The following is a 72,089-nucleotide window of genomic DNA, read 5'->3' on the forward strand; positions in this document are numbered from 1 at the left end:
AAGCTATTTGGCACTAAAGTTTTAATAAAAGACAAAACAAGTTTTTCGAATATCTTCATAGGCACCGGTGTCAAAGCAACAGGACGGAGATCATTTAAATTCTCTACAGTTTTACTTTTTGGCACAGGTATGATGGTTGCTGTCTTCCATATTTCAGGCACTCTGCACATTTCAATTGACCAGTTGAATATTTCCGCGAACACATCTGAAAGCTGGGCTGCGCATTCCTTTAAAAGTCGTGATGTTATACCGTCAGGGCCTGGAGCTTTCCTGGTGTTTAAAGCCGAGAAATAACACTTGACTTGCCATGATTGAATAGTAAATGGCGGCACGCACTCCCCTTGGGTTGGTGTGTGGACCTGAGTGTGGTTGGTCCTATCAAAACGAGAATAAAACTCATTCAACTTGTTAGGGAGTGTGGAGTCCTCTGTATCAACGGCACGTCTGGACCCTTTATACTGTGTGACAAGAGCGATATTGTCCCAGAGATCCTTTGCACTATTGGACTGGAATTTCTGTTCGATTTTTGTATTCATCTTTTTCTTTGCTTTTTTGATGGCAGTTTTTAGGTCCAATTTTGTTTTACGATATGCTGCAACATCTGTTTCTTTCTCACGGTACGCTTGGTCTTTAGCTTTTATAAGATTCTTTATGTTCTTGTCAACCCACAGTTTAGTGTTCGGGTATTGCTTAATAGTCCTAGAAGGAATGCAGATCTCTTCACAAAACTTGATATATTCGGTTACCACTAGAGTGAAGTCATGGATGCTGTTGTCCGATTTAAGGGCTGCCCAATCAGTGGATTCGAAGCAATCATGCAAGCTGTCTATCGCAGACTTTGAGAAGGATTTCACGTTTCGGGATAATGGTTTCGCACTTTTCAACGCAGTTCTGTAGACAGGTATCAGTAATACAGTGCAGTGGTCCGAATTTCCAAGGCTCGATCGCTTAATTGCTTTGTAGGCATTCTTCGTCGCACAATAACAATGGTCCAGTACGTTATTGCCCCTTGTGGGGAATGTAATGTATTGGCGGTAGTTTGGTAGAGCTGATTTCAGGTTAGCCTTATTAAAATCACCTAGGATAATGGAAACTGAGTCTGGATGGGAGTTTTCCTTTGACGAAATGACTGATGACAAAGTCCTAATAGCATGTTTATTATCCGCCTTGGGGTGAATATAAACGCCCGTGATGAAAATGCATGGAAACTCCCGAGGCAAGTAGAATGGTCTGCATTTGATGGTAATATACTCAAGGTCCGGCGAGCATAAATGGGTCTCAATTTTAACATCCATGCACCATCTGTCATTCACAAGAAAACAAACTCCGCCGCCTTGTTTTTTACCGGTAGACTCTTTATTTCGATCGAGTCTGAATATTGAGAAACCCGGTGGTTGTAAGCAGTCGCTGGGATGATCTTCCGTTAGCCATGTCTCGGTAAAACAATAGACATTGCAGTCTGCATAGTCCCGATAGTTAAATATCCTATAGTTTATTTCCTCTATTTTATTGTAAAGGCTCTGAACATTTGACAGAATAATGCTTGGCAACGGAGTTCTTTGCTTTCTATGCCTTAATTTCACTAGATGCCCTCCTCGCTTACCGCGCTTCCGCCCGTTCTTTGTTTCTCGCTGTGAGGAGGCCCTTGATATTCCGATGTCACGACAGATGTAATCCAAAGTTCCCGCTTGTAATGTCGATAGAGAGGCCGATGACGCTTGTCGTATTTGGAGCAGATCTTCTCTGGTATAAATGAGGATGGCTACCGACGTACTCAACATAAAAGCTAGATAAAAGAGTAAGAATGTGGACGCTCTACAAAGCCTGTCGCCATTGGTCGGCGCCATCTTATATGTAGTCTTCAACAAAAGGAGGTTAGCATTGTAGAATGAAAGACTACACTGCATTGAGAGTATAGTCGGAGGCCTTCGGTCCATTCTTGGTACCTAATAACCTCCGCCAATGAGGTTATGTTTCCACCCCTGTTTGTTTGTTTGTTTGTCTGTCTGTCTGTCATCAACATAACTCAAAAAAGTATGGACCGATTTTGATAATTTTATCTGTGAACTGCCAGATGTGGGTCAAGGAACAGATGGTTAGTTTTTGGGTGGTGATCCGGATCAATAATCAATCCATAATCAATAATAATCAAATATTGCCGCCTTGGCGAAGGTCTGCGCTCTCGGAGTGCTTTTCTAGTTTACCTCTTTATTTTATTCATGTGTGTGTGCATGTATCCACTACTATTTATATCATCATATTAACTTAAAAGGGTGTTTCCATCTCTTGGTTGGGTTTTATTTTTATCAAAACACTGGGAGTTTATTTGTATTGCACAGTATAAAAGGCAGCAAAGTTCAGTTTTACAACATGACAAGGAGCGACCTTTCCATTTTGAGAGAAATGGTACTTGTCGCAAGCATCAAAACCACAAATTCCTTCTCGGGGAGATTGAAAACAAAACCCTAGAGCAGAACCTTGAGAACCAGCACGGTTTCCCCAGGGCTGGCTTGAAATGGTTGTAGGAAAGCCAGGTGGCGGCTATCTTCCCATATCCCCCTGTGACGTACTAAACCTGAGAAAACGTCCCGTAAAAGGTTTGGAAATCTACTGATATTTGTTTTTAAAAATATTAAATGAAATATGACATTTTGTCTAAAAGAAAAACTGAAATCACTTTAATAGAAAAACTTGAATATGGCAAAATGAATATGGAATGCTTGTAAATACTAGCACGCAGTACAGGGTATCATTACATTGTAACTGTCAAGCTCATACCGCTGTATAATCTAATTTATACAGTATACTTATTCGTTTCACTTAATCGCATATAAATAATTTATTGTCTAATAACTTGTAACGAAAAAAAAAAAACAACCATCGCATCAAATTCAAATCATTTTATTTCGTTAACCCTAGCTATCAGCTGTTGCATGCCTGTCAGAGTCGCAGAATGCGTACGTCCCATGCATTAACTATTCTTCACAAACTCTCAAACTATAACCATCTACCAACTTCTCATAACCGATAAATCTGCTATTTTTATTGTTGTACACATTAAATATATACTCATTTCACACCTGGCGTCATCGGGGGGATTGCGGTGATTATTTTTAGTTTTTTTAAAATGTATTTTACTTTGTCTTTTTATGCCTTCATAGCTAAAAGATTTAGATGGTTAGATGTCAATATGAGCCAAACACCCGTTCGTGATATACATGTATGGGTATGGGGCATCTCAGATAATATAATTTTTACAAAAATGCATTTTAACATGCTGTTGGACCATTGACTTATAACGCAAATGGTGCCATCGGCGTCAATTCGGCGATAATTATCAGTCTCAATGTATTCACAACTGGCGTGTGAATACATTTAATGTTTTGAACTCATTAATCTGCTTCTCTGTATGTGCCACAATTTCTGTTCAGACCACTGATGTGACTTAAGTTTGAAATTTAAATAGTTAGATCTGAATCACAGCAGTTGCTACAAGAACACAGATAAGATGCAGACGTCAACCTTATGGTAACAGTAATAAATGTCACTTGGCGTATTGTGTGAACTAAACAACTGCATAGGCTTCAACTGCACAGGCTTTAAACATACAAAATTATTAGCGCTTGAGTATCAGCAGCGTCTCTATTATTGCTTGAAAGAGTCAAACAATTCAACCATTTGAGGCCACAAAGCATCCTACATAATTTTTTGCCAATTTTTCCTATGAGGTCCTATAGGGTCATCAATATATGAATATTGTGTATATACAATAGTTACTGACACAAAATTGGGAATATTATGCAAATTGCTAAAAAATCAGTGCAAACATACAATGAACACCTTAACTTCTCAAGCCTCGCATGTTTCAGGGCTAAAATGAAAAAATAAATCCACCATTACCAACAACGTGCCGCCTACCAATATATCTCTCTGGGACATTAAGAAAAAAATGCTTAAATAACTTTTAATAATCTATACAGTGTTATAATGACATTGTGGCAAATAAAAAACTCTAATAATGTGTTTTTTCCTCTTATTGTCTTTCACTCGCAACACAACTCTGTAATATTGTCGTATATATGTGCCAAAAGTCGCTTTAATCACAAAATATTTTCGTTGGATTTTTTTTCGGAATTTTGGCACTTCAATTTTTAAACTAAAATACTGGTCACGTTTCCCTCAATTACCTTCATACAAAATCCCATCATTTTGAGAAAAAAATGCGTTCTTCGAGATATTCTATCCTAACAAGGGTCTGTTTGGTCAAACCAGATATTTGGATTAAAAAAAGATATCTTCCTGTCCTCTTCCATGAATTAAGTCAGTGAAAAGTTTGCTTAAAAACAGTAATGGTAGAGCCACTAGGAATTGCTAAGGGAGGAAAGGGAGGAGGAGATTGTACGACAACAGACGGGGACAATTGCACTATAACATGAAGGTGCAAGGATGAAGAAATTGCTTGGTCTTATCATTATACACTTGGGGTTAGAGAAAAAGTCCAGGCGGGGGGGGGGGGGGGGGGGGGGGGGGGGGGGGGGGGGGGGGGGAGGGGTTAGGGGGTGTCCGAGTAACTCTCTCTCTGGGTCAGTCGATGTGTTAGAACATCAATGCCCTGCAGAAATCAAGTGGTTGATGGGACATGCTCTTTATCAGAGGTCATGCAGCTTAGTGGTGTCGTCAGTTCTGCGCACAATTTCTCACACACAATAACCAATATTGTGAATAGCAATTTTAATTGATTAATAAAAATTAATTTAAAAAATACAATCTGTGGCCCTGGCAGAGTGTGGCCCTGGCGGAAGTAACTTGAGTGTACACTTGTCACATCTATCGCAATCTAGGCCACAGCCACTCCATATTCGGGAATATTCGATCAACTTCGTAATCTAATCTACATACGCTGAGACAAGAAATCACCCATGGTTGACCAAGTTATAGACTAACATTTTTCCACATGAAACGCCAGTCCTTTTAAGAGTGGTGTGCCTTGTACTCCAGATACGTGGTGGAGAGGTCGGCTGGCTTCAAATTCCACATCTGATACATTTAGCTGCTCATTGGGCCTGTCCACGCCATACGGTCCGTAACTCTGTCGATTGGTGAAGAATTGCAGAATATTAAATACCACCCGACCACGGATAGCACTGTAAGAAGTCTTGAGGTAAATCCTAAAAGTGGTATTTTACAAATAAATAATATTAAATCAATGAATGAAAAAATAATTATAAAATTATATATGTATGAGTAAAATATCGCAGGGGCAGTGTAGTGCCTGCAGCTCGACAATACACTCGTAATATATTTCACGTACAGCTCTGCGACTCGTATTGTATCTATCACATACTAACCTACTATAGTAAAACATCTGTCAATCACAAAGTAAGCACTTGTCAGATTTTCGCGGTATTAACTGTGAAGTCGGCACAAGGGTGGCCAAGACCATTGACATGAGCGCCATCTAGCGAACAAATCGAGTTTTGGTTTCTACTAGTTGCGTTTTGACGACTACTCGTCGTATTTTGCCGTATTTAATCGTGTTTTCAATTCGACGAATCTGATAACGACGACGACTAATCGTGTTTTCAATTCGACGAATCTGATAACGACGACGACTAATCGTGTTTTGAATTCGACGAATCTGATAACGACGACGACTAATCGTGTTTTGAATTCGACGAATCTGATAACGACGACGACTAATCGTGTTTTGAATTTTTGTATAAACCGCCGCCCATGGTCCTAAGCTATTTCACACACATATACACAGACCTGATGATGTTCTCATTCTCGGCGAAGTGTTCTATTGTTTCTTCGCCGCCGAGACCCCCTACAAAGTGACCTTCTCTACCTTGGTAAAAAAACTGAAGTCTGAAATAAAACGAAACAAAAAGAGATTATATATATATATATATATATATATATATATATATATATATATATATATATATATATATATATATATATATATATATATTGGTTTGACATAACATTCCTTGTGAATATACCAAACTTTTGAACCCTAATTGGTGTGAATGAACTCCTTTATAAACTTTGTAAACTTGTACCAGTCTGCATGATCCGAATTCGATTTCGCGCCATAATTGGCCTCCACGCCATTCAAATCGTAAACCTTTTTAACTCAGAGTAGTTTAAGTTTAATTAAGTATTCAACATGGCAAATTGAAGTCAGTAAATGTGAAGCAGGTACAAACTAAGATTTCGATCCGCTAATTTAAAATAAATAAATAAATAAATAAATAAATAAATAAATAAATAAATACTAGCCCATTTAACCTTAAAAAGGTACCCCCTTACCCATCTATGAGTGATCCATGTCGAACTTTGAACCCTGATATCTTCCCGGCCCCAGCGATAGCAGCGTCATTGAATTGGGAGTCTTCCTCTGTCACTTCACCATAAGGACCGAATATAACGTCACATGGCACTGGCACTTGTAATATAATATAATATAATATAATATAATATAATATAATATAATATAATATATATAATATAATATAATATAATATAATATAATATAATATAATATAATATAGCATACCATAAAGTAACGTAACGCAACGCCATCAATACAATGCACTACAATACAATGCAATGCAATGCAATGCAATACAATGCAATTCAATACAATCGATACAAAACAATACAGTAACTTAACATGAGTATTGTTTTGTAACATTGTATAGGCTCCTCTTTTCATACATGTGCGAGGCAGATTGAAAAAAAAAATACCTAAATTCACCCAATCCTTTTCAACAGCATCACGGTCATCCGCGGTGGTATTCCCAGCACTGTTATTAACATAGATCTCACAGGTTTTACTGACACCGTGGTAGTTAGCTCCAGAACATATATCCTTCCCTCTGCAGAGATCGGCACACTCGACAACACTGGACTCATGCTGAGTGTCAACCACGGTCCCTGCTTCCCGCAGTCCGCTTGTCACATTGAACCGACCTTCCCTGACAGTGACACTAACTGATGACAAAAAGAAAAGAAAGGTCGCGCCTAGTGCTTTTAGTGCCGAACAACAAGCCATACTGTCAAGGAGTTTCTGTGTTCTTTAAATGTGGCATTCACCGCCTAGCTCGCGTTCTCTTCAGAGGCGTGGTCAATCGAAAACGTATTTACCGTGTGGCTATGGAAAATTTTCTGAATTGAGGCTCAGATCAAGGCGAGACAAATATGTAACAGGATACAAATCAAAGACGCCTGTAATTAACTTTTATTATTGTTGGAATATAGAATAAAATTAAAGCGTTTCCATTGTATGGGTTCTATAGGAACAGGCAAATTGATAGACTAAATTCACGTCATATCCGGACCAAAGCTTCGATACACTTCCGCACACTAACACTGCCAGCCGGTTACGGATATCGGATACGGATACCGGATACGGCCAAAAATGCAGACTCAAAGAAATGATTGAATAGATGTTTTTGACAATGTCAACATATATGCGCGTGAAAAACCAAAGTAATTGTCAGGTACCTTGCAAGTCTATACCTGTACATCCGTGACATTATAACGATTTCACATAATTTGACCACCACACAGTCACCAGACGCAGGTGCACGCGTACGAGATTTTCAGGCAGAGAAAGTTTGGGTAAAATTTTTACCTAGGTGCACGAAGGTTTCATTGTAAAAGGTCTATATTTAAAAAATTTGATGTGGGCCGGTTTCGTTATAATTTTGACTTACAAAGTCGTCTTCATGGCTAAAGGATGAGTGCTGGTAACCACTGGCAAAGTGCCCATAGTCAATTTTTTAAAAATAATTCGCTATTAAAAAGCTTTTTGCATATATATATGTTGCGTAAAGAAATATTTTTTGGTTTGAGGCATCGTTACCTAGTATTTTGAATGCGTTATATGTGGGGGATGTAACCATATATATATATATATATATATAATGCACTTTAATAAATCAGAACCACTTGTTTCAGCATATATAGTACATCAATGATTTTCTATGATGTGAAATACTTGTGGTGTATCACAAGTAAATGGGAAAAATTGTATTTTTTTAATCCTAGAAAAGAGAGGGAGGGGTGGTGTATTACAGTATTTTTTCACAGAAGTCTCCCCTGATTTCACTCCTCTATTTATGAGTCTTGTAACTAGGGCAACTTGTTTCAGGATATTTATTCATTTTATGTAACTTTTTCCTGGACCAGCATTTGTTGGTCTAAACTAAGATCTAATAAACAGAAAGATTGGACACTCGGCGATTCTTCAAAGGGTAATCCGATTAACTGTGGAAAGACGTTCGTACGGCGGAAGTAGTCAGTCGCGTTGTGATCTTGCGCAGGTAGAGCTCTGTTGCATGTGGGCGATTTCAAGGTAGGTAAATTACCTCTTTTAGTCTTGTAGTTTCTCTGAGAATGTATGTGCAGAAGGGAAAACTAACAGGGTTCACTAGTGTGTAAAATATGCAATATTTTGGAGCAGATATTATCGTGAAAATTTGCCTTCAATCCGTTGTTGCATTCAAATTAGCAATATGGCGACAAACAAGCGAGTTTGAATGCTTTGTTACCTAAGGTCTAACACGGGGAGTTAAACTTTATGTACGTTGGTTTTTATATTACTGATGACTGAATAACACTGTCGTTTTATTGGTTGATAATTTAATTTATAGTAGCTTCGTTTTCTATGAAAATTTAAACAATACTTCGGGCAATAAAGCAAAATGGCGGTGCTGATCATAATCGCCGGGGTTAAAATGCACAGCCGAACACGAAAGTGGATCTATACAATGCGTTGGCAGTTCAATTTTGTCCATCTAAAAAAGTAGTGGAAGGTCGTAGGGTCAAACTTAGCTAAAATTTAGCTTTTTTTCTTAGGAATATTTAACGGTAAAAATGACAATAACACAAGATGGCGGCGACTTTTGTTATCGATGGGCTTCAAATGCACAGCCGAACACGAAATTAGATCTGTACTATGCATTGGCAGTTAAACTGTGTTCATCTAAAAAAGTAGTAGAAGGTCGTAGGGTCAAACTTAGCTAAACTTAAGCTTTTTTTCTTAGGAATATTTAACGGTAAAGATGACAATAAAACAAGATGGCGGCGACTTTTGTTATCGATGGGCTTCAAATGCACAGCCGAACACGAAATTAGATCTGTACTATGCATTGGCAGTTAAACTGTGTTCATCTAAAAAAGTAGTAGAAGGTCGTAGGGTCAAACTTAGCTAAACTTAAGCTTTTTTTCTTAGGAATATTTAACGGTAAAGATGACAATAAAACAAGATGGCGGGGACTACAACTGGTGATGTTTTTATCCAGGATTTATAAGTAATGAGAAGATTGCGTGAAAATGTGCCTCACATCCTTATTATTATTATTTTTTTGTTTTGTTTTCAGATGCCATTAAAATGGGTCAAGGCCCGCAGGAGAAAAAATAAAGAGCAAAATCTGGCAGCAAAATCAAAAGGTAAGCTTTCTGGTCTATAACTAGAACTTTTTAGTTTATGGAGTTGAAAGTAAAATGTCTTACATACATGGGCACTATCAATCTGTCCCTTGTGTTTCATGCTCAGTAAGATATTTCCACTGTACCGACAACATTATTACCAGTATCGGATTTCCACTGTACCAACAACATTATTACCAGTATCGGATACAAAAAGGCAGGTGCAATCACCACAGTGGATTGAGTGGAATTATACAAATGACAAATAATAAGAGACTAGCACATGTCAGAACCTTTTTAACAGTAAAATATTATTTTATTATTTCGGGTGAATGTCATAATGCAAGTGTTGCAGATGATTTAGATGCACCACTGTCAAGTTTGCAAAGTGATTGTAAACAATCAAAAAGACACACAGATGTATTAAATAAGCAAAATGGTAAGCTGCCCGAAATTAAATATTTAATTTTTGCTCGATAGTTTTACAAGTGCACGAAAAGCTAGGTCAGTGTTGTCCGTACAGTGAACTTTAACATAACATGAGCAATTAACACGTCAGCATCTTTTTAACTGTGTGATAATATTTTTTTTCAGATATATGTTGCAATGGAAGTGATTCTGATGACGACGTACCTCTGTCAAGTTAACTCGGTGCTACTCAAGAACCTGACAGGCACATTGATATTTCAGCAAATGGACCACCTTGAAACTAGCCATATGTTGTTCTTCATGAAAAACAAATATATCACTATAAATTGTCTCCCTTCTGTAAACTCTGAAGTTTAGTTTACTGTCAAGTCTAGGTTGGAATTAGTCAGTAGTGCTCTTAACAATAGATAAATATTATCATCACGTGCATAATTTTTATTGAATGAGATATTAATGTTGAAACAAGTCAAAATAGGGGGAAAATGCTATAATTCTTTGTCATGTGAAACTAGTACTCCTAAATAAATTACCTATCTGTTGTGATTGTGTAACAGTCAGTGGTATCTAAAGGTGTTAACATTTTTATTTGCATTTCAATATCTGTGCCTTATTAAATCTATAATAAAATGCTTATGAACAGAATATGACTTGTAGGCTATTATGTTACTATATCAGCCAGAAATGAATAATCAGTTTTAAATGCTAAATCTGATGAAATATTGATCATTTTTAGCAATCATCTTTTATTTAGTCATTTTTAGTGAGATGGCAAACAAAATTGTTACACATATTGTTCTTCCAATACATTCTGTGGAAGATGTTTCAAAACAGATTTTGCAGAGTTTAAAAATATGTGCATGATTATGAAGTCGCACGCAAGGAAACTATATTGCATGTGTTCTTTATAAATATGAAAAACGAGTTTACTTTGTTTTGATTGTCAGTATAAAGATATGTCTTACCTTTCACTATCATTATGAAGTAGGTACCCAGATTAGTGTTTGTGAAAGTGAAATTAAAAACTACTTTTTCTTAAAGGATTTTTTTTCAGTCCTTTTTGTTTCACTGATTTGCTACGAATATTCTGGTGAATTTAAATTGATTGTGCTCTAAAAGAATGACCGCTAATAGTGACAAAGTTTTACAAACATGCATAATAGATCAAGTTTCTGTTTTGGTGTAGCTTCACCATTCAGTTTCTCCCAGTGATTAGCATGACCTTATTGTCCAAAACAGCGGCATCGAATATCACTATCTGTTACGTTGATGATCTCGTCACGTTTCCGGCTATATCTCCACGTTGAGTCAATTTCTATAAAATGGCAGCTGTTGTTACAGGTAGTGCGCTATTGGGTATTGCCTCCTCTGAATATAAAGTATTAAGACAACTACGAAATGTAAACAAACTGTACATCTTTAGAACTTTTTAATAAAAAAACTCCACGTGTGCCATTGCTTATCCAATATGGCGGATCTACTTGACGACGATGTGGCGTCCGCGAGAATGCACGAGAAATCGCGCTATTCGCTAAACACGGGTTAGGTACAATGGGGATTAAAATTAAGCCCGGCTATCAAAACAACTTAAGGGGAACAATAGAGCAATGTTTACCCGTACGAACGTCTGGTCAAAGGGAAAATGCCGCTGTCCAATCTTTCTGTTTATTAGATCTTAGGTCTAAATAACTGTATTGAGAACCAATTAATATACATTGTGTAAAATGCTCTGTAAAGAATAGTAAAAAAAAAAAAACGCTGAAAGCCGTTACAGTACGAAAAATATCATTTATAAAGGCACTCTTAATAGCTTTTTGGAATATTTTCAATGACCATAAAATATACAAGGTATAAATTCTCCCAAAATAATGATAAGGTAAAGATAAAAACTGAATGAAAATGAAATATACACCATAACAGTTATTGCTAATGATCTGTATGACAGTGAAATTAATTCATCAAAAAAAGTACTTCATGTTATTATATGAGTGTTATGGACCTTGTATAGAACGCACTGCAATAGTTACATTATATAAAATATAAAAATATGAGAATAAAGAAATGTATAAGAAACAATGGATAATCAATCCGGTTTGCTGTCCAAAACAATTCTGATCTCGTTTATACTATCATCACTTTATGTTGGTAAATATGAGGCATATAAACAGCCTTCTCCACAACATAATTTTCGATTGTATCCCAGCCTTTTGGCAAACCCTAAATACCACAGATCTGAAGGGATATGTGCACCCCCAGCAGGCATTGTTGCGTTGGATTAACGTTGAAAACAGGTTGATACGTTGAATTGCCGTTCATCTACCTAAATTCAACGTCAAATCAACGTTGATCCAGCCACGTCGAAACACCGTCATAATGTGACGTTGACACAACGTTGTGTTTTGGTCAATGACACAACCTTGCAGTTATGGATTGTAATTTAAAATATTAATTATTGAAAACGTGATACTTTGTTTATCAATACTGTAACTAAATTTATCAAAATAATAACAAAATGGTTTTAAAGTAAAAGTAATAGTTGTTTTGTGTCTTTAGTTAAGTAGTGAATTTTCTTAACTTGTTATTCAGAAATACATTCCAATAAACTGAATTCCTTGCAAGGTCAGCTAACATTAGGACGAATAAGTTGCTGTAAATGTGATGGAGTTAACAGTTCTTGGTAACCTGTTATAGATAGATAGGTTGAGGTAACAGTGACTTTGTTATATATATATATATATATATATATATATGATAACTACGACGTATAATCGTGTTTTTAATTCGTCTGAACTGATAACTACGACGTCACTTCAACATAAGGACCGAATCATGGCGCTGGCACTTATAATATGTAATGTAATGCAATGCAATGTAATGTAACGTAACGTAATGTAATATACCATAACGAAACGTAACGCAACGCCAAGCTGTACAATACAATACAATAACGGAACGTAATGTAAGTATTGTTTTGTAACATTGTATGCTCTTTCAAAAATGATAAAATAATAACACAAGAAAGTGATAAATCACTCAATTATAAGGCTAAATCTACAGTCTAAAAATACATGTGGATCAGTGTACAACATTGGTCAAAAAGGTTGTCCCACCTTCAGTGTCATGTGCTTTTATTTATAAATGATCACATCACAGGAGAAGATTGCTATAAATAGTGATTTTCATTCCAAATACCATAACTAACATTATTAGTCATACAAAAAAAAAATACAAACTAGCGGTGAAGATATCAATATTTAATACCATTTATTCACATTTATTACATGTGCCCCCTCAAATCCGACGTTTCACTGTGATTTTAACAGAGGTAAAATGTCCATTTAATTGAAATAACACCACCAAATGTGACCAAATGTTCACACATTTAGCATTAGGGCGTGCTAGTTAAAGGCTCCTTCTCTAATAGCGTTTGTGTTTACCGCGTACTGTAATTACCTCCTGTAGGTGGCGCGGCCTGCCTTCAACAAGGATAACAATTCTGTTTTCTTGGATATTGTCCCATTCTTTCGAAAGAGCTTGGGGGAGGTTGTCCTGATTATTAGGAGTTACGTTTTCCTTTGCATTGCAAACTTCAATTCATGCCACGGATGTTTAGTAAGATAAATAACAGGGCTCAAAGAGGGTTGCTCCATCCTCTGAACATTGGGTTTCTGCAACAAATCACTCAGCAGACGGGAGTTGTGAGCATTTCCATGATGACGCCTGCATTATTCCTGAAGTCACCTCTTGCAAATGGAGTGAGGTATTTGTTGAGAATGTTTCAGTGAATTGCCCAAGTATCGTTCTTTTCCGGAAAGAACAATGCACTGAAACCATGGGCTTGAGATTCTCTCCAAACGTGGAATGACCTGACACCTCAGGCGATATTATCCGCTAGTTAACCGCTAGTTTGTACTTTCTGTACCACTAATCATGTTAGTTATTGTATCTGAAATGAAAAAATCACCATTCATAGCAATTAACTCCGGTGATGTGATCATTAATAAATAAAAGCACATGAAACTGGGGGTGGGACAACCTATTTGACCAATGTTGTATAAATTTAGAGCGAGGGTCCGAATGTGCGTGATATATATACACGGTATACCAACTGCGACACCAAGATAAATAGATATATATGCATGTGTCACAAGCCAGATCCAATCTAGTCCACCTCACAATAGGGATGTGGTCTGGGCTACTTAGGAAGTGAGCTAGATTGGGATCTGGCCTGTGACATGTGTCAAACAGTTGAAATAGCACATATGGAACACTAGCTGGCTGGCAGGCAGGTGGCAAGCATCGGAGAGGACAAGACAAACGTAAGGTTTGTATGAAATTACTGGAGGTTTGAAAAATTCAGTTCAAGTTGATATCAGTGTGACCATAGACAGCTTTCAGTCACCCCCCCCCCCCCCCCCCCAGGTCGATTCAAAAGATAGACACTCCCTTTCTGGTCTATATACAAAATGAAAACGTGTAGGGCAGGAATATCTGGCATATGAATGGGGATTCATAAAACTGTCATTATGAATGTGAATGGGCCCTCGAGAAACAGAAGGGCACTACACACAACACTATACAGATAGAGACGTGTTTGAATGTAGGTCAAGGAATCCAATTAAAACTGATTCTTGTGTTCCAGGGGAGATGACAGGAATTGCGACATGTATAAAATATAAATCATCCACCCTGGGCCAAACACTAGATACCACCCACGGTGTCGAGGCAATCCGCGATTCCCATCCCAATTCTATCTATATTATATTTCAGATCGTTTTAAAGCAATAATAACTCTTCCTTTGATATTCAAATTGCATTCTAAACAACACATAGACATATATTATATTGCATTTCACCACTAAAACGGATGTTATTGTAGTAAAACAAAAAAAATGTGCTTGTCAATAGGGCTTTCGGTGCCTTTCTTCCCGGTCGTCAAGGCATCCGTTGCCAAGGATGTTGGCGCATCACGCGGATTCTCGCGTGCATTCGAGACCAAAATAGCATGTGGCGGGATAAGATATAGCAGGCGCATGACACAATCCTCAGACGTAAGTTGCGAGTTTTTGTACAGTGTGTCGGATAATGAAAAGCCCGGAACTTCACACTTTGTAGAAATAAATGCATTCTGAGCAATAAGACGATAATATCGTATGGATCTTATTTTATTGTAATAAAGTGTTGTTGTTGTCTGCTTTCCCGCGGTTTTAAGTAGGTCATCAGAAAACCCCGCTCGTCAGAGAGGGCTCCGTCAGTTAAAATCTCTTAAGAGATTTTGACAAAAAACCAAGCGTTTAGGCAAAAAACCCTGGACTAACTTTGAATACAGAAATGGGGTCGCTGACCATTGGTAAGTACGGGAAAATTGCCAAAACGAAGAGTTATTATGACTTTAACTACCTAAAAGAAACTGCATTACAGTTGCAAATTGCGTTTACATATTTCTTTGGCTGTAAACTGCGGCTTAACAACTTTCGTGTGGAATGACTTTCCAGGCTGTGGCTGGGATTAGCTAATTTACGCTCTCATCTTTGCATTAAAACCAAGTAACAGGATATCAATTAAGTGCTCGGGTGAGGCGGAAGCATTATAAGCAATATACTTGAGGGACAAGCCACTTTGGAACTTAACTTTTTCAATTAATCAATTTTTTTCTATATAAATACCATATCATAGACGAACACCAGTGAAGACAATATATTCATACGGCTACAATATCCTGCAAGCCCGTTGACATCACAAATCAACCAAGTTAATTAACAAGTAATCCCCCCCCCCCTGCACGCCATATTAGCAGGTTTCCAAAATAAAGACCGCAGATAATACAGAATTCCAATAAATTCATTCATACAAGTTTGTTAATATAATTAAAACGTACAGTTTATTTTGCTGGATAATACTTACAGTACAAAAAACATAATATTTGAAAAAAAAAAAAAAAAAAAAAAAAAAAAAAAAAAAACGCTTTCTTTCAAAATGTAGGGCCAACAATACAGGTACGTTTTACCATCATCCCATGAAGTCGCAAACAATATCTTATTTGGAGATGAAGTCGCATTTTATCCTATGAAGTCGATTTGTCAGTAAAATCAAGGCAGTTACCCCATGGAGTGGTGATATACTGGGAGATAATACACTGTCACCCGAGCGATATATGCCATAACACCTCGAGCGTCAGCGAGAGGTGTTCATGGCATATATCGCGAGAGGGTGACAGAGTATTAGTGATAGATACAATACGAGTCGCCGAGCTGTACGTGAAATATTACGAGTGTATTGGCGAGCCGCAGGCTTCAACCACGGCCTCTGATTGGCTACTACACTAGTAGTGCAACAGACCGTGGAACGCACTCGTACATGACGTGCTTGTATGTCGCATACAGCACGGCCGAGTCTTTTGTTCTACGCGCTTAAATTAAACCACGGCTAGCGCGTAGAACAATTGCAGGGACCGAAACAATAAATGAGACGGAGTGACTGCCACCTGCGGAAGATGGGCAGGAAATCAGCCAACTACTCACAGAAACCCTCTGACCCATGTCTCTGTCAATACACACGCAACCAAAAACCATTCACGCAAATGAAAATGATTGGACGGTGACCGCAATTAGGCAGTAAACGCGGGGAAAGTCCATTCTTTGATATCGCCCCATGCGCGGTGATATCAGCGTGTTCTATTCAAAGTTAGGGGTTTTGGGTGGGGAACACGCACGATTTCCCTTTGTATGTATGACAGGTAATGCACTGTTACCCCCTCGCCCGATATCCACGATAGCATGCCTCGCTGGCGCTCGGCATGCTATCGTGATATCGGACTCGTGGACAGTGCATTATATTTACTACCTAAAACACCCCTAAAACCGAATAAAGTGACCCTATATCACGCTCTAGGGATGTTATATGAAATAAACTCGTCCACGTGCGCTGGTCACCTCCCGCCAAATTCTAACGTAATGTCTGACCAATTTGGTCAATTTTTGCTAAATACTTGTCATGGACGTTCAACTGGCGTGAAAAGTATTTAATCAATCGTTGACACTGACCATGCGCGTCTCAGCTGAGCCACACCCAGCTGGACCTGCTGCAGAAAAAAGATCCCAAGGCAAAATCTCTACTTTTAAGTGACATTTCAGATAAACAAGGAGCGTCGGACCGGGATATAGTCAAACTAATTTTTCACAAGTGCAAAGGAGAAAGAAATTTACTTTTTGGTGATATTTCTGACAACGACACAGTTTAGGAATATAGTCAAAAGCAAACGGATGTTTATTACAAGTTCACGGGAGTAATAATTCTAGTTTTCATTGTTATTCCTGACGACGAGGCGGTTACGGAATATAGTCAAAATCAAACGGATAAATAACACAACCCTCGTTTAAAAAGTTATAGATTTACAAATAATTTGTACGCACGTGTGGCTTAAATGTAAACTAATTCCCGTTTTCAAACCATAACCATATGATATGACTTAGTGTAATAAAATTATAAATAATTGTTAAACGTGAAGTGTTTATTCTAATTTTTTAAGAGTGTGAGAGATTAAAAATGTGTCTACTGGTCGGTATATAACGCAAGCAACGTCTCTATTCTCTTGATGCCAAGAAGGTCTCATGATCAATCTGTCTTTGACTTCCAGCATTTAAGAGACCTCGACTGATTTAACCAATATGTAGTTGTGAAATTCTAGACTACATCGAGGTTAAATCCGAGTTTTCCGAGAGACGCTACGCAGAAATGTCGAGTAAAGCGAGATATTTTTGGGTAGCGGCTCGAGGTTGCCCTCGATCTTCACTGAAGCTTGTCTAAATGGAAAGGCTTCAGTGATCATCATATCGCCACGGTCACATAACATCCCTAGGTATGTATCATGAAGTATCTTAGCATGTGTCTTTTGTGACCACATTCAGGACAAGCTTACAAAAAATTAAAATAAATAAAAAAACTACATCATTTCCTGGTTTGAAAATCGGAGATGAATAATGTAATGACTCTAATAATCAGCTGCAGTACTGTTTGAACACCCACTGGGCAACTTTATCTCTCTCTAACCTTCTCTTTCTTATTCACTCTTTCTCTTTCTCTCTCTCTCTCACACACACACTTACTCTCTCTCTCTCCTTCACTCACTCACTCACTCACTCTCTCTCTCTCTCTCTCTCTCTCTCTCCATGTGTCAACTTTTTCGCTGTTCACTTTATATGCAACGCATCCCGTACTAAAGATAATTTGGAACTGTTGACCTTAACATTATATATTCGCTATTACAGTACTATTCTATACAGAAAAGCATGGCACGTGTGGAAGAGACGCCGTCGCATTCGTATTTCAACGCAGAAGTCTTAACAAAAAGAGAAAATCCAGGTAAACATTTGACCTTATATATACCAGTCGAGTTATCTGTAAATAATGATTAATGTCAGCAATATCAGGAACAATATACAGGCGATGTTTAAGTCAGTTAAAACAGCAGTGACCCATGAATAAAATATGTTGCTTCAGTGTACTTGACCGACTAATATTAAAGCTGAGAAATTAGAGCAAAGGTGCTTAAGGTGACTTGTATAATACATTTGAAACGTTCCATGGCTAGAGAGGATATGTATAATTAAAGATAAAGACATTTCACCCCATTTTCCATGTTATGTCAGTAATCACATACGGTCAAAGCGGCAGCCTCCCCCTATCTCTCTCTCGCTCTCTCGTCAAAGTTTTTGTGTATAAATTTCATGGTAATGCCTCTAGTCGCAGCGGATATCTTAGTCTAAAGTAATTCTTATGTAGATTAGTTAATTTTACAGGCAATCACGGTTGTTTTTCCAGAAGAGCCACCCCTAACAGGGTTAAACGGTTCAGATTCGAGTAGAGAAACAGTCGAAAACTACACAAATACGGCCCATTATTTAGATACAGAGCCTTCCTACACGCCATTGGATCTCGAAACAATTCCGAATCATCCTACGTACGACTATGTGTACCCAAGTGGATCAAACCATATTCCAACAGAGAACGAGCGGTTTCCGTCCACAAAACACAAACCGGATACTGTAGTGCGGTCGTTGATACGGGAGAGATGTCTTCTGCGGGCTGTGGTTGTCGTCTGCTGCCTAATGATAGTAACTCTCGCTGTCGGATTCATACCTGCATCAAGTAAAACATGCACATATACAACTCCAAATACCGAGTCTTTCTCTGTTCAAGGGAATCGATCGCATCCTAAACTTTTACCAGGTAATGTGGTTCTTGCTCCTGCCAAACATATATGCTTATATTGCCAGTAGGCCTACATATAAGTTTCTTTTTTTTTCATAAGCAGCTGTAAACTCACTATAGAAATAGAAAAAAAATATATATATATTTGGCATCTTAATCATGACTTACTAATTTTGAAGCAAGCACAGTTCTTTCATTTTGTATCAACCACAAGTTTTACGGAATCATTAAAAGTCATTGAACTTGGGGCTGTCACAAGGGAATTTACATTGGCGACAGTAATAGGTAACAGGGCACAGGTTATATGAGTTATGAATTAAGGACATACGGGTGTGGAATCTGATATGGATATATGTTACACTTTGAGAGCATGATACAAAATTGTCTATTCAGGTATTTCTTACCCATTCATTCAAAGCAAATACACGAAGCGCCCCCCCCCCCCCGAATTTATTCTTTGAGTAAATGTGTGGTTCGTCTCTTGGGATCAACGAGGACCATTTAGTCATTCTGCGAGCTAGTTCTTTGAGTGGCTGGAAAGGCCAATTTGTGCTTGAAAGAATTACCTGCAGTATGGGCAATGAATTGTGGCTGCTGTTAAAGGCTTGCTGGAACTGGTTTTTCTTTTTTGGGCTGTCTTTATTTTTTGCCTTGATAATTCGGTTGGTTTCAAAGGCTTCGGCGCCATAGTGAACATCTGAAAGCCCCTGCAGTCTGTTCATTGCATACATCTCCCAGATGTCATTGCATACATCTCCCAGATGTCATCACTTCTCAGTCAGCATTATGCCACCATCTTTGTAGACACCAGCTGTGATGGAGTCCGAGCCGGGTGGTTTGACACTGGATAGCTGGGGAATAGCTTTATGGATCTCCTACAAAGTTGGAATATCATCCAATGTCTCATTATTTGCACCTGGGGGAGTTGGTCGATGGCACCATCGTTGATGGTGGAGGGGCGGTTCAGTGCACTGTCAAATTGTACCTCCCACTTTTCAAGGATCTTGTCATAGAATACAGAACCATCAGCACTGGGGAGAGGGGCAAAACCAGAGGTAGTGGGATCATAGACTTCTCTCAAGACATTGTAGAAGTCCTTCATGTCCTTGTGGTCTGCGAAGCTCTCTATGTCATCAGCTTTGGAACACAACCAGAAGTCTTGCACCTGACGTAACTTAACCTGTACTTAGTTGGGTTCTCTCTTAAATATATATATATATATATATATATATATATATATATATATATATCTTTGACTGAGACTTGGGATCCTTAACGTATGCTCTGTAGGCTTGGTGTTTGATATCTAACAGCTCCTTGATCACAGTACAGTTGTCATCAAACCAGTCTTTGTGCTTCCTAGTAGAAGGGCATAGGCATTCCATAACAGTGTTATAAAATGTCTCATGATGCACCCCATGCTGCTTTCTCTCTCTGGTTGTCTTTTACAGTGGACTCAATGTTTTTTTCCAATGTGTCAACAAAGTTTAGCTTGATGTTGTTTAGTTTCAGCTTGTTGACATCCAGGCGTTCGGGCGTTTTCATACCTTGTGGACAAGAGAGTGAGTTCAACGGTGTGCAATTCTTCTTCACTTTATTTTGATTATTATGATATATCTGGTCCGTATAGTCAATGGGGTTCGGGGGGGGGGGGGTCGAAAGAACACTTTTTTGCCGGAAATGGTTCACTTTGGGTAGAATTTTATCTAGGTTCTTGAAGGTTTCATGGTAAACCGGCGTGAAAAAGTATCGAAGTAGCAAAAAAGCATTAACGCAGTAGTGGTTTGGAGCAGAGTTTGTACAGAGAGGAGCATTAATGCAGTAGATTAGCAGCATGATAGAAGCATGTTTCAAATATGCAAATTAGCTCCCAAATCGAAGCAGATTTGAAGCATGTTTACAGTATGATTGCAGTAGTCTACTGCGCTGGAGTATCTACTGCGTTTTCAGGCCTACCCAACTACCAGACTCGGCACCTACGGATCCAGAATAAACCGGTATATCAGACCACACTACCGGTTTTCAAGGTGTGTGTAAGATCGCATTACAGAGTATCATACCCCATCACAAATTTTGTAAGCCTACCTGTCATCCGGGTATCGCGCCTCGTTTTCGTCAAGTAGGAGTCGTATGAATACAACAACATGGAAATCGGCAATCCTCGGCTCATTCCGCAAGCTCCATACTATTGTCGAGTGCGGAGACATCGGAGTAGTTCCGAGTGACAGCATGGCGACAGACGACTCACTGAATCTCGTCCAGAAAATATTTAACCACCGACAGAATATGCTTCCGCTATCAAAATTAGGTCTACTTTTCTAAATGAATATATAAGTTTGCAAGTTCTTATTTACAAAACATCATTGGCTATGTTCGAACCTAAATTTTATGTTAAAAATTGCGGTATTGTCAGATTTTTAGCATAAACAGGGAAAATTGCAGCAGCGCATGAATCTAGATGAGATGCACTACTTTCCAACCCCGCTTTAGACCACGGTGGAAGTGAAGAACAAAAGATTCAGACGTGGTGTAAGTCGCATAACCGCACGTCTCGCATGAATGCGTTATAACCCGCTAATGGACCCGTGGTCTAAATAAGATAGATCCCTCGTCAGCGAGGGTTATGTGACATCCACTCGTGCTTCGCACTCGTGTATGCCACATAACCCTCGCTGACTCGGGGTCTATCTATTACTACGATCATCGCTATCACACCGCACACCAGGCAAAATCGGTGTGGTGGCTGATACTCTGTAATGCGATCTGACACACACCTTGAAAACGGGTAGTGTGGTCTGATATACCGGTTTATTCTGGATCCGTAGGTGCCGAGTCTGGTAGTTGGTTAGGCCTGGTTTTCTTGCGGGAAAACGCACAGCTCCCGTTTTCAGAATAAGCTCACCCTTTTGAAATTGCTGGCTATGGGCCTGTTTATGCAATAAATATCTTCTCTCTTTCAGAATGTCCCCCCAACTTTTCCGGTGCCAACAATTCCTGCTACTTTGTCAATTCGAAAACTAGGCAAAATTGGACAGAATCTCAAGCATTTTGCCAGATGTTAGGCGCTAACTTGGTGGCCATAGAGTCCCGTGCGGAGAACGAATTCATCATCAATATTTTGAGACTAAACAACTTCCGTAAGTACCTGCGTAAAACGCCAGGCGTGGTCCAGTGTCACGAAACTGTGGGTCCGCGTGAGAGAAAGTCCGTCCTCCATATAGTTACAATGGTTAGGGTTAGTCTGACCTAAATGGGTCAAAATCTAGGGCGAGGCTCACCTGTACAAAGTAATGGGAAGCGGACTCTCTGTCACGAGGGACTTTCTGGTACATGACACCTGCACACAATAAACACAAAAATGATAAAAATATAAATACAATGCCGTATAACAAAGCAATAATTGAAATAAAGAAAAATTAATAAAATTAAATAGGAATACGTGAAATAATTAGTACCTTCTTACTTAATTAGTTCGTTGGTAAAACAGATTCATTTATGCCTGCGGCTATTATATTATATTATATTATATTATATTATATTATATTATATTATATTACACCTGGTAATAAGCGCATTTAGAGGAGTTTTAACACACACACACACACACACACACACACAAATAATAATAGTGAAATAAAATAAAATGAAATAACAACTTTATTTGCGAACCACCTTATTGTCATTCCATGAAAAGTAGTAAGCTAACTTGTTCCTGTTCGTCAAATTGTCAACGCGCAACATTATGTCTGCTTTCAAAATGCAGATGTCCCTTCTCTTTTATGGGTAGTGCTTTTAACTACCCGTTGGCATATATTCATCCTTTCTTCTTTCTTTCCAGCTGCCAACGCATCTCACCCTGCCTGGTGGATCGGCGCCACTGACACCCAGACAGAAGGACACTTCGTATGGGCTGTGCTGAACACCACAGTGGTCACGTGGTTTGGCCGGAAGCCAGACAACTATGACAAGGGGCAGGACTGTGCTACAATACGAGCCGAATGGAACTATGACTGGGACGACACTGCTTGTTACACCCGACAAGGGTGCATTTGTGAACTGCAAATTAGAGCGGAATCAGAGAGGCGGACTAAGAGATCCGAAGATCAATTATGGTGATAAATTTAAAAAGCTTGCCGCTAAATTCCCGCACAGACACCTATTACGCAACAAGCATTAATTGGGTCAGCCATATTTGATCCGCGGATCTGTTAGTCTGCTGTTAGACTGAGCTCGAGTAACACGCGGTTACGTCACGATATTTTTTTCGTGCTTCTTAGGTCGATATATCTTAGGTCGTTCTTGTTTATCTCATTACTCGCCACAGTACTGCATTAATACTTGTAGGAAAGAGTGTAAAAGGGATGTTGTGATGTACTGTGCTAAGTTCAGATGTAGTTGGGTTACCAAATTTATGGCGCCCCTTATTAGTAGTTTTTTTTTCTGTTTACCATTTTATAAACACTGAATTGATCCCTATGAAATATAGAATTCCTTCGTCTAAACGACCATGCTGTTTGAAGCCCCTGTCACACTTATTATGAATCAGCAGGAATCAAGCAGAACCAGCCGGAATGACTAAATTTAAAATTTCTCAGAATGCGCTTGAATCCGCCTGGAATGATTCGTGCACATTTTGGCTGTATTAGCTCGCAAATGCAGCTCGAATGTAGTTGGAAAATTAGGAATATCAATAATGCTGTCAGAATGCAGTCAGGATATTTAGCATACACTTCGAATGCCGTACGAGTGTAGTTCGATTGCTGGCTGAAATAGGATCTAGATGCATTCAAGGTTGCATTCTGGCTCATTCTAGCAGGATTTGAAGTGTCTTGCCATTTCGGTTCTCCCTCGAATGTGATCAGAATGTTTCGAATGCCGTGAGAATATTTAGAATGCGGTCATAATGCAGTTAGAACACTATTCAAATGCCATTCGATGAATTTTTACTTGAAATGCACTTCGAAAGTTTTTAACTTGAACAATACATTCGGGCCGGCAACAAGAATGGGTAAACATATTTGGAATGCACTCGGAATTTTTAGAATGACCTTCGAATATCCAGGAACGCACAAATAATCGTCTTTCCGATGGCATTCTTGCTCATTCCCCCTCTAGTGTGATGGGGATATTAACGCACAGTTTTTAATTGTACGCACATGACTAAGCAAATACATGTATTAAATCAACTATTTTCTTTTTTCTTTTTGTCTTTTTCGTATTAATTAGCTTTCTTTCCAATTTCACATTGGTGTTATGCAATAACCGATACATTCCTCATATCTCCTACATCCATGTTGTGTCAGAATCAATCATTTAATTAAGGAAACCAAATGAAAAAAAACTAAGTATATAGGTTAATTGACAATTTATCAGTTGAGGCCATTTTTATGAATGTCAAGCTCAGATGAGATAGATGTATTACAGTGTCATTGTAACAAAATTACAGGACAAGGACTGCTGTAGGTAATAAAAATCTAATAATGTATTTTTCCTTTATTGTCCTTCACTTGAAGCATAAATCTATAATTTTTCTGAGCTGAGTGCTAAATGTGGCTTTAATCTTTAATCGCAATTTTTTTCTTTGGGTTTTAATTTTAATTTTTAACCCAAATGGTGGTTACGTTCTTCAATTACTTTCATACGAAATTCACTATTTTGAGAAATACATACTTTCTACAAGATATTTTATCCTAAAACAGCGCAATTTTGGTCAAAACAGACATTGGGAGCAAATAAAAATACTTTTCTATCTACTACCATGAATTAAATTAGTGAAAATTTGGTTTAAAACTGTAATGATAGAGCCAGGAATTGCTTAAGGGAGGAGACTGTAAGACAACAGACGAGGACAATTGCACTATAATATGAAGGGTGCAGGGATGGAGAAATCGCTTGGTCTTGTCTTTATACACATGGGGTTGGGGGAAAAAGGAGAAATGGTTCTTTTTTTTCTTTTTTTTTGGGGGGTGGGGGGGGTGAGGTGGGTGCCGAATAGCTCTCTCCGGATCAACTCAGTATACTAGAACATCAAAGCCATGCAGAAACCAAGTGTTTGATGGAACATGCTCCTTACCAGAGGTCAACTGAGGTCAGCAGAGGTCAACTTCTCGCACACAACAGTGCACACAATAAGCATTATGTGTGAATAGCAACTAAAGAACAATCTGTAGCCCTGGCAGAATGTGGGTGAGACGGAAGAAACTTGAGTGCACACTTGTCACATCTACTGCAATCTAGGCCACATCCACACCATGTTCGGGAATCTTCGATCAACTCCGATCAACTTCGATCTAATCTACATACGCTGAGACACGAAATCACCCGAGGTTGTCTCTCTCTCTCTCTCTCTCTCTCTCTCTCTCTCTCTCTCTCTCTCTATATATATATATATATATATATATATATATATATATATATAGAGAGAGAGAGAGAGAGAGAGAGAGAGAGAGAGAGAGAGAGACTTGACATTTGATGTGGAGTATTTTTTTCCAAATTATTTTGATTTGATTTTTTCCACTTTTCCGACCTATGAATGAAGGCAAGTGTTTGAACACAAGGGTTTGCATTTTGCTTAAATATGATATTTACAGTGTAATTGTGACATCAGCTCTTTAACTGAATTCACCAAATTAAGCAAACAAAAGCACATGCTATTATAATAGCAGATCACCCAAAGTCTCCGTTTCACGTTTTTCTCCCAAACTACAACGATCTGTTGACAACTGACAGGTGTAAGCAATACCTTATGGCAGTGGGAAGATAGTGGTCGTAGTTTGAATTTGATTATAACTGTTCAAAGTATATTTTGAAGGCATGTTTTTAGCGTTTATTTCCCTAAAGCTTTGGCTTGTTTGACGGGTATCATATACTGTCAGTAACACTCTAGTGATAGATAGTAAGAGTAGGTGGCGCATTGGATAACGTCGTAGGTCATAAAGCATTCTCACTTCGATCCTGTTTTCCTTCTGTTTTTTTTCAATTATCATTTCATTTTATATCAATACAAGTGAGGAGAAAATACTTTCACATAGATTATAGTATATCATCAGGTGTTAATACAAGTATGTGAAATAGCTTAGAGAATAAAGATGTATTTTTTATTGGTTTAATATAGCCTTGAAGACGATATTTTAAGTCAACACACTTTATCACGGCACGGGCCCATAGCCAACAGTTTTCAAACGGGGGAAGGGGGGGGTCTTTTTTATGTGGACATTTTACCATGAAACCTTCGTGTACCTAGATAAAATCTCACCCAGATGGAACCTTTTCCCGAATCCCCGAACCCCCCCCCCCCCCCCCCCCCCGGACTACAGACTGCGGGATGTCAGTGTTTTTACATTTATCAAAAGCACCAACAAACTGCAGCTATAGACGCACATGTACTAGTAACACCCAATCATTCCAAAAACGATAAAAAATGGTGTATAAAAAAGAAAATACATGTATTCCTTCAGTGAAGAACTTACTCTGCCTGAAAATCTCGTTTACGGGCGTCTGTTCGCTGCGTGGTGATCTGATTTTTGGAATTCGTTATAATGTCACGGATGTACAGGTATAGACTTGCAAGGTACCTGACAATTACTTTGGTTTGTCAAGTGCATATATGTTGACATAATCAAATACATCTATTCGATAACTTCTTTGAGTCTGCCTTTTGTGCCGTATCCGGTATCCGTATCCGATATCCGTAACCGGCTGAAAGTGTTAGTGTGCGGAATTGTATCGAAGCTATGGTCCGGATATTTCGGTAATTAAGTTGATCAATTCGCCTGTTACTATAGAATCATACAATGGAAACGCTTTAATTTCATTCTATATTCCAACAATAATAGAAGTTTTAACTTAATTAAAATTACAGGCGTCTTTCAAAGGGTCGTCCTCGTGAAGTGTGAAATCAATTAATATAGGTACATTAAAACATTTCGCATTGTGAGACTTAGATTTATATTCTTTGACATATTCGTCTCGCCTTGATCTGAGCCGCAATTCAGCAAATCCTTCATAGCTACACAGTAAATAGGTATTCGATTGACCACGTCTCTCAAGAGAACGCGAGATAGGCGGTCAATGCCACATATAAAGAGCACAGAAACTCCTTGACAGTATGGCTTGTTGTTCGGCACTAATACCACTAGGTGCGACCTTTCTTTTCTTTTTGTCATCAGTTAGTGTCACTGTCAGGGAAGGACGGTTCAATGTGACAAGCGGACTGCGGGAAGCAGGGACAGTGGTTGACACTCAGCATGAGTTCAGTGTTGTCGAGTGTGCCGATCTCTGCAGAGGGAAGGTTATATGTTCTGGAGCTAACTACCACAGCGTCAGTAAAACCTGTGAGATATATGTTAATGCCAGTGCTGGGAATACTACCGTGGATGCTGATGAAAAGGATTGGGTGAATTTAGGTATCTTCTTCAACCTGCCTCGCACAGATAGGAAAAGAGTATATAATGTAACAAAGCAATAGTTACTTAACGTTATTATATTGCATTGTGTTTTATTGCGTTACGATACGTTACGTTACATGGTACGTAACATTATATTATATTATATTATATTATATTATATTATATTATATTATATTATATTATATTATATTACAAGTGCCAGCGCCATGTGACGTTATATTCGGTCCTTATGGTGAAGTGACAGAGGAAGACTCCCAATACAATGACGCTGCTATCGCTAGGGCCGGAAAGATCACAGGATTCAGAGTTCAACATGGAGCACTCATAGACGGGTAAGGGAGCAGGCCCATAAACCCATCGTACTAGCTGGTGCGATCGAGCTCTGGTGGGGGGATTCTCGTCAAATTGCATTCATCATGTGTGGCTTAAATGTCTGACACGCCTACTTAACCTAATAGGGGATAAATAACGACAGTGACTTGTGTGCCAGGCATTGAATCAGATAACACTTAAAGAACCTTAGCTAGAATCCCCGCAGAGTTAGATCGTCCAAGCTAGTACAGTGCGTTTATGTTAACCCAGTCTATAGCCTCGGTCACAACCGGACGCACGAATTTCAGGATCGTAAGTCCCCTGCGATTTTGGGGTGTCGCGGAGGCCGTGGAGGTCGTAGAGGTAGAGGAAAGTCTGCCTTGCAAGTCGCAAGGGCCTCATGAGATGTCTTTTCAAGCAGGGGCACTAATTGTAAGGAGCGATGGCCGTGGAAATTGTACTCATTTCTTGAGTTTGTCTTGCTTCCTGTGTACGTGGCACACATTCACCACTTACGAAGGGAATGCAACGCACGGCGAAAGTAGTGCCCTTTTGCGTCAGTGTTACTTCACACTTGCCTCACACGTCAGTGGTGACGTACTGACGGCGTACGTCAGTTTTGCTTATTGTTCTCCTCTTCTTTCTTCTTCCTCCTCGTTTTTTTTCTACTATGTAAGCTTCTTTCTCTTGCCTTTTGGAGGCATATCAGAAACTAAATTGAGCAAAAATTTGAAAATTTTGAAAATTGTTGTACACGTTAAACAGTCGATGTTCATTGTAAAGACACGAGCGTGCTTAGTGAGCACGCCTTTTATACACCAGGCGTGGAGGTGACGCACGTGCGATGCATTCCTGGTGTGCTCTCGACTTTGTTCGTTAGTTGTGAGGACGTGCACCTTTACTCAACACACAAAGGGCAGTTGCTCCTTCATTGCTTACGACGTGCGTCTTGCACAACGCGCGTCTCACCTGCTAACTCCGTGCGAGGAGAACAAAGTACGCTTGCGGCCTCGCTGTTCGCAGGCTATTCGCAGGCTATTCGTAGAATCTTTCGTAGAATCCAACATCCTCCGTACGTGCTTACGTCTGCGAACTCGAAATTGCGTAAGAAGGACTTGCGTGGGACATGAGATTCTGGACGCAAACAAACAGCCCGTAAGAGCCCTTACGGCCGGTTGTGACCGAGGCTTAGGTGGTATTTTCAAAGGTAAATAAGATGATTTTTTACCAGTATAAAAGCTCAGTTTTTACCTGCTTCACTCTGTTAACTGACTTGAATATTTTATGTTGAATACTAATAGTTAAACTGCTCTTAGTTAAAAAGGATTACAAATTGAATGACGTGGAGGCTATTTATGGCGAAAAAATGGAATTCGAAGCGTCAAGACTTGTACACGTTTATAAATAGGATGAAGGAGTTTTTTTTTTTTTTTTTTTTTTTTTTTTTTTTTTTATTGACACAATACTTCACAAATACAGCATATATGTAGTACAAAAAAAGAAAACTACAGTCACTCCCACTCTCACACTTAAGAGAAAATATACTATGTTATATTAATTAAATTTTTTATGGTACGTTAAACATTCAGGTTGATAAGGAATTGATAACATTTGAAGTGTACCAGAGTGACTTATCTATTTTTATCACAATTTTTTAATTTTTATTTAAATAAAGGCTCTTGCACACACTCACACATACCCAACCTCACACACACTAGCACGCACACCCTATTTATATACAAACAAATATATACAGATTTATATACATGTATAATTAGAAGTAAACTAATAAGTAATAAAAAGTAAAAAAGACAAACTGAAACAATAACTATATGTTTTGATTTGCTATACTCATTAAAGTAGATTTAAGTTCCGGTTTAAGTAGCAATCTAGAATTTAATTTTGTACTTTTGAAAATAAAAAACTTAGAATGAAGAATTACAAGGTTTTTAACTTTATCGCTACTTCCAAAAATGAGATCAGATGGCAGTATTTTGAAGACATTTCCTGTAATTTGACTTAACCATAGTTCAACCTCTGTCCAGAAAAGCTTCACTAATTCACAGTCCATAAATAGATGCTTTATCGTTTCAGCCTGTTTGTTGCACAAACTACAAAGAGGATTCTCGATCATATGGTATTTAAACAGCAACTCTTTGGTACCCAAAATTCTGTGGATTATTCTGAAATTAAACCATTTCAATCTTATTTCTTTAACTTTAACCAGGGCATTGGTATACGTTAGTTGCCAGTCTATTTTGATACCTAACTCTTGTTCCCATTTTTCTTCACATTTTGGTCTCTGACCGAGACTTTTTATGCAAATGTCATATATGCTTCTACATCCTTTTTTATCGTTACATAATGTTTTAACTGGGTTAGAGATCTGCGGTAATGGCAACATAACGTTAGCATTCAGAAGTCTAAGCACAGGGTAGGCACCAAAGGTTGCTTGCCTTAATCCATAATACAGAGTAAAAGGAATCTGAATTTCAAACTCTTCTACAAAATAGTCAAATGATAGGAATTTCCCTTCGCTGTTAAATAAATCTTGGATAATATGGAAACCTTTGTCATACAAATTCTTATAAAAAATTCTTCTGCCATCTGATAATACAGCAGGATTATACCAGATTGGAGTTCTGAGAATGACATCGAGACTATTACTTGCCATTTTTTCTGAATATTCTGAAAAGTATATTAAGATTTCTCTCCAAAAAGAATTGCGAATTTTAGATATTTCCTTTGCATAAGTTGGTCCAAACTGAGTCAATCTCTGAACATCCGATCCAGTGGCTTCAGCAAAAAGTTTATTTGTTATTTTATCAGAGGTTATCATTCTGCGAATCCAGGAAATTTTTAGCGCCCTCACAAAGGATTCTAAATGTATCATACGGCAACCTCCCTGTTTATAGTCCTGAATAAGTGTTTTACGGGCAACTTTTTCTGTTTTACCGTGCCAAATAAATTTGAATAGCATATTTTGTAAATTTTGCAGCCACTCTTTGGTAGGGCTCGGAAGAGAGAGCAGTAGGTGTGTTATTTTTGAAATAATTAAAGACTTCACTACAGTAATCTTACCTAAAGTAGTAATATTTCTTTTTCCCCACCGATACATTTCTAATTCTATTTGCTGAAGCTTGCTGGTATAATTCAACTCATTCATTTGTTCTAAATCAGCTGTGAAAACTATACCTAATATATTAAAAGGGTTGTTAGTCCATTTAAGATTGTTATCTTTACAGATAATTTCTCTACTGTTGGCCTTTGAACCAATCCATATGGCTTTAGTCTTACTAATATTGGGCTTAAGCCCCGAGTACTTGGAAAACTGAAACAGTAAGTCGAGTGCACTCTTTAAACTTTTCTCTGAGCCATCTAAAAAAAGCACTGTGTCATCTGCGTACTGAGATAGTTTTACTTCCACCCTCCCCAAGTTTATTCCTGTTATGTTATTGTTTTGTCTTATAAGAATAGCTAGGATCTCAACACATAAATTAAAAATGTAGGGTGATACAGGGTCTCCCTGTCTGCAGCCTCTGCCAATTTTAAAGAAATTAGAGAAAATACCATTTTGTATTACACATAATTCAGGATCATTATATAGAACATTTATCCATTTTTTAAAGTCATCACCAAAATTAAAAAACGAGAGAGTTTTTTTCATAAAATCCCAAGATATGCTATCAAATGCTTTAAGGAAATCTACTGAGAGTATCATTCCTGGGATTTTTTTATCTTTTGTAATTTGCAAAACATCATAAACAATTCTAGTATTCTCACCAATGAACCGTCCTTTCAAAAATCCCGTTTGATTTTCATGTATAAGCAAATGTAAAACTTTTTTTAATCTATTTGAAATACAAGCAGAGAGGATTTTATATGAGATGTTTAAGAGAGATATCGGCCTCCAATTTTCTAAAAATTCCCGTGGTTTATCCCCTTTGGGTAAAATTGAAATAACCCCTTGTTTCTGGGTAATGGACAAGTGACCTTTAGCAAACCCCTTATTATATGATCTCACAAGAAACGTTCCTATATCATTCCAGAAAAATTTAAAAAATTCGACAGAAAAACCGTCGGGGCCAGGTGATTTGTTGTTCTTCATACTTTTTAAGGCTATTAGAGCTTCCTGATAAGTAATTGTTCCCTCTAATTGCCTAGCCGTATTGTCATCTAATATGTTTATTTTGTCTTTATCGATTATATTATTCCAATCAAAAATTTCAGAGTAGTTATCTTGTTTCGAGTAAAGATGGTTATAGAAATCTCTTATTTCTTTCAAAATTTCTGCTTGATCGGTAATAATACGGCCTGTCTCCCTTATAATTTTCTTTACAGTTTTATTTACAAAATTTCTTTTTTCCAGGGATAAAAAATATTTAGTTGGTTTTTCCCCTTCCTCTGACCATTTTACTTTGGTTCTTATATAGACCCCTCTAATATGTTCATGTCTCATTTCTTCTTCCTCTAGTTTCAGAGTCTGGAGCTGGTTTTCTAAATTCGATGTGGGGTTATCTGTATACATGGAATATAATTTCTTAATTTTTTCAGCCAGGGTCTTCATTCTTATATTTTTCTCCTTTTTCTTTGCTGAACTATAGGCAATGGTATAGCCTCTAACCTGTAATAATATCTGTTCAAAAAATGCTTGCTCATCCACAAGAAAGTCCAGATCATTGTCACTAATTTTACATAACTCTGCTTTGTTATATGGACTGGCACAATATTGATATTTTAGATCCTCTATTATTTTCTTTACTCCTCTTATATACTCAAAATCTTTTAGAAGGCTGTTATTCATTTTCCAGAAACCTTTCCCTTTTTTCTGCTCAGAGAGAGTAAGTTTCAGGTGTATCATTGCGTGGTCTGTTCGGTATCCATAAGTTATCTCAGTTTGATCAACAAGATTCATGAGTTCGTTAGAAATAAGGAAAAAGTCAAGCCTAGCTCTTTTTACAGGGTTATTAGAGGACCAAGTGAATTGTTTCCTCTGTTCATGTTGAGCTCTCCATGGGTCTATCAAATTGAATTTAGTTTTCAGCCGTAAGAGAGCATCTCTTGCTTGGGGATTATTAACACGTCTGTAATTATAATAATCTAAATCACTATCTTGAACTAGGTTAAAGTCCCCCATCATTATCACAAAGTGACCCTCAAAATCTTCTATGATATTTCCGAGGTGAACAAAAAATTCCGGGTCATCTTTGTTTGGTCCATATAAATTAATAAGTAAAACAGAGTAATTATTTTCAACTTCAATTTCGATAATCAAATAATTTCCATCTTTTCCGAACAACGTTCTCATTATTTTAAATTCAAAGTTATTGTTGAAAAGGATTGCCGTACCTCTTGAATTTGATTTGCCAGGGCTCAGAAGGGTTTTATATCCCCACAAGGAATGTACTTTTGATTTGTCCCTCTCTGTAAAGTGGGTATCTTGGATACAATATATTGAGTATTTCTGTTGTTTCAAATAGTTCAGGACGTCTCTTCTCTTTTGAGTACCTCCAAGACCCCTACAATTCAAACTAACGATATGCAAACTCATAGATTAAATAACATTTTTGTGAATTATAATACTTTCAAGTAATCCAGTACGCAGATGACATCCATAGATTGTGTATATCTATGGAATATATGGCTCATTATATCGGTGTAAAATATTTTGTAGAGTAAGCAAGTCCACATCACAGTTATACATGCAGATATCATGATAATATATTCATTCATATCTGGTGTAGTGCTCCAATTATGCATCACTTCACAAACATACAACCCCATACATACATTAACCCACATGTCCTTTAACCCTAAACATTGCTTGATCAGGATGCTCTCACCTATGAGGTTTGCATACATCACACATTCATACACATGACACACACTCACATAGACAAAAATTTTGTTCGTAAAACAAAAAACAAAGTAAGATAACATAAATACAATCATCCCACACATTTCGAGTATCAGTACTTGCAGCATGTTCTGAAAATTGAGGTACCTAATGATCCCACAGAATATCAAATTGTAACATTGATAATATTTTGCATAATGTTAAGGATGAGCACCAATTCAAAAAATATTTTTACAACATTAATATTTGAATGTTAGGGATCAGCACTCACCTTATCTTTATTGGTCTATGTAAAGGATATTCTGTACATACCAGTGAAAGCATTATGTGGGTTATTCTCCTTCCCAAAAACAAGGTTTATTGGAATATAAGAAGAACCTTATGATTATTTCTCTATTAATCGTAAAGCATGAGAAGTAGTAACAATTGGGATCTACATGTGTACCTAGAAAATATGGAAAAAGAAAGTTTATAAACATAAAGTGATAAAGATAACCAAGCAATTACATTGCATTATATCTAGGCACTCTAGGCTTTACATGTTAGAAAACAAAACATTAGTCATTTTTTCTCCTAATTGGACCTTTTCTTTTGTTTTAGTTTCTCCTCCAAATTATCACATATGTCTACCTTTATTCTGTTTCCATTTTTTAACTGGCAGTATACATTGCAGTTAAAGAACCATGCACTTTCAACGTGCTCATGTTGTTTTAGTTTGTTCAAGAGAGTTAAGTTTTTTAATGTTATGTCATCATACAGACGTGCACCAGATTTCAGTTCTCTCTTTTTCCGCATGATTGTTCTCTTGATATCTGTGTTTCTAAGTTTTATGATCACTGGTCTTGGGGATCCTTGTTTACCGGGTATGCGATGTATTGCCTGGATATCAGTAGGCTCAATATTCAGTTTGGCTTCTTTTTGCAGCATATCAATAAAGATTTCTCTCAGGTTTTCCTCCTTTTTTTCTATTATGTTCGAGGCCCTTATATTAGTTTTCCTTGAGTACTGTTCATTATGATTGCAAGAGCGCATGGTTTCTTTACTGTAGTAATCATTTTGTTTTAGCAGTTCATTCATTTTTTTCATTTCTTGGTCTTTCTTTCTCATGACTTCTTTCAACTGCTCATTTTCCATCTGAAGACTATCCACCTGATCTTGCAGTTTTGCAGCACGGGTCTCAGATTCCATTTTTAGACAGTCGAATTTCTGCATAAATTTTGCATCCATTTCTGATACCATGTTATTAAGAAGTCTTTCAACCACCCTTGTTACTGTAATTTCCAAATCCTCTTTTCTAATAGTTTCTTTAATCTCATTTTTTATTTCAGACAGCTCATGCATGAGCATTTGTAATTCTTCTGCACTGGAGTTTGCCACCTCCGAATGAGGTCTTTTAGGTGCTGGAGTTATTGTTTGTGTTTTGCTCTTTGTATTGTTGCTTGTGAGAAACCTGGACATGGTCCTGTCATCAGCCTTGGTAGGTTTCTGGGCCATGATAGCTTTGTAATCAGTAGGAGCTAGTGAGATGTCACAATAGTGCACAGTGTATAGAAAGGCCCATTACCTATATGACTGTTACAGCTTCAGGGGGCCAATTATGTCTTTGACAATGACTATTGCTGAGTAGCACTCTTTTATATAGCTACACTAGAGAACTGCTCAACCACCTATTTTCATGGATGAAGGAGTTTATTCACACCGATAAGGGATAAAAAGTTTGCTACTTTTCACCAAACCAATTTTCTTTTTGTATTATTTCAGACTTCAGTTTTTTTACCAAGGGAGAGACGGTCACTTCGCAGGGGGTCTCGGCGGTCAGGAGACAATAAAGCACTTCGCCCAAAATGAATTTATCGTCAAGTGTGTAAAATACTACTACTACTACTACTACTACTACTACTACTAATAATTATTATTATTATTATTATTATTTTGAGAGAAAAATATCTGTGAAAGTTCATGTACAGTTAAGATTCATAAGAGTTCTTTGAAAGAATTACTGATTATTCAAACTCAAAAGAATGATATGTTATATAAAACCTTTTCAATCTCTCTCATCTGTTTTAGATTTACTACTTATCCAAACATTGCATGTATTTTTTGCTGTTTTAAACTGTAGGCCCTATCTGGCCATTCTGCATATAAACTTTTCAGCGTCATTAAAATGTTCTTCAAAAAGAATCGCAAAGTTAAAAAAAGCCCTCTCCAATGACTTTTAGGGTCTACCTCGAGACTTACGACGATGCAGCTATCCGCGGTCAGGTTGTATTTAATATTCTGCAGTTCTTCACCAATCGACAGACCTACGGACCGTACGGAATGACGGGCCTCTCTCCTCAGGTCAATGCATCAAAGGTGGAATTTGAAAGCACTCGACCTCTTCACCACGTATCTGGAGTACAGGGCACACGACTTTTAAAAGGTTTGGCGTTTCATGTGGAAAAATGTTAGTCTTATAATGACTCGGTCAACATTTGCAGTAGGACACATAAGCCCTACTAGCTGTCTCGGCGTAAATACGTCGTTTGTTCACGCGCCATTGTTACGAGGCGTTCGTTTTTTGAAACAATGAAAATTTGACCGAAACATGTCAATATTATCTACAGAGTTAAATATCTCATACTTCCAATAGAAGGTATATTAATTGAATTTTTAAGCTTCATACTTTTTATAATATTTTAATTGGAAATGTTTGATTTGACCGAGTTCATGTTCGCCAAACTCGCACGTCGCACAACATTTAACTTTCATAAGTATTTGCAAACTATAAAGTGTGCTGGAGATTCCAGAGCCTGTATATATAAAATATTTAAAAGCCATAATTGTGTAGTTAAAGGTTTATTTAAATCTATCCTTGTAAACAAATGTTTCAGCTGTTTTTGTAGGAAGATCGGCCAAGGCGAGCCCAACTGTATGTTTGTTTACATTTTCATCTGTTTCCACTTTGGTGAATACTTGTGTTACATATGGTCCGTAATTCTACTTTTATTTTGATATATGTTACTTTATGTATGTTTTTATTCCCAATTCCATTTTTCGATGTAATGGCTGAAATTTGTACAAAAACAATATCTAAAGATTTGGTCAACATTTTCAGTTTTCCATGTGCAAGCTAAAATTGTCTAACATATATATTTATAAATGTTATTTGTGTAACATGTGACATTGATGAGATTAGTGGATTTTCTTCAGATTCATTTCAGTAAAGTATTTTTAATGAATATATATTTCTTAAAAATTCTTTATTCAACATATACAACATACTGTAACATGTTAATCAATTAACTGGCAAGTTATAAAAGTAGAAAAAAATGATATATTGTATTATTTTCTCAAAGAATATATTGAAGGAAGAGCTTATTTAGGCATTCATGGAGCAGGAATTATTGGCACTGATAAAGTAGGGGGCATTCTAAAAGAGAGAAAAACGTATATTGCACATATGATATTATTTTCTCAAATAATAAATTAAAGGAGGAGCTTATTTAGGCATTCATGTACTTGCCTTAAAGAAATGGGTAGGAAATACCTTAAGAAACAGCTTTCGATCCTGCTCTCAAAGAGCACATTCAAAACAGAATGTCCGAAGATCTTCTGATCCACGGATCAAAATATGGCGGACCCTACATGAAAGAAGAGCAAACTAATGCGCCAATGGTCAACTAGCCTCCACACGCGCTATTAAAAGGATCACGGTTGCGATGTTTCATTGTTAGACCCTGCAAGGACGGTGAGTGTGGAGGCGCGGAAAATATCAGTGGATTAGTCGGCTCTTCTTTCAAATGATCCGTGGATGAGAGGACCCTCGGATCTGCTGTTCTGAATGGCTTCAAAGTGCAATATGCCCATAGTAGATTCTATATCTTTATGTTCCTTAATTCAAAACAAGTATTCAAACTTGTTTCTGGGGATTTCTGTCGGATATCCCGTCCCTTTTCACTCTCGACAATGTAAATTGCCTTGTGGGAGCTCCAAGTTCAAAGACTTTTGATGATTCCGGAAAACTTATTTCTACGTGTGTGTAGCTAGATTTGTATTTAAGGCAATATAATCGAAAACTTTCAAATTCTAAGTTTACAGCTGCTTATTGCAATTGAATAAAAACAAAAACAACAAACTTATAAGTAGGCCTACTGATAATATACGCATACGTTTGGCAGGGAAAAGAAAAAAACCCACTTGGTAAAAGTATGGCAGACGATCGATTTTCGCACGTGTGACTTGCTACAAAGATAAATCTGAAAGCGATGGTAAGTGTCACTAGGCAGCAGACGACAACCGCAGCCAGTAGACGACATCTTTCCCGTATCAACGACCGCGATACAGTATCCGACTTGTGCTTTGTGGACGGAAACTGCTCGTTCTGTGTTGAAATCTGGTCCATTAGGGTCCACATATTATATGTTGGACTGCCGTCGGGCGCACTTGGAGAAACTGTTAAACTGTTAAACTGTTAAAGTTTGATTGAAGGATTTTTAAGAACAAGTAACATGATAATAACAATTTAAGTTTATTTTTGTAAAATTACACTTGTTTGGTTGATTTTGTTAAGTTAATAAATTGTTAAATTCTAAATTGTACTATTGATTTTTGCCGGCGTCAAGGGGTACTCAGCAAGACAATATATGCATTATGTATATACTTATGTAGACCTGACCTCACTAGAATTGTCGCTTACGGTATATTATTTAGTACTAAATTCATGTCCAAACTAGCTCCAGATAAATGAGTGGCAGGAATAGCACTTCATTGAATGTTAGTGAGAGTAACTCTCGCCTATTCCAACTCCGTCAGTGAACGTAGAAGCACTGGTTGAGTTGAGAGTGCATGAAAACAACTTCGGACTTTTTCGTTCTGGTAGTCGACTTCACGGAGAAAATTGAAAGAGAATTAACTTAATGATAAGCTAACTTAATGATACCCGGTATATAAGGAGGACTTTAGTGTGCACTGTCTATTTGATTCAACGCAAAATATGTTTTCCAAAACAGTCCTGACAGCAACTTAGAAGAGCCATTAAGGCTGTATTTTATTGTCGCAACTTTTGAAGAAGATTCGTGACAGTGAAGCGTCTTTCTGGTATGTAAAAGGTAAAAATGTGTTCCAAAATAATGCACGGTAGTAAAACAAGCGTGCGCACTGAGTCAAGTTGTTTATAAATTGTCAGTGCTGTAAAGGATATTATCACCCTTCGCCAAAAACTCCTTATAAACTGCCTGACATACAATATATGTAACACTATTGTGAGTGAGAAATAAATCTTCAATTAACATTTTCACATATGCCATCTTACGGGTGATATCATAATTGCGATTGTTTAGGGTAAAAACTGAAACATTGGTTTTCTTAAAATGTTCTTTTACCTAAGCACCCACGATCACCGTTTTAACGCCGATTTAATGACGCCATTTAGTATTACAAAATCATGCCAGCGATTTTCTTTACATTTCTTAGTTCAGATTTTACCGTTGATAAAGCTAAATAATGTCTTGGTTTCATGAAAATCTGCAGTTTAGGGGCTCATAATTTCAAACCAGCAGAAAGATACATGTAGATGGATTATTAAATAATACGATGCAGGAAAATGATCATTTTTGGAATCTTGATGATAATAAAGGGTAACAATATCCTTCAAGATGTCTTGGGTAGTAGTGAGCTCATGAAATAATAAAAAAAAACGCGACATACTGAAATAGAAGCATGGGCCACAGTTCGCGCAAGTAGAACGTTACAATTTAAACGAAAATGTAGTCGTGCCTTTGATGCAAGGGCACACATTTCAATTAAAACCTTTTTATGATTATACTGTAAGCATTTTAAGTTTTTTTTTTATTTATTTTCTAATACCTGAGGTATTTAGATATTCAAAAATTTCCGCGTAAAAAAACTTGTTCGTCATCATCATCCTTCGCCCTAAGGCGGAATAGAAGCGGCAGCAACAACACGTTTAGACCATAGTTGTTTCTCTCTTAGACTCCGTTCACATGAAAAATCTATTTTCTAAAAATGTATTTTCTATTCGCGGTATCTTGTGATCACTCCGAGCCTAGCCGCGGGGTCTTCAGGGCACAGAGCGTGATCACAAGATACCGCGAATAGAAAATATATATTTTTTTAGAAAATCGATTTTTCATGTGAACGAAGCCTATTTGTTGAAAAAATTTCATTTGTTTGCAGACCAGTTTCATTCATGATAGAACCAAAGTAAAGCCTCGGTCACAACCGGCAGTACTGGCTCTTACGGGCTGTTTGCGTCCAAATTTTGAGCAGATCTCACGTCCCACGCGAGTCCTTCTTACGAAATTTCGAGTTCACAGACATGTCCAAAAGATTCTACGAATAGCCTGCGAATAGCCTGCGAACAGCGAGGCCGCAAGCGTACTTTGTTCTCCTCGCACGGAGTTAGCAGGTGAGACGCGCGTTGTGCAAGACGCACGTCGTAAGCAATGAAGGAGCAACTGCCCTTTGTGTGTTGAGTAAAGGTGCACGTCCTCACAACTAACGAACAAAGTCGAGAGCACACCAGGAATGCATCGCACGTGCGTCACCTCCACGCCTGGTGTATAAAAGGCGTGCTCACTAAGCACGCTCGTGTCTTTACAATGAACATCGACTGTTTAACGTGTACAACAATTTTCAAAATTTTCAAATTTCTGCTCAGTTTAGTTTCTAATATGCCTCTAAAAGGCAAGAGAAAGAAGCTTACATAGTAGAAAAAAAGGGAGGGGGAAGAAGAAAGAAGAAGAGAACAGGAAGCAAAACTGATGTACGCCGTCAGTACGTCAACACAAACGTGTGAGGCAAGTGTGAAGCAAAACTGACGCAAAAGGGCACTTTTTTCGCCGTGCGTTGCATTCCCTTCGTAAGTGGTGAGTGTGTGCCACGTACACAGGAAGCAAGACAAACACAAGAAATGAGTACAATTTTCACGGCCATCGCTCCTTGTAATTAGCGTCCCTGCTTGAAAGGACATTTCATGTGGCCCTTGCGACTCGCAAGGCAGACTTTCCTCTACCTCTACGACCTCCACGGCCTCCGCAACACAGTGATTTACACTGAAAAGTGTAATCTGGATATGCGATGTTGTCCTTTTCTATTAATGCGACGCCCCGCAAAGAAAAATATGCGTTTTGAAACAACATCCTATAGAGTGAAACCCGTTTCAGGGATGCAACCATGGCACTTTTCATTAACGATGGCGTTTTGAAATAATATCCTGTAGAGTTAATGCCATTCTGGGATGCAATCATGACATTTTTTTTATTTTTGGAGATGTATTTGAAATGATGCATTTTGAATATGTCATTGAAAATGTCCAATTTATTTGAAACAACCGACTGAAAAGAACAACCCACTGGAACATGCCTTTAAGTGATGATTCTATGTCATTATCGTTATGCAACAAATGGCAATAAAACGTTCATTGAAAGAAACATGCATTAACCAGGAGAGCATCATGAAGCTTTCCTCTATGGGGCTCTCGTCTCTTTGTTCAATCACTGAAGCTAAAGGGGCCTAAAATTTATTTCATCTACAATTTGTTTCCTCAATTAAGCAAATGCGACTGAGCGTACTTAAGCTAACAGTTGTGGTTCTGAAGTGGAGAATAGTCGAGCAAAATGTTCCTTCATTAGATGACAAAGATTTGTTTTTATCAATGTTAAAGATCTAATATGGAATTTAGAAAGTCAAATTTTGACTTGAAATCGTTAAGAAACGCTCTGATCAGCCCTTGCGACGAACACAGATTCTTGTTTATACGAAAAGCGTAATATGTATAGGCAATGTTTTCCCTTTTCTAATAATGCAACGCCCCGCAAGTCAAATACGATTTGAAACAATATACTATAGAGTTCAACCCTTTTAGGGATACAATCATGACATTTTTCATTTTTTGGAGATGTACTTGAAAGTATGCATTTTGGAAATGTCCAATTTATTTGAAACAACTAACTGAGAAGAACAACCCACTGAAACATGCGTTTTAGATAAACAGTGATGATTCCATGTTATTATCGTTATGAAACAAATGGCAATAAAACGATCATTGAAAGAAACATGCATTAACCAGGAGACCATCATAAAGCTTTCCTCTACGATGCTCTCGTCTCTTTGTTCAATCACGGAAGCTAAAGTGGCGTAAAAAATACTTCATAAGTTATTTCATCTAAAATGTGTTTCCTCAATTTAGCAAATGCGACTGAGCGGGTGTGCAGCCATGTGAACAGTCCAAAAACTATTGAAAACTTTAATGTTCATTCCCTCGGCAGCAGAGACCACACAGCAATTTACCAAATGTACGTCTAATTATCCAGGGGATGGATGGGCTTTGTAAATGTGCGGTTTTGGCTCTTTATACTGAAGGTGAATAACGACAAGTAGGAGTTCACCGGACAACCAATAACAAATGTATACGAGGCCTATTATGTGTAGGCAATTTGACTTTGAGTTGAATTCTGTGTCAGTTTGCATCCTTTGAAACCTGTAATGACGGAAAGATCATGTCAACGGCCAACAACTAATCGATATTTCATTTCTGGGTTCGTTTGGTTACCACCACAGATAGATGGTGCGGTCATTTCCTGCATTATTATTGAAAGCTCATTGATATCAAATAACCTCAGTATTGCTCCAAACTGAGCAATGAAGAGGAAACGTTCACAAAAACTGAAACTCTTCAGTGAACTGCCAGAGACAATAAAACTATCAGTCTAGTATACATGATTCATGTTGTAATTTGCCTGCGTCAAGTGTTATTCTAGGATTGACGACCAATAATGATGGTCGGCGACAGACCCCCGAACCCGTTCTTACGATAACAGTTGTGGTTCTGAAGTGGAGAATGGTCGAGCAAAATGTTCCTCCATCAGTTGACAAAGATTTGCATTTTAGCAATGTTTAAGATCTAATATGGTGTTTAGAAAGTCAAATTTTGACTTGAAATCATTATGAAACGCTCTGATCAGCCCTTGCGACGAACACACAGATTCTTGTTTACACGAAAATGTAATATGGTTATGCAATGTTTCCTCTTTCTATTAATGCGACGCCCCGCAAGTCAAATACGTTTTGAAACAACGTCCCATAGAGTTCAACCCTTTTAGGGATGCAAATATGACATTTTTCAGATTTTAAAATGTATTTGAAATGATGTATTTGAAATGACGCAAAGAAAAATAAACGTTTTGAAATAATATCCTGTAGAGTTAATGCCATTTTAGGGATGCAATCATGATATTTTTTTTTTTATTTTTGGAGATGCATTTGAAATGATGCATTTTGAATATGTCATTGAAAATGTCCAATTTATTTGAAACAACCGACTGAAAAGAACAACCCACTGGAACATGCCTTTAAGTGATGATTCTATGTCATTATCGTTATGCAACAAATGGCAATAAAACGTTCATTGAAAGAAACATGCATTAACCAGGAGAGCATCATGAAGCTTTCCTCTATGGGGCTCTCGTCTCTTTGTTCAATCACTGAAGCTAAAGGGGCCTAAAATTTATTTCATCTACAATTTGTTTCCTCAATTAAGCAAATGCGACTGAGCGTACTTAAGCTAACAGTTGTGGTTCTGAAGTGGAGAATAGTCGAGCAAAATGTTCCTTCATTAGATGACAAAGATTTGTTTTTATCAATGTTAAAGATCTAATATGGAATTTAGAAAGTCAAAATTTGACTTGAAATCGTTAAGAAACGCTCTGATCAGCCCTTGCGACGAACACAGATTCTTGTTTATACGAAAAGCGTAATATGTATAGGCAATGTTTTCCCTTTTCTAATAATGCAACGCCCCGCAAGTCAAATACGATTTGAAACAATATACTATAGAGTTCAACCCTTTTAGGGATACAATCATGACATTTTTCATTTTTTGGAGATGTACTTGAAAGTATGCATTTTGGAAATGTCCAATTTATTTGAAACAACTAACTGAGAAGAACAACCCACTGAAACATGCGTTTTAGATAAACAGTGATGATTCCATGTTATTATCGTTATGAAACAAATGGCAATAAAACGATCATTGAAAGAAACATGCATTAACCAGGAGACCATCATAAAGCTTTCCTCTACGATGCTCTCGTCTCTTTGTTCAATCACGGAAGCTAAAGTGGCGTAAAAAATACTTCATAAGTTATTTCATCTAAAATGTGTTTCCTCAATTTAGCAAATGCGACTGAGCGGGTGTGCAGCCATGTGAACAGTCCAAAAACTATTGAAAACTTTAATGTTCATTCCCTCGGCAGCAGAGACCACACAGCAATTTACCAAATGTACGTCTAATTATCCAGGGGATGGATGGGCTTTGTAAATGTGCGGTTTTGGCTCATTATACTGAAGGTGAATAACGACAAGTAGGAGTTCACCGGACAACCAATAACAAATGTATACGAGGCCTATTATGTGTAGGCAATTTGACTTTGAGTTGAATTCTGTGTCAGTTTGCATCCTTTGAAACCTGTAATGACGGAAAGATCATGTCAACGGCCAACAACTGATCGATATTTCATTTCTGGGTTCGTTTGTTTACCACCACAGATAGATGGTGCGGTCATTTCCTGCATTATTATTGAAAGCTCATTGATATCAAATAACCTCAGTATTGCCCCAAACGGGCCAATGAAGAGGAAACGTTCACAAAAACTGAAACTCTTCAGTGAACTGCCAGAGCCAATAAAACTATCAGCCTATTATACATGATCCATGTTGTAATTTGCCTGCGTCAAGTGTTATTCTATGATTGACGACCAATAATGATGAGAATAGCAGAGGCCCGTGAAGGAAAATTCATAAAAAATAAGCAGGCGTGAAAAATTGCAATTCCTAGTCCTAATTTGTATTAAATGGAAAAGTAGATAAAACATAAGCTTCCATGGCTGTCATATTTACCTCTTAATGGGTTTTGACAAAATGGACTATCAGCACACGTGTGCGTTCGGCTATCATTGTTTTTGTGTAAAATGGATTTTTTCGAGAATGGCGCCAGATAACATAAAAAGTTGAGACTTTCTACCTAAATGGCATTTCTGTGCGCCTCTGGACGGCGACAGACCCCCGAACCCGATGTTACGATAACCGTTGTGGTTTTAAAGTGTAGAATTGTTGAGCAAAATACTACTTCATTAGTTGACAAAGATTTGCTTTTTATCAATGTTTAAGATGTAATATGGAATTTAGAAAGTCACATTTTGACTTAAAATCATTTAGAATCGCTCTGATCAGCCCTTGCGACGAACACAGAGATTCTTGTTTACACGAAAAGTGTAATTTGTATATGCAGTGTTTTCCCTTTCTATTAATGCGATGCCCCGCAAGTCAAATACGTTTTGAAACAACATCCTATAGAGTTATACCCTTTAAGGGATGCATTCTCTTTTCTTTGTTCAATCACGAAGCTAAAAGAGCGTAATAAATAGGGGCCTACTTGGTAACTTATTTCATCTAAAATTTGTTTCCTCAATTTAGCAAATGCGACTGAGCGTTCTAACGATAACAGTTGTAGTTCTAAAGTGGAGAATAGTCGAGCAAAATATTCCTTCTATAGTTGACAAAGATTTGCTTTTTATCAATATTAAAGATCTAATATGGAATTTAGAAAGTTACATTTTGACTCGATACCATTTAGAATGTTCTGATTAGCCCTTACGACAAACACAGAGATTCTTGTTTACACGAAAAGTGTAATTTGTATATGCAGTGTTTTCCCTTTCTATTAATGCGACATCCGCAAGTCAAATACGTTCTGAAACAACATCCTATAGAGTTCAACCCTTTAAGGGATGCAATCTTGGTATTTTTTATTTTTTGAAGATCTATTTGAAATGATGCATTTTGAATATCTCATTGAAAATGTCAGATTTATTTGAAACAGCCGACTGAAAAGAACAACCCACTGGAACATGCGTTTTACATATACCGTGATGATTCCATGGTATTATCGTTATGAAACAAATGGCAATAAAGCGAGCATTGAAAGAAACATACATTAACCAGGAGAGCATCATAAAGCTTTCCTCTACGGTGCTCTCGTCTCTTTGTCCAATCACGAAGCTAAAAGAGCGTAATAAATACTTGATAACTTATTTCATATATAATTTGTTTCCTCAATTTAGCAACTGCGACTGAGCGTTCTTACGATAACAGTTGTAGTTCTGAAGTGGATAATAGTCGAGCAAAATACTCCTTCATTAGTTGACAAAGATTTGCTTGTTATCAATGTTTAAGATCTAATATGGAATTTAGAAAGTCAAATTTTGACCTGAAATCATTTAGAAACGCTCTGATTAGCCCTTTCGACGAACACAGAGATTCTTGTTTACACGAAAAGTGTAATTTGTATATGCAGTGTATTTCCTTTCAAATAATGCGACGCCCCGCAAGTCAAATACGTTTTGAAACAACATCCTATAGAGTTCAACCCTTTAAGGGATGCAATCCTGGCATTTTTCATTTTTTGGAGATCTATTTGAAATGATGCATTTTGAATATGTCATTGAAAATGTCCAATTTATTTGAAACAGCTGACTGAAAAGAACAACCCACTGGAACATGCGTTTTGATGATTCCATGACATTATCGTTATGAAACAAATGGCAATAAAACGATCCTTGAAAGAAACATCCATAAACCAGGAGAGCATCATAAAGCTTTCCTCTACGGTGCTCTCGTCTCTTTGTCCAATCACGAAGCTAAAAGAGCGTAGTAAATACTTGATAACTTATTTCATCTAAAATTTGTTTCCTCAATTAAGCAAATGCAACTCAGCGGGTGTGCAGCCAATGAACAGTCCAAAAACTTGAAACTTTACTGTTCATTTCCTTGGTGGCGGGGTGCCTGTGAATTTTGAATAGGGAGACTATGGGTGCCCTGAGTGTCAGGGCACTAAAAGCTAGCTTGTTCACTATAACTTTTTATGATGTGGTAGCTTTACAGTGCCCCTGAGGAACAATCTAGAGTATTCGTTAATCAAAGGAACTGCTTTGCAGTGAATCTGCAGTTGAATGTATTAAGTCGAAAATGAAACGTAAAGCATATTTATTTATTTTATTTGTTTAATTGTACAGACTTGACATTTAATATGGAATATTTTTCCAAATCATCTTTCATCAGTTTTTTTCCTATTTTACTGACTGATAAATGAAAATAAGGATTAAAATCGTGTTCTAATAACTTTTAATTATCTCTTTGATGTCATTGTGACATCAGTTCATTAATGGAATTCGCCAGAAAAGCAAACAAAAACACATTGCCTTTTCTACTTCATACGGCAACCATTAAATGAGATATTTTAGATCTCCATATTTTCCAAATTATTGTCTGTAAAAGAGTTACACGCTCCACAAAGGACCCTCATGTCATTCTCTAGTCACAGTAACAGGCGCTGTTACGCCTGACCTCTTCTGGCTGCTACAAGCGCTCTCAAGCGGCAAGGCATTCCTTGGGATATGTTTTTAGAGTTCAATCTGGAATAACATTCCAGGCATCGGTCGAAATCTGTCCACTTTGGCCCAGTTTTGTTGTAGGACATGTAGGCCATTCATTTGGCGAGTAATGGCCTACCCACATATTGTCTACGTGGTTCAAATATGGCGGTTTTGATGACCAAGGTAACTGTTCATTCCCTTGGTTCTCTAAGTAATCTGTTATTAAAAGTGCTCTGTGTGAACCGGCAATTCCACCCTACAACCTAAAATTGTTCTTAAGGTGCCCCCTATCAAATGATAGTCAAGTGGTTCCCAGATTATTCCTTTATTTAATCTGGTTCAGGTTTTCGTCGATGACTGCCATTGGTGTTTTGGCACCAATGTGGTATCCACTTCAAATACTGACGCTGTTAATGACCTAAGTCACTTTAGAGGCGGCACACACTTCGTCGTTGGCCTCTTCTGGATGTCTGTAAACTCTGTTTTGACTAGTTGAGCGGTACAGGTGAAATCTGACCTCAATAAAGAAAGCCACGAGGTTTCAGTGTTCAACCCAGAAACGGTCATGGTCCCTAATTCATTAGAGAAACATACAACGATGTTTTGCTGTTTACAGTGGGTTCCTCGGAGGTCGTCTGGTATTCTAACCTGCAAAAACCAGTTTGGTGTTCGCTAAGGGCCTTGAAAAATGCGTTTTGGTGGCAATTTACCCCTCATTCTGAAAGGACTGGGTGGTTTTTGTTTAGTTGCAACGGCATATCCTGAAAGACAGTGGGTCCTGTACTCTGGTGGTAAGATTTTAATACATTGGGTGTGGTCTCTATGTAGGTACATCAGTCTGGGCATTACTCTATAAAACTGTGCGGGCCGTTTCGTTTGGCGCAATTAGCTGTCTGGCAATGTCTGTCTTTTTCGCGCCATTTTGCCACAGATTAACAAACTTGCAAAGCACTGCATAGCTCATTTTACACACTGCAAAACCGACCACTTGCATGCAAAATTTCAAATTCTTCTATGCAGTAGTTGCCGACATATGGATACTTTTTTGACAGAACCGTGCTTTGCCAAAGCCAAGCTTTGACCTGCCCAAAGGAGCACTACCCAATTAAATTACTTTAATTACATAATGCAGCAGAGTAACAAACCTGGTATTCAGTTAATTGGAAGCGACACACCTGACTACACACTTCTCCATTCACATATCTTATATGAGATATTAGTATTTTGAAAAAAGAACGCATTTCTACCTAGGCACACCTTCGAAACTGAAATATTCCATATTAAATGTCAAGTCTGTATATACTGTGCTCAAGATGTGAATTGAAAAATGAATAATGTATTTAAAAAAGACATAACACATGTTTTTGTATTTTTTTTATTATCAAAAACATTTGCTCCTGAAGATATAAACACAATACGCTTGCTTGCCGTGTGCCAAGTTTGACAGGTTCACTGTATGTCCAATACCACCATAAGGACTGCGCAATGGCTACACCAAAAAACAGTTTTTAAAGCAGAAAGGTGCCTGCGTTGTGGCACTGATTTGTGATTGCAAGGTATTCTTAGTAAAACTTCAAACTCCGCGTCAGCCACTTTGCTTCTTTGTCTCGTCTGCACGAGATAACGTCAGCGTAAGGCGGGAAAGGCAGCTCCAGGCGGAACAGAGCTGTGACGTACGAGGCTTATGACTTCCAAATTTCAAAGCGCCCCATGCAAAATTTTGCTGAACACACCCCCTGCCTTACGCTAGTTTCTAGACTCAGTTGTGTGGATATGGGTTATTATATGAATTAAAGATCGAGCTGGCGAAACTGAAATCTAGAACTTAGGGTATGTGGTATTCAATATTCGGCAATTCTTCACCAATCGACAGACTTACGGACCCTATGGACTGGATAGACCCAATAATCAGCTTAATGTATCTTTCTTTATGTTTTCTATCAAATCATTGTTCTTCTCTAGTTATCCTCCCTCCAGTTTTTTTTTTTTTTTTTTCATCCCTCCCCGACTTAACTTGCTGACACTCGTTGTTATATCTGGGTTAGCCCCAAATGGTTCATTTTATCACGAAGGTATATAGTATGCTTATTATGCAGGGGGTAGGTTCATTTATTGTAGTTAGTCAAGTCTTGCAGATGCTCGCATTTACTTTGTTCTATGTTTCTCTCTTTATACAATTTCAAGCCTATATGGCGAAATTTGGCGAAATACTTTACCGGTAATATGTGGAAGTCAGAATTTTCATATTATGTCTTCTTATTGTTGCAAGACTCACTTTACTTTACTGATCGTACATCTTAAATTTGGAAACATAGTTATAAACCTGTAATATGTTTTGGAATATTATATTAACATAAATTAACGTTATTCCATGACGTATGATATTAAATGAATAGATTTCAGCAAAAAATTTTCTCAGCGTACAATCTTGTGAATTATTTGATAAAATGGTCGGATGTTTTCTTGGCTGCCAAAGATTGTACCTCTGGTGTGGCAACAAGGGAATAAGAGCGTATTATTTCTGGATCCAGCTCTGTTGTTTAGGTGATCTATCTTTATACCATGGCCACAAGAAGCTTGAGAGAAGCTCACAATCCCGCCATTGTTTTTTGCTATCTTGTATTGTGGATGTATGTGTGATCATTAAATGTGATGATGTTAAATACCCCATCTTGTATCATATTCCACTTCTTCATTTTAAGCCTCGGTCACAACGGGCCGTACGGGCTCTTACGGGCTGTTTGCGTCCAATTTTTGCGCAGAATCTCACGTCCCACGCAAGTCCTTCTTATGAAATTTCGAGTTCGCAGACAGCCCGAAAGCACGTGCGTGTTGGACATGTCCAAAAGATTCTACGAATAGCCTGCGAACAGCGAGACCGCAAGCGTAACTTGCTCTCCTCGCACGGAGTTAGCAAGAGAGACGCGCGTTGTGCAAGACACACGTCGCAAGCAATGAAGGAGCAAGTGCCCTTTGCGTGTTGAGTAAGGCGCACGCCCTCACAACTTACGAACAAAGTCGAGAGCACACCGGGAATGCGTCGCACGTGCGTCACCTCCACGCCTGGTGTATAAAAGGCGTGCTCACGAAGCACACTCTTGTCTTTACAATGGACGTCGAATGTGTAACGTGTACAACAATTTTCAAAGTTTTCAAATTTTTGCTCAATTTAGTTTCTAATATACCTCCAAAAGGGAAGAGAAAGAAGCTTACATAGTAGAAAAAAGGGTGAAGTAAGAAGAAAGAAGAAGAGAACAGGAAGCAAAACTGATGTACGCCGTCAGTACGTCAACACAAACGTGTGAGGCAAGTGTGAAGCAAAATTGACGCCGTGCGTTGCATTCTCTTCGTAAGTGGTGTGTACCACGTACACAGGAAGCAAGACAAACTCAAGAAATGAGTACAATTTCTACGGCCATCGCTCCTTGCAATTAGCGGCCCTGCTTGAAAGGACATCTCAAGTGGCCCTTGCGTCTCGCAAGGCAGACTTTCCTCCACCTCTACGACCTCCACGGCCTCTGCCACAGCCAAAAATCGCAGAGAACGTACGCTTCTAAAATCCGTGCGTCCGGTTGGGACCGAGGCTTTAATAAATGACATTATCGGTCATATAAACTTATTTATTATTTAATTGTGAGCAAAAACCGGGCTTCTTTGTGCTTGTGAACATTAAGCTACATAAATAATTTTAATTGATACCTGATTCTGTACACAGCAGTAGCTACAAGTGCACTATTTAATTGCACAATGAACATGAAGTAGTGGGTTTAAGTGTCCTTAGGCATATTGTACATGTTTTAAAGGTAACTAGGTTCCAGACGTCTCTGTAACGTTCGCGCATGAGCAGCAGCAACGTCTTTATCGCTCTTGGGAAGAGCAACCACTTGGGGCTATAAACACGCCTTCGTCTTCCAGCACGTGTTTAAGATTTCATGAAGACCAAAAAGTGTTTTACGTATATGACGTCACCGCTTTGTCTTCTGGACACGTTAGGCCGTCTGGTACACATTTTTGGGACTTTTTCTTAACACAATTTGAATTAAATCCTTGTAACGCTATAGCTTTCGACTTCCTGTGACGGCAATATATAGAAATAAACCAAGTAGTAATAAGCCATGTAAGTATGCAATTTGACGGCTTGGTAATGGCACAGTTTGTTTTGAAGTGCTTACTCGCTTTGTGCCTTAATGGCGAAACATAGGCTCTATTCCCATAGATTTTAGATCGATCTATCCCCGCGGGGATTCTCACTAGATTACTTTCAGATAATCCGACTTAAATGTCCGTCCCGCCTACTATAAGCTGTCAGGGGGTAATTAACTTTCGTGTCCGCCCGGCTTACAGCTATTTAACGTGAACCCCCAGGGAGTTAGGTCGATCTAAAGTAGGTCGATCTAATCTATGGAAATGGGGTGATATAATGTAAAAACAGCTCCAAATTCTAAAATATGTAGGCAATCGACCTTTGAAAGATACTGGTTTTAATAAATGCAATATTTCATGAAATAAGTAGGAATAAAAGTAGTAGTACATGTATTTCTGTTCCCTCGGAAAGTGTCAATTATGTCCTGTTAAAATTAAAACAAAATTAGTCATTAAATATTGTCGACATGTTATATCATGCCACTGGCTCTTCTGATCTCGAAAAATGTTCTATTCCGATTATATCACCTAAGCTCTGATTAAAATGTTTAAAATGTTTTTTGTTGCTCCGAGCTTTAATGATCCAATGATGTATTTGAGACTACAAGTTTATCAGTTATTTATTTATTTATTTATTTATTTATCATAATTTAGGAATAAAAGTCTAGTTGGAAACAAGATAAAAAGAAGAAGAAATACACTTAATTACACCGGTGTGTCGAAACAGAGAGTGCGCCCTCCACTTAATTATACAGATTAGGGTTGGCCTGACGTAATAATAATTAAGTGGGTCAACATTTAGGTCGAGGCTTGCCTGGGCAAATTTAAGGGAACCGCACTCGTTCTCATGGGGGACACTCTGACACGTCACACTGGTAAGGCAACGAGACAACGTTTTCTATAACAGCCATAAACACAAAAATACAATACACGATATAATGACATCCACTTCTTTTGACAATTTTGACTCATTCTTTTAAATATTAATGTATTTGAATCAATAAAAGAACCATCATTAGATTGCACGGCGCCCATTTGCTGATTACACAATTTAAAGAGTAGCGTTTTTTCATTCGAGTCAGAAGCGTGCAGCACTTCTTAGGCGGCAGTAGATTTAAGATTTGGCGATGGGAATCAAAAAGACGTGGTTCATATTCCTTTCAGTTTTAACGCTTTTCTCTGTATGTGGTGTCAGTGATGGCATTATTCACTTAACAGCGTCTAATGCGCGTTCATCAATTCGCGAATGCGTGAAGAGAACTGTGTTGCAATTACCGGCGCTGACAGATTATAAAGCGAGGAACTTAATTCAACAGTGTGTCTGGGCCGAGTGTGGGGAACAAACGAATACTCGTACAGAGGGTGGTACAATTGTTCAGGACATAACTGGGATATGCGGTGTTATTCAAAGTACAAACTTTGGCATTGGTGTATATCCACGAGATCACATACAGAGATGGGAAATAACCACTACCAATGGTAGCGGGGTAAGTTTCACATTTAACCATTTCTCGTTAGAAGATTACGATTATCTTGCCGTATCTATCGGCTCATGTAATGACTCCCGTCACTACGGTAATTTTCATGGAGGGCTGACATATCTCAACTCAACGGAACTCACCCTACGTGGAAATAAGGTATGCGCAGAATTTTTCACAGATCGCATTTTGGAATCTTCGGGATTTCAAATCGAATATCTTGCAGTATTTTCAGACTGTCATCAAGTTAAACTACCTACAGTTTTGTCTTCACCCCGAGGCGAGTTTCATCCAAAAACAGATCTAATTTCGACGCAGTGCGATAGTAAAGTGGAGTATCACGTTCATATCAGTGCTGCAGGTGGTGATCAAATTTTACTACAATGGGAAGTATATACAAACATTTCTTCAAACATTTCTGTGCCGTATACATTGCACGTATACGAAGGACCCCCAGGATCCAGGATAATTTTGTATCCCACTGACACTCAAATGCCGCTGAAAAACGGTTCCATTAGCACGATAGGTTGGAATGCATTTTTTAACTTAACTGAGGAAAGGCGCATACCAGGTTCTACGCAATGGGTTTTTGTTGCCCGTTACACGTCTTTTGTAACACCCTATACCCCCGGAACATTATGCCAATCTTCTAGAAACGCTAACGACCACCTGGACACGTCGTGTACAAACCTCAGTAATCACACTTGGCTTAATCTAACTGTAACCCCTGGGCCATTAGTTCGCCATGACATCGATCTTTTCTCAAATTCCACCGTTAGTTTGGAAAGCAACTTTCACTCATTGACATCACCCATTGCTATGCTGCAACATGTGGTTGGAAAAACGTGTCTTTTCTTTGGGAAAATACTTACTGGTTACCGTCACTTACATAATAACTTGGTGGTGGTCGGGCCGAGTTGCACCTACAAGTATAATATTGAAAAACTCAAGGCGGTTATCTATTTAAATCGACCACGTGTAATAATCTACTGTTTTCGATTTGACAATATCAGTGGCTCGTGTTTAAACCCTAGACGTGACATAACATACAGAGTGTTATATAAGCGTGCAAGCAACCAGGTTGAGCTCATTTCTCACCCAGTCAGCGGGGTGAGAATACCTAATTATATGTTTTATGGCAGTAACGGCACATGCCAAATAAGACATAAAGGATATAGTATGAGAGTGCCGCTTAAATCAGAGTGCCAAGTTAATGGAATGCTGCTCATTCGTCAAATGACCCTAAATCAGCTGTACACTTTTATCGAATATCAGACAAAAGTGACGATGTATTTTGAACGAAAATGGCGGAATTCTATTCACAGTGCATGTATACTCCACAGCGCACCTAAAGGCAACCAGTTCCAAATAATAACTTTTAGGAGAATCGGTAACGTTGTAAAAAGCACCAACACTTTATGTTCATCTTTATATTTTACCAATGAGCTTTGGCCAAATAATTTGGAAGAATTGTTAATTTTTGAATCTGTAGGAGTAAGAACGCGGAACGAAACGGTTACTAAATCGAAAGGTATATTAATAGGGTTTTGTGGACGGCAATATGTCGGGATTACATATACAATAACATTAAAAAAGGACAGGTATTGCAAATGGTGTTTTTTTTGGATGGATATCAGAATGAAAAAGGGGTGTAAGAATTCGGAGACTGAACTCAAACTTAAAATAAAAGAATATTCCACATCTGCCTCAGGTGAAGGGCATAACAAAGCCCCCACAGATCGCATACTCGCTAGCACACCGATATTTATCTTGAACAAAGGATACCCCGCTGCTGAGATTAGACACATTTGGAACACTCTCAGTGCGTGGACAGTCTGTATTGTCTTAGAGCCTCTACCCACTGACTCAAAACCTGACTCAAACCCAGACCTGGACCTTTCTTACAATCTAGAAAACTATGTTGACATCTCTGACAACTTAATTGAAGATTTTCATAACGGTAGCGAAATGTCATGTATCTTTGGAAAATGCTATAAATTACTTACTGAATTACAATCCAAAGAAGCAAGACCGCCCCTTACCTGGTTAAGATCACGTGAGCTGTGTCAGGCCACTGGAGGCGACCTACCGACCGCCTTGGACGATTTCACTTTAAAGGCCGTTTTGAACCAAACTGTAATAAATACCCAATGGTTTTTGGAGATATACGACAAACATCGCTTCCTCCTGTTCTTGGGTCTTAGGCGAGAAAAACAAGTAAGTAATTAAGTCATATCACCAGCCATAGAGTACTCCCTACCTTCTCTACACACATAGGCATCTACTTGTAGCAATAAATAGCCATTCCAAGAAAAGGGTTCCAATTCCGAAGAATACTTGTTACGGCCTATTTTTTGCAATAAAATTCCATGAAATAATGTAATTTTCAGTACTTTAATGTGGGAAAACGTTTGTTCTGCATATAAAACAACAATGCACATTGTAGAACTCTCCTTGACGGGAACCCCGAGCGTCTGAACTGTATGCTGCGAAACGCATAATTTCTACGCTTTAGTATTATAGCAGATTTGCCAAATAATAATAATAATAATAATAATAATAATAATAATATTTAAGCATTGTTTGTCCTCATTAGGATTCCCCATAGGGGAATACTTTTGTTTTTGCTGTTCTTCTTCTTCTTATTATTAGGATTCCCCATAGGAGAATACTATTGTTTTTCCTGTTATTAGGATTCCCCATAGGGGAATACTATTGTTTTTGCTGTTCTTCTTCTTCTTCTTCTTATTAGGATTTCCCAAAGGGGAATACTTTTGTTTTTGCTGTTCTTCTTCTTCTTCTTCTTCTTAGGATTCCCCATAGGGGAATACTATTGTTTTTCCTGTTATTAGGATTCCCCATAGGGGAATACTATTGTTTTTCCTGTTATTCTTCTTCTTATTATTATTTTTCGTCAAAAAATTTCTTTCTAAAATTCTGAAAAAATTCATACTGAAAGTCTATGAAAAGTTATTCTAGTCCACCCAATTTTATTGACCTTGACCTAATTTTCAAGGTCACAGAGCCTTTTAAAGTGAAAATTTTGCAAATTTCAAAATGCAATATCTCAACATTTTGACAAATCCTTTCACAGGTGAGGGCATACAATAATTCTGTATCAAGTGACCCAATTTTAGGAAAGTAGGTCAGGTCAAGGTCAACCTATTGCAAAATATGCTCCAGGTGGTTGACACTCGGCAGCGGGTAAACCAGATGTCACAGAGCCACAAGGCTGATGTAAAATATTGCCCTACATATCTGTCCAGTGCAGTCGCTAATAATATTGACAATTGACTGATTCGTTTTTTTAATATAGATTTTTAAATATTAATAATTTCACAGATATAGTGACTTTGTCAATTTCTCCATGAAATCCTGATTTTTTGTGATAATATGCTATACGGCTGTTTCACGATCAGGGGTACAAAATAGGGGTCACATTGAGAGAAAAATGAACTCTGATGCATTTGTTTAATTTTGTAACAGATAAAAAGAATAACATCTTAACTATGATATCTACATTTTTAGAGCACAAGATTAATTACTTTTTGTGCTACGCTCAAATTAACAGAACGCTCCTTAGACTATGATCTGGGGGTACGGACACTATACATTTAAGTAACTGATGCTTTTGTAACTGAAGTATCATATTGTTTACCAGTTATTTTTGCCAAAAGTCTAAAAAATGTCAAACTAAAGATATAACAGCAGTACTTTAACCAAAAGGATACAAGTACATGTATTAATCAAAGAGTTTTTAAGAGAAACACCGCAGCACGTTTTTCAGTGGATGCTGGAGCTTGGTTGTGTGTCATTCAGTGTGACTTTCATTCACCAGACTTTAATTTTAACTTTTCTTTCTGTTGCTTGACCTTTTTTTTATCTATTCATTTTTTTTTTTTTTGGTTTCAGTCTTGATTCCTGTTTTTGGAGTCTTCTCTTCTTTTTCATCTCTCGTTAATTTGCACCTCTTGTTCTACTGTTTTCAGGATTGTTGGATTTCTGCTTCTCCTTAACTCTCTGTCAGTATGCCCTAATTTCTTCTCTTTACTTTAGTCTTTCTTGCTGGGCCAGCCTTGGATGATTCTTCTTTTTTTTTTTTTTTTGCTTCTATGCTATGTTACGTGCATTCAACGTCTTCCTTACGTGCTTCAGCAAGAGTATTAGCATCTTTACGGATATTAGCTCTTTGACGTCTTTTCTTTTTTTTTCAAAATTATTTTTTGCTGACAGTAAAATATTCAGTATCCCTTTTTATTTTCCTGTTTGGCTATTTGTTTATTGTCATCCATATTTGATACTTCATTCACTGAGAGTATAATAAATGTACTGTTAATTATTCATGCATTGAAGTGTTCGTACCCCCTCAACATATATCATATACATTAATCCATAGAATATTAATCCATAAACAATTTATTATTTTTGCAATAAGCTATATTTGGCAATATATTCAAACCAATATTGTTCATTTTGAATGCAAAGAGTAGCATCTTTACTGATATTATTTATTTGCAAAATCTCTTGCCTGACTCTGATCAATCAGTATCACTTTATTGAACATATATTTAAATACAATGTTTTTTCTAAATCTACAGTGGTCGGAATAATTTTGTTTCCGTTGTACACCGGTGTAACAACGTTCGAAATGTTTTAATCCCTATCTTGTGAATAGAAGGGGGCGGACAAACAATGGAGGGCCGTATAAATCCCTTCAAAATTCGAACGCACAAACACAATAGCTGAGGTGGAATAACACAATACTTAATACGAGTGAACCCCATGACGCCGGTTTCTGTGGCCCAGCGCGAGCGTGACAATCCGCTGTAACTAGGTGTAATTAACAGCAGGATACATCAGCCAGAAGGTCCCTATTGTTTGTTGCGGCGATAGGATTACAGCTTGAAGAGGCTAAACCCATGCTAAGGCGTGCCACGCGAAGCGAACTGTCCTTTTGTTCACTAGTTTGGCACGCGCAGCTGGTTTTTAGTGTTGCTAACAAACTGCTAGTTAAATTTGTTATCAGTTATTTCATCCTATATGAAATTTCCGCAGTCAAAAATTGAACTAATTATTGTTTGTTTGGTTGAAATGCATGAGCGTCAGCATCAATCTGTCTCAAAAAATTCCTATTGCATTAATTTATAAATGTATAATTTATTTATGTACTTACGTTTTAATTTGAAATATCTGCATTCAAGCGTTCAAGTATTTATAAAACATGAATGATAATGAAAGAGGAATAAGTAAATAACATATTACTTTTATTATGCTTATATTATAATATTGAAATTAAATGAGGTGCATTGACATAGGCGCAATGACAATCCAACTACAACCTGCAACAGGGGGAAGTCTGGCTGTATGATCATACAATATACGAAAGTACGGTCAATTAAAAGTGTAAATCATCAGTTAAAGAGGAGGGGGTCTTACTATAGCTCGCTATCTATTGTTAAACCCGACTGTTATTATCTCTCGAACAAGCTTAAAGCATGCCTATACAATTACTGTGTCTCCGGCTGCTGTTCAGAAACACCATGTCGAACATATTTTGCTACAGTGAGAAACATGGTACACTAGCGACTTGTTTTAGATCACTCAAGAAAGGATGCATACGTGCGACACCAGAGGAAAAACAATCAAGTATGCATCTGATACATTAATAGTAATTGCACAGTGCATGTTACTAGACCTTTGTCCTAACTCAGTAGTTAGGAATAGGATGTTTGGATAAAAAGCTTCTATTCAACTCGCTTAGACCTAGGGCGTGATGCTATCATCCGATGAAACACGTAACTGAACCCTCTACCTGAACCTGAAGTCCCTTTAGCTGAAACAAAAACTGCCCCTTGAACATGTCCATTTTTTAATCGTCAAATGATTTGTGATTTCATTGAACGTCTTTGATCGAAAGCTTTCAAGTGACAATAACCGAACCGTGTGTTGATTATTTATTAAAGCGTAATTAAGTCTATTTTGAAAACGATTTTTGCCAAGATTGAGCTTGGATTGAGCACCGTCACTATTTAGCTACTCGCCTATAATGCGTGCTGAACGACAGACAACTTAAAAATATTATCTGTGTAACTGTGCAAATGAACGCATTTAGTTAAAATATAACGAAGCCGGCATTTAATCCATCAAACATATTTATATTTGTTCTTTTAAAACCAGTGTAAGGTTAACGCCAAATCAAAGCAAGCCTTGCCAACTGGTTTTGTTTAAACTGTCGTGCATCAAGTAAAGCTAAGTAAAGCCTGTTTCTACTTCGCAGTGTTCAGCCCAGCCATAAAACTGCATGAAGGATAACAAGACTCCGTAGACCTGTGCTTCAGGTTTCCAGGAGTCCCGTGTAACACAATAATATCGAAGACCTGAGAGTAATACATATATGAGGCCGTGTATGAAAGATTTAACAAATTAGAAATTCAAGAATTTAAACATGCTAGATACATGCACATCACTTAATAAGTCATTTCACAAAAATCGCATCTAATTGTTTAGATTAACCTTTACTTTTATCGATCTCATCCCATTGTCTCAACCACCTAAAAGAAATATAGAGAACATGAGGAAAAGTAACACGTTTACATGCAGGCGAAGGAGTTATACTTCAATATTAATTGCGAACAACATCAACAGCTACTAAAGACCGTTGCCTGTCTTTCACACTTTTACACAAACACACGAAGGTTTAATAAAGGGAGTCGCGGCGCGATATCTATCTCTTTCATTCGAACAAGCAAAGGGCTGACCCGAAGTAAGCTTTCTATACTAATGTCCTTTTTTATTGTATATTGTAATAGCTCTACTTGCTCGCCTCCATTGTCTTGTAAAAGTGACAAAGAATGTGTTGTATTCACACACGAGTTGAAAGAACTTTGCATAACTCCTTTGCCTTAAGTTGCATAATGTCTTTCTCAAGGTTATAATCAGTGTGAAGAGGGTGTCTTGCCTCATTTAAAAAGGGTGTTGTTCTTCATACTGGTTGTTGCATAACTTATGCTAATCTTAAACTTTTATGTACCACTATGGTTTTAATAAATCGCCAAAATTATGAATTTAATGAACATTGTGTATCAAACGTTTTGATACGATTTAAATAAATGGACGAGGAGGATTACGGTATTAGGTTCTATTTACCTCTGGCTTTAACTTCGCCCTGCTATATAAATGAACAAATGTTGCAGATCGTAACAAAAAACTTTCTTATAGTGTTTTATGACATATATGATTAACACATTTGATAGTGAAACACTCCTCGACTTTAACGAATCACCTGACGTAAACTGTCTACCCGCGCTCCCCGAAAAACTGTTTCTTTTAATTTTGAAATGAATTGCTTTTAAGGCAAAGAAATCCATTAAACCCTTTAGTCTCAATATCATTGTACAGCATGTTGTAATCGATATTTAAAAAAGTTAATTTTTGTATTCCGCTTTCATCGAGGATACCTAAAGTTGAGGTTACAATTACGTCGCTCGCCTATGCTACTGGAATATATATTTAAAGACAAATTAAGCTATGTAAAGTCCCTATTGTCACACACCATATATACTTAATTTTGTCTTGAATGAAAAAATAGCCTCAAATTAGCGTTTTGTGCTTAAACCTTTCATTACTTGAACCAAGATCTGTACTATAGCTACCAAGACGTACATGCATCAAGTTGGGTCTGCTGGGGGAGGGGAGCATTTAAATGATAAACGAGGAAGTCTACCTGCAAAAGCAGCAGCAGTGGTTTAAATAATCGCTATCTAGACTCCTTTTTCTTTGACAGCAACATAAAAAGTGTTTAGGGAGAAAGACCCGACGTTGTTTTGTCTTCAGCATTTCCTCTTCCTTGTTATCTGCAATTACTATCGTCAATTAATGAAATCGAGAAAGCAATTAAGTGACGGCACATTGAATATAGTCACTAGGTGCATTTCGCTGAGTGTTTACAAGATCTAGCGACACATTTCATCGCCACGCGTTCTAGTTTGATTAGTTTAGAAAATTAAACAGTTACTCTGGCGGCTCTCCGTCATTGCTATGAATCTGACATCGAATTTAGTCCAAAATATTAGTAAATTCAGAATTATTAGCTAAAACGTAAATTGCCCTAATTTGTCAGATAATCAAAAATGCCGGTGATCCACGCGGAGGGTACGCTTTCCTGAAGGTAGCGGCGACGAACGGCGACGATATTTTTCTGAATAGTGAACCTTTATTAGTTACGAAAAGCCCCCTTTTCAACAGGCGCGTTTTATTAATTACTTCATGTCACAAAGTTAATTTATACAGGCAAAACTTTATTCAAGGAAATAGTTTCACGAAATGAACGAGAGTAAAATATAAGTCGGCACAAATATAAGGCATACAACAATGAGTCATGTTATGGATCATGTTATGGGCCATGTCGGATTATAATGGCATACCTTGATGCAAAACAGTCTATCGTTTCTTCCACCGCGAGTCCCTTTATTTAATGTAATGTATTACTCATTACCCGTTTCATTTGACACTCTCTCTTTTTATCTCCCTTCCCCTTTATCTTGTTAGAAGGAGGGTAAATAATTAAGCACTCAAAATCTGCACCACCAATCTTCAGAAAAACATAAGTCAACGAACCAGTGGGCTGATCCACAACATCCGACACAGCAGAATGAATCAAATAACAGCTAGCACAAATTTATATGCAGTTAGCTATAGTGTCACTACATACATAATCAGCTGCACGCGCGAAGCTGTTGAACAAAAGGATAGTTCGCTACGGGAGACCGTTTGTTTACATAAGTACTCTAAGGGGGCGTGGCTACCCAGGCGACCAGGGGATTAGGCTAGTTACTATATGCCATCAACAATCGTTTAGCGACCCTATCATTATACACTCTCTCTATTGTATTTTCCACCGCATTAATCGCAGTGTAATCTTCAAATGGTCCACTGGTAAAGTGTACACATTCTTAATCCAAGTACGGTATAAGACAAGAATGCATTTTATATAGTCTAAAACAATATTTTGCATCATATTTTGAAGTTTAATCATCATTGATATGTAGCCAGTTATCCAATGGTTAATGTATAACTTGGGGGTACGGACACTACAGTAGGGGTACGGACACTACATTTGGCACCAAATTTGTGCATATCTTTTCATAATAAGGGGTTATGTGCTATTTTCTTCCTGCAAAATAAATGTCAGTGTAGACATTATAGAATGATAAATTCAGACAGAATATGCTGTGGTTCCTAAATAAAATAGATAGGGGGGTACGGACACTAGAAAAATTAGGAGACACCAAGGGGCTCATGATTATAAATACCATTGCATTAATAATAATGGTTACATATGCACAACACCTTTCTTATGTTTAAGTCATAAAATGGTAAATTCATCTTATTATCACGTAGGTGATTTCAAAGTAATATTTGGCCTTATCAAATGTGTTTTTCATTGCATTACCAAAAATAAGTAAAATGTGTACAAAAGCCTGTTTCAGCAAATTGGTTAAAATAAATATTTACTCAGAACATATCTTTGGAAGAACCTACTAGAAGAGAAGACATATGTCGTGGGAATTACATACCAATATCACATTCACCACAAATCATTGACATAAAGGGCTAGTGCATCATATTTATGACCTAAGTTGTAAATGACCCATCGTAACAGCTAGAAATACATGTAGGTACTTTTTGGACACATAATTGGCCATATTTTTGTAAATTATAGTCCGATTATTATAATTCTTTTTTTTATTTTGCTCCTATAAACAGTGTCTTTGATATCAGTCTATCAGGAATCTTCAATCATAAATTGTAAATTTATCAGACACTTGTTACATTAACCACATTTAATTGTTTACCCTGATTGTGAAACAGCCGTATAGTAAACTACCCCAAACTACCCCAAATACCCAACACCCCCAAATCAAGTGTCAAATTTGACCTTGACCCTCATTGTCAAGGTCATTTGGCTATTTCATGGAGTTTGCTAAAAGTGATGTTTTGTTGACCCCCCCACCCCCAATTCGCACATGCCCTTTCAGAATATGGGGTCAAATCTAACCCATGACGTTCACATGACCTTGTAAGAGCATTTCCACACTTATTTTGCAGGGGAATCCTCCGCCACTGGCTTCAGCCAGTTGCAGTCTTGTTAGGATTCCCCATAGGGGAATACTATTGTTTTTGCTGTTCTTATTAGGATTCCCCATAGGGGAATACTATTGTTTTTGGTATTATTATTATTATTATTATTATTCTTTCGACGCGTTTTTTTCGCAAAAATTCTGAAATAATTGTCATAGGTAGCCTATGGCAAGAATATGCTACAGAACCAGTTTCAGTGTCCTTGACCTATTTTGCAAGGTCACAGGGGCTTTTAAAGGCAAATTTTGTAAAATTTGAAATTACCATTAGGCCTAAAGTATAAGCCATATGGCTAAGGGCCTTATGGCCAGTAATACTGAGGTAAATCCACAGATAATGACCTACTTTTATGCAATTAGGTCAAGGTCAAGGTCGCTAATTGCCAAACGGGCTCAAAGAAGGTTTGTTTCCGAGAATTCAAAAACCGGAAGGCCCAGAGCCCCAATCATAGTAGCAAATGATGCCCTATATATTTATCTAAGCTTAGCCATACTTTGGTAGCAACTGCCTAATTACCTTTTTAAATATAGATTTCTAAATATTTATGACATTACAGAAATCGTGAGTTTGGCAATTTCTCCGTGAAACACTGGTTTTTGGTCATAGCATGCTATAGAAAACTACCCCAAACACATACCCAAAACCCCCAAATCAAATGTCAAATTTGACCTTGACCCTCATTTTGAAGGTCATTTGGCTATTTCATGGAGAAATATTGAAGTGGGCTAAAAGTGATGTTTTGTTGACCCCCCCCCCCCCAATTCGCACTCTTTCAGAATATGGGGTCAAATTTAACCCGTGACCTTCACATGACCTTGTAAGAGCTTTTCCGCGCCTTTTTTGCAGGGGAATCCTTCGCCACTGGCTTTAGCCAGTTGCAGTCTAGTTATTATTCTTCTTCTTATTATTATTATTTTTCGTCAAAAAATTTCTTTCTAAAATTCTGGAAAAATTCATACTGATAGCCTATGAAAAGTTATTCCAGTCCATCCAATTTTTTTGACCTTGACCTAATTTCCAAGGTCACAGAGGCTTTTAAAGTGAAAATTTTGCAAATTTCAAAATGCAATATCTTCTAGAATTTTCAACATTTTGACACATCCTTTCAAAGGTAAGGTCACACAATAATTCTATATCAAGTGACATAATTTAAGGAAAGTAGGTCAGGTCAAAGTCAACCTATTGCAAAATATGCTCCAGAAGGTTGACACTCGGCAGGGGGTAAACCAGATGTCACAGAGCCACAAGAATGATGTAAAAAGTTGTCCTAGATATCTATCTAAGACAGTCGCTAATAATATTGACAATTGACTGATTAGTTTTTTTTTAAATAGTTTTTTAAATATTAATAATTTCACAGAAATAGTGACTTTGTCAATTTCTCCATGAAATCCTGATTTTTTGTGATAACATGCTATAGTAAACTACCCCAAACATATACCCAACACCCCCAAATCAAATGTCAAATTTGACCTTGACCCTCATTTTCAAGGTCATTCGGCTATTTCATAGAGAAATATTGAAGTGGGCTAAAAGTGATGTTTTGTTGACCCCCCACCCCCAATTCGCGCATGCCCTTTCAGAATATGGGGTCAAATTTAACCCATGACCTTCACATGACCTTGTAAGAGCATTTCCACACCTTTTTTTGCAGGGGAATCCTCCGCCACTGGCTTCAGCTAGTTGCAGTCTAGTTATTATTATTTTTCGTCAAAAAAATTCTTTCTAAAATTCTGAAAAAAAATTCATACTGATAGGTCACAGAGCCTTTTAAAGTGAAAATTTTGCAAATTTCAAAATGCAATATCTCCTAGAATTTTCAACATTTTGACAAATCCTTTCATAGGTGAGGTCACACAATAATTCTATATCATGTAACCCAATTTTAGGAAAGTAGGTCAGGTCAAGGTCAAAATTATTGCATGATATGCTCCAAATGGTTGACATTCGGCAGGGGGTAAACCAGATGTCACAGAGCCACAAGGATGATGTAGAAAGTTGCCCTGTATTACTATCCAGTGCAGTCGCTAATAATATTGACAATTGACCAATTAGTTTTTTTAATATAGATTTTTAAATATCAATAATTTCACAGAAATAGTGACTGTCAATTTCTCCATGAAATCCTGATTTTTTGTGATAACATGCTATAGGATACTACCCCAAACATATACCCAACACCCCCAAATCAAATGTCAAATTTGACCTTGAACTTCAATTTCAAGGTCATTTGGACATTTTTCTTTCCACACGTTTTTTTTCGCAAAAAATTGAAATAATTATCATAGGTAGAATATAGTCAGAATATGCTATAAACCAAAAAATAGTGACCTTGACCCACTTTTCAAAGTCACAGGGGCATTTAAAGACGAAATTTGTAAAATTTGACATTGCAATTACAGGTATATGTATTATCTTATCCTGTTACTTGTTTTTAGAACGTGCTCCGCTGGATAGACAACACACCACTTGTATTCTCAGACTGGTACCATCCAGACTATGACAAACTCTTTATAGAGGAACGCTTCCGAACCGCGGCTAAATATTCAAAAAATGTTTTCAGCGACTTTGCATTCATGTCGAGATCAAATCTTCTTAACATTAGGCATCCTGCTTATGAGAGTGGTATATCATGTGCAGCTATGGTTGTCACTAACCCGCACTACTCGTCCAACTGGATCATGATTCCATGTCCGCGAGAATTCCATGCAGCCACTGTGATATGTGAATACCCAAGACACGCCAATGAAAGCAATCGGAGGCGAGTGTCACTGAAAACGACCAGAAATGTTACCTGTTCTGATTTTCAGTTTGAATGCGGAGACGGCACGTGTGTTTCTATAGATTCTCGGTGTGACGGACGAAAAGATTGCCTAGACGGAAGTGACGAAAATGCTACCTGTCATCCACTTCACTTTTGGCGTTGTAACAACGGACATAATCTTCATTTGTCCCGATTCTGTGACAAAGTTACCGATTGCTCTGACAACTCAGACGAAATAGGTTGTATCTATCCGCTTTGTAAATCAGATCAGTTCCGTTGTGGAAGTGGAGAATGCATTCAAATGAGTGAAAGATGCGACTTGATACCCCACTGTAAAGATGATTCAGATGAAGCACAGTGCGCAAATACCTACAAGAAGAAATTCTATTCTTGTTTTTCTGATACATTCATTCCGTATTCACAGAAACACGATGGCGTGGTAGACTGTCCAGGGCCCTATGAAGAAGACGAAGTAGACGAGTGGTCGTTAAAACAACCATCGAATGGGCCCTGTTGGTTTCGGCACTGGGATTGTCACAAGTACACCTGCGACAAATATTCTGATCAGGAAAAAGCTGTTTTCTTGGGTGAGCCTACGTCAGGTAAAAAATATAGAAATGTCCAAGTTTTCTCTAAGAACAAGGCTTGCTTTTACGAAAGAACTAAGTACGACATCCTATCAACATGCAGTACTGGGAAGCACCTTGTACAAAACCTGTCTGATATCAACATAAAATTTATTTCTGTTTTTCTTGAACCGTCGCCATTTTGTTACGGATTCACATGTCCCAAAGATTTATACCACCAATGCCCGTCGCCGTACTGCATACCTGCCAGATCAGTTTGCGACGGGATCAAAGACTGTCATGATGGCAGTGACGAAATCGCCTGTAACAGCTACTCCTGCCCAGGTATGTACAGATGTCGGGGGCAGAATAATTGCTTACCGCAGAGACAGGTGCGGGACGGAATTCCTCAATGTAAACTGCGGGATGATGAATCATTCTATGGTTTTCAGTGTCCACCCAATTGCTTTTGTGAAGGGTTTTCGGTTATTTGCCCTAGATCAGTATTGAAGAGGTCACCAAATTTTAATCAGAGTAGATTAACTGAGGCGCCTCTTATAATAGGAAGAGATATGGTAAGGAGTCTCGTTTTAAAAGATAATCATATATCAGAGGTCTATTTGGATAAGTGGACGCAACTGTTAAATCTTGACTTATCAAACAACTCAATGGTTGAAGTTAATAAAACAATGTTTCAAGACACTGTAAATCTACGCAGAATAGATCTCTCAAAAAACAACATCAGCATCGTCCGAAGTGGTGCTTTTTCCAATATGATATCTCTTCAAGTGTTGAACATAAGCAACAACCCAATAGCTTCTGTTCCGCGGCATTGTTTCCACAATCTTCCCGCTTTGCAGCATCTTGATCTGTCAGCTGGTCTCCTGCTTGTCCTGCACAACTGTTCGTTTTATAACGTCTCCGTTGACTTTTTAAACATATCGAAAAACTTTGTCAAGACATTTAATACCTGGCTGTTTTGTGGTTGGCACAAAGTGAGGGCGATTGATCTGTCTGGAAACCCGTTGGAGGTCAAACAGGACGAGGTAACAAGTGATGTCGACGTTGTAATTGCAGATTCGTTCAGGATCTGCTGCATGTTTCATCAGACAAATTTGTGTCAGTCTCATGTTGATTTTTTTGCTTCGTGTTCAGATATGTTTATGGAAAAAGTAATTAAGTACTCATGTTTTGGTATAGGTCTTCTTACTGTGGTGTCGTCGTTAGGATTGCTAAAATCGTATTTTAGGTTTGAAGGAATGTTTCGGGTGAAAGAAGTTGCTGTTGCATTGAATGTTATTGAAATGCAAATGATTATACCAGTTATGATAATATTTGTTAACAGTATGCGGATGACAGATACTTATTCCAGCATGTCTAATTCCTGGCGCAGGAGCACATCGTGTCACGTTGCATCGTTTTTCTACATTTTTCCTCAGGTTTGTGTTCCTATTATAATATTTTTTGCTGCTATACAGGCAATTTTACTACGGGCCACTGGAATCGAAAACGAGCATTTGTTAAAGCGCATAGTATGCGTTGGTATAGTTTTTGTGGTCACCGTGTCAGTAACCTTTTGTGTTCCTTTTTCCATGGAGGTACACATCCATACTGGTACCTGTTATCCTTTCGTTTTAAGCACTCTTATGTCTGAAATACAGTATAATTCATTAGCGATTGAAATCACATATTTATCAATGTCTGTAATTTCATTAACTACTTTCGCAGGAGTTTTTATGTATCTGTTGTATTATCTGAGATCTCCGTCATCCCTAACCGATTATCGCAGTATGTGCTGCTTGTTTGAAATTGCCTTATCCGATGCCATACGCTGGTTCCCGTTTATGGTCTTGTGTATCTTGCACTTAAAGAACAATCCGGTGTCTGATTACGCTGCGCAGTGGATGCAGTTAGTTATACTTAACATGCGGCCCATCGTATGTGCCTTTATTCATATTTGTTTATGGCCTTTGTGGAAGAAAGTTGAGCGTTTCTTTGTTATGGCAGGGGTTGGGTCCACTAGTCAACCAGCATTGGAGTGGCAAATGGTAGACGCGAGAGATGAACATGAAGATGAACATGAAGATGAACAGGAAGATGCGCAATTATAGATTTAATATGAACAATTGATGTACATAAAAAGATAAGTGTATTTTCTGAAATATTTCGGTTATATTGTAGAATATCCCTTTTCTTTCCGATTTGACGTGCTTTAACTTTAAAGCCTCATTCAGCTTTTACATGTAGTTTTGTAAATGTAGGACTAGAGACTGTGTAAGCTGGTCTGAATATAAGGCTGCATTGTTGCAATTGAAAAAAAAATTCAAATTTTGTGACTTATCTGAATACTTTGGTTGACGCTTCTTTAAATTAACTGAAATGTGAAAAAAAACGGCAAAGCTGTGGGTTTGACGACAAGAAGACGTTAAAAAAAATAACAAATTTATTTAAAAAAGTCATGATTCGAATATAGATACCATATACATGTACTTTATCCGTGAAATTGGTCTCTGTAAAAATGAGTGTTAATTAATACGTAGTAGGAATTATCTGTTTGAAAAAACAATCTCGTTGATAATTATTTTATAAATGTTTAATATAACAGTTTTATTGATGAACATTTAATATTTTGTATAACTGTCTTTTAGAACCTTTTACATTTACATGTAACACACATTTTCCTGGTAATTTCCGTTACTGATATTTCATGATAACTGGTCTCATTTCTTTTGATTTATTGTATTATCTGAATGTAATTATATAATCAGATTTTCGAGTTTATGCATTTTGTAAAATACTATTTTAATAATACATTTTAAGATATTCACGATGTGTCAAATATTAGCGCTATATTCATTTACCAATAACCCGTCAGTGTGCATTAATTATGTGTATAAAAAGTATCTTCATCAACCTATGGTTTTACGTACTTTTCTATTTTTACTCCCGCTTACGCTGTGACGCGTGTTTGTTTGAGAAATGCAATCACCACAAAAAGTGTATTTTTCAAACGATGCAATTATGAAACAAGCATGCATACTGTCACATGAGATATTACAAGCTATAAGCTGCTTACACCTTATGTTCGACCTGCAGTCCACACCCTCTAAACGACTTGCATGTCGTGGTCTGATGGGGATAAAGAAACTCCTTTTTACACTTGAACTTGGGGATGCGTGGCTTAGTTAATCACCACGAAAAAAGAGACAAATTGTCACCACAAATAAGAGACAAATTGAGACAAATTGACCAGTCTGCCCAGCTTCGCAATTATCAAATTTTAGTCCAACAGAAAAATGGTTATATTCGCTATGCTTAAGCAAAATGTGAAAGGGCAAGTCATAAATGTTGACATTATTACAAATTATGGCAGTTTATTAGCCATTGCTCAATTATGTCCAATTGGTCAAATATTCCAAATAAAAAGGGATTCACAACCGGCAAAAAATAAAAGGTGTGGGAGAATGTGTCGTCAAAGTACTTAGGGGCATTGAAAAATATAATTGCTCTAGGTACAATATATTGTTTTAATAACATGCATTAAAATCAATTCACTGTTAATGCACATGTACAGTGTATCTAGGACCAGCAGGTTATGAGACGACCGCTACGAGTGAGGCATTTAAAAAAGGATACATCTTTTAAGAAGTACTACTTAAGTAAAACTGCATATAAATGGCACAAACGTTTACCACACCACAAGACGACAAATGATTCTCTGTTACCAAAACTAGCGGTTGACTGAAAAACTACAGTTGCATTTTCCGGAAGAAAGCAAGATGCTTGTAAACATGCATACCCAACTACCAGACTCGGCACCGAATGATCCCGAATTCACCAGTAGATCGGACCTCATCACCCGTTTTCAAGTCTCGGTGCCGAGACTGGTAGTTGGGTAGGTCTGGTAAAGGTTGCAAGGATTAATGCAGGGGCGACTTACAGATCGAGCTGTACCTAATACAGGATTTTCGCGAAAAAACAAATTTACCAGAAGAAAAGAAAAAAATAAATGTTCTCCATAACCCGCCAATTATTGGTATTGCCATCTCAAGAAATCGTAACATTGCGACGGTAAAATCATCCTTGGGGACTTATGCCCGATGCCCAGACTATCCATTGAAATAAAGAGATAAGTATTGAAGCCGGCTTTCTCATTGAGAAAGAAAATTTAATTTAACCATGATTTTAACAGCGTTTCTCTGGCGCCTCTGACCTTGGCAAAGCAAGTTATTAAGAAAAGGGATCGAGTTCTGGTAAACTAAATATTTGTGCTTTATACAACATTGGTCAAAAAGGTTGTTCCACCCCCATTTCCATGTACTTTTATTTACAAATTATTGCCTCACAGGTGTAAATTGTTAACCAACTCCCCCAACTTATTTATGAAGAATGGGACAAAATCCCACAAAAACAGCATTGTAACCCGTGTTGAAAGCTTGTCGCGCCGTCTACAGGAGATAATTGCAGTACGCGGTAGACGCACACGCTGTTAGGCACATGACCTTTAACGAGCACACCCTAATGCTAATTGTGTGTGAATTTAGTGAAATTTGATGGCGTCTTTTCAATTTTATAGTCATTTCTGTATATCTGTAGAAGTCACGGTGAAACAGTCGATTTGAGGGGGTACCTCTTATAAATTTTACTAAATGGTATAATATATGTATATTTTCACCACTATTTTGTATTTTATTTAACCATTAATCATGTTAGACACGGTTTCCGTAATAAAAAAACACTATTTCTAACAGTTCACAGCTGTGAGGTGATCATTTGTAAATAAAAGTACAGGGAAATGGGGGTGGGACAACCTTTTTAACCAATGTTGTATAGTTTCTGAAAGTCTCGTTTGATATATAAAAGAGAAAGCTCGCGCGTTCGGAGGGGTTTAGGTGGGTGTCAAAAGTGCAGTCAGTAGTGTGCACGGTTGCAAAACTGAAGAGCAACCACGATTCAAAATGGCAATGACAAACCAAACCATTTACATGTAGGTTCCCGTGTGGTCAGTTACACAGTGCAAGCTAAAAGCCAACGTCACAGAAACAAACGCGGGCCCTACCGGGACCAGGCAAATTGCCCTTTGCAAAATAAACTTTAATCAAGGCAGCAAAGCTGTTAAATGTACGGACAAAAAGCAGAAAAACAGATGCAGAAAATAGGCCATATTGTCAATTCTGTTGCAATAATAAATAGTCATGAAATAACAGCACGGTCAATAGACACTAATTTTTATCATGTACAACAGGTAATATGGTAAAAAAAGTTCAGTTTCGGGACCATAAGAGTTCAACATAGCTCAAAAAGTTATGGACCGATTTCAATGAAATATAAGATGAAATATAAGTTATCAAGTATTTTTACGCCCCTTTAGCTTCCGTGATTGAACAAAGAGACGAGAGCCTTTATGATGCTCTCCTGGTTAATTCATGTTTCTTCCAATGATCGTTTTATTGCCATTTCTTTCATAACGGTAATGACATGGAATCATCACTGTATATCTAAACGCATGTTCCAGTCGGTTGTTCTTCTCAGTCGGTTGTTTAAACAAAATCAGACATTTTCAAAATGCATCATTTCAAATACATTTCCACAAAATGAAAAATGTTATGTTTGTATCCCTAAAAGGGTTGAACTCTATAGGATGATGTTTCAAAACGTATTTGACTTGCGGGGTGTCGCATTAATAGGAAGGTAAAACATTGCATATCCAGATTACACTTTCAGAGCGTTTCTAAATGATTTCAAGTCAAAATTTGACTTTCCAAATTCCATATTAAATCTTAAACATTAATAAAAAAATATTTGTCAACTAATGAAGGAACATTTTGCTCGACTATTCTCCACTTCAGAACCACACCTGTTATCGTAATTATAAGAACTGGTTCGGGGTATGTCACCGTCCAATGGCGCA

General features: G+C 37.7%; 2 protein-coding genes and 1 long non-coding RNA gene across 4 annotated transcripts; 2 read left to right on the plus strand and 1 right to left on the minus strand.

The window, feature by feature from the left end:
* Positions 1 to 4,550: 4,550 nt before the first annotated feature.
* LOC147760204 (uncharacterized) lies at positions 4,551 to 7,196 on the minus strand. Its single transcript, XM_086994639.1, has 4 exons — positions 6,754 to 7,196; positions 6,316 to 6,451; positions 5,770 to 5,868; positions 4,551 to 5,168 (listed from the first exon to the last, which is right to left on the minus strand). Exons 1-4 carry the CDS (start codon positions 7,058 to 7,060, stop codon positions 4,940 to 4,942), a joined length of 771 nt encoding a protein of 256 aa, XP_086850765.1. The 5' UTR covers positions 7,061 to 7,196; the 3' UTR covers positions 4,551 to 4,939.
* A 1,011-nt stretch (positions 7,197 to 8,207) lies between these two features.
* Positions 8,208 to 10,512, plus strand: LOC147760205 (uncharacterized). Its single transcript, XR_015330874.1, has 3 exons — positions 8,208 to 8,365; positions 9,393 to 9,462; positions 10,036 to 10,512. It is a non-coding gene; the product is annotated as an uncharacterized LOC147760205 (long non-coding RNA).
* A 7,482-nt stretch (positions 10,513 to 17,994) lies between these two features.
* On the plus strand, positions 17,995 to 36,674 carry LOC106150491 (uncharacterized). Of its 2 annotated transcripts, XM_086994745.1 has the most exons (5): positions 18,145 to 18,228; positions 27,246 to 27,482; positions 27,682 to 27,817; positions 35,416 to 35,514; positions 35,874 to 36,674. In XM_086994745.1, exons 1-5 carry the CDS (start codon positions 18,156 to 18,158, stop codon positions 36,103 to 36,105), a joined length of 777 nt encoding a protein of 258 aa, XP_086850871.1. In that variant the 5' UTR covers positions 18,145 to 18,155; the 3' UTR covers positions 36,106 to 36,674. The 2 variants fall into 2 exon arrangements, with proteins under 2 accessions (XP_013378799.2, XP_086850871.1); XM_013523345.2 differs by lacking the exons at positions 27,246 to 27,482; positions 27,682 to 27,817; positions 35,416 to 35,514; positions 35,874 to 36,674 and adding exons at positions 18,688 to 19,095; positions 22,038 to 22,214; positions 22,916 to 24,263 and having other exon boundaries at positions 17,995 to 18,228.
* Positions 36,675 to 72,089: the final 35,415 nt, after the last annotated feature.

The sequence above is a fragment of the Lingula anatina genome, chromosome 8 (assembly GCF_051362555.1).
Source record: "Lingula anatina isolate TDL-2025a chromosome 8, LinAna3.0, whole genome shotgun sequence".
NCBI classification, from domain to species: Eukaryota; Metazoa; Brachiopoda; class Lingulata; order Lingulida; family Lingulidae; genus Lingula; species Lingula anatina.

Coding starts and splice junctions, on each gene's coding strand:
- LOC147760204 (XM_086994639.1), bottom strand. CDS start 7,060: ATGGCTTGTTGTTCGGCACTAAAAGCACTAGGCGCGACCTTTCTTTTC. Junction 6,452..6,753: donor AAAGGATTGGGTGAATTTAG/GTATTTTTTTTT, acceptor TTATATTACAAG/TGCCAGTGCCATGTGACGTT. Junction 5,169..5,769: donor GAGAATGAGAACATCATCAG/GTCTGTGTATAT, acceptor TACCACTTTTAG/GATTTACCTCAAGACTTCTT.
- LOC106150491 (XM_013523345.2), top strand. CDS start 18,156: ATGGCACGTGTGGAAGAGACGCCGTCGCATTCGTATTTCAACGCAGAA. Junction 18,229..18,687: donor AACAAAAAGAGAAAATCCAG/GTAAACATTTGA, acceptor TTGTTTTTCCAG/AAGAGCCACCCCTAACAGGG. Junction 19,096..22,037: donor GCATCCTAAACTTTTACCAG/GTAATGTGGTTC, acceptor TCTCTCTTTCAG/AATGTCCCCCCAACTTTTCC.